The 56,224-nt window shown below is 46.1% G+C and overlaps 2 protein-coding genes across 2 annotated transcripts; one reads left to right on the top strand and one right to left on the bottom strand.

Annotated features, from left to right (window-relative positions):
* Positions 1-5,586: 5,586 nt before the first annotated feature.
* LOC118786926 (TMF-regulated nuclear protein 1-like) lies at positions 5,587-7,212 on the top strand. Its single transcript, XM_036542283.1, has one exon. The coding sequence runs from the start codon at positions 5,940-5,942 to the stop codon at positions 6,579-6,581; it is 642 nt and encodes a 213-aa protein (XP_036398176.1). The 5' UTR covers positions 5,587-5,939; the 3' UTR covers positions 6,582-7,212.
* A 9,767-nt stretch (positions 7,213-16,979) lies between these two features.
* asap3 (ArfGAP with SH3 domain, ankyrin repeat and PH domain 3) lies at positions 16,980-48,402 on the bottom strand. Its single transcript, XM_036542280.1, has 26 exons — positions 48,065-48,402; positions 42,859-42,931; positions 39,841-39,986; positions 37,419-37,493; positions 37,053-37,102; positions 35,978-36,092; positions 34,746-34,831; positions 34,388-34,463; positions 32,703-32,789; positions 31,883-31,992; positions 30,613-30,682; positions 29,814-29,901; positions 28,556-28,604; positions 26,673-26,839; positions 26,154-26,287; positions 25,472-25,563; positions 24,926-25,106; positions 23,697-23,782; positions 23,450-23,565; positions 22,771-22,838; positions 22,266-22,373; positions 21,875-22,076; positions 20,994-21,264; positions 19,503-19,740; positions 18,425-18,547; positions 16,980-18,180 (listed from the first exon to the last, which is right to left on the bottom strand). The coding sequence occupies exons 1-26, from the start codon at positions 48,188-48,190 to the stop codon at positions 18,106-18,108; spliced, it is 3,012 nt and encodes a 1,003-aa protein (XP_036398173.1). The 5' UTR covers positions 48,191-48,402; the 3' UTR covers positions 16,980-18,105.
* Between the last annotated feature and the right edge of the window lie 7,822 nt (positions 48,403-56,224).

Genomic DNA, 56,224 nt, shown 5'->3' with positions numbered 1-56,224 from the left:
ACTTTTGTGCTCAGTTTTATAGCAACGCTGCTTCTACACTGGTCCTCCTCTGTGCTGGGGCCCTCCTGCACACCAAGACTGCGCTTCAAAGAAGGACCTCAGAAATGCAGAACGGTTAACTGATGATTGGCTGGTGAGAACTTGAACCAGCACTTTGTTTTAATGCAATATGGAAGGAATGAAAAATTGCCCATGGTTTACCACAGTGAGGGTTGAATATCCTTACACTGTAGTCTGTCCTCAGGCTGCATAGCGTATAATACTGTGGAGTCCGTCCTTTGAACCTTGTACCTTAATCCTAGATATTAATGACCAAAGTAAACGCACCTGTGGAGAACAGTTCATATCAGAATCCGCAGGCAGACATGAGACACTGAAATTTCCTCCATTCAGCAACGGGGCATGAAATGGTCTTTTAAGTGACTTCAGCAATATTTCCAGATTATTGTATGTGTGTATGGCCAGTTAAATAATGTGTGCTCCTTTGCCAGCATACAGGCAAAGGAGATGTAAGCAAGGCCTTGTTTCTCTGGTGTATTCTAACGCTGAATCATCCCTGCATTATTTCATTTTCTGAGATAATTCAAGGAGTAGGTGGCTCTGAAACGTGATTCTGTTAAAACGGCAGGGAAATCTCTCTGATTGTGGGTAAGGCTGTGTCTTTAAAGCAGAGTGACGCTAAAACCTAACAGAAGCGGGGTTCTGTTTCCAGCACTGACGCTGTACGGAGTGTTCCAGAGATAATGTCCACAGTAATGCTGCTTTGTATCAGCACATGACTCAATTTAGTTAAAAGGCACATAAGCAAATCGGTGACTGACACAAATTCCTGACTGCCCAGGGGATTAATGACTTGAGCCTTTTTTTTTTGTTTTGTTTGGGTTTACTTTCTTTTTTTCCACTGACAATGACCAGCAGCTGGACATGTCTAGCATGGACACATTACCCAGCATGTACCACTTAATTGGCACAACTCTACATTTTACAGGGCAAAAACTCTAGACTCTTGACATGAATACAGATCCAGCTAAAAAAATTAAGCTCACTTCATATCACAACTTGTGTTTTAGTGTCACGTTTTTGCCAAGAATCTCTGTTCAAAGAATTCAATGGCCTGCTTCATACAAAGGGGCGTCAGCAGAGCACAGTCTGTTTGCAATGGAGCCTAACGTTAGTACAATCCCCTGACATTTTTACAGTAAAGCTACAGCAGTAGCTCTCAGCACTCTGACCAGACAGGTCCATTTACTGTTGGTCTTGGAAACTTCATTGCAGAATCCGGTTTTAAACTTCCGTGCCTGACTGAACTTACTGACTGAACTTTTCCACCAACACTGATGGTATTTTATGCTGTATTGTAAATGCTCGGACCAAACACAAGCAGAGCTGGTCTGGGCTGAGAAATTCTAATCGGGTCTGAAAAAAAAAATCCTTTATTTAGGAACCGCTGTGCACACAGCTAATCCTCCTTAAGGAGACTTGGGATGAATTCTTTAACCTGTACTCTGCTTTGTTTTCTCTTTGTTGAGACAGAGCTGTGATATGTACAGGAGGATTGCTGATCTTCTCAGTGCGTATGAGTCTGCACGTTCGTTCGTGTGTGTGTGTGTGTGTGTGTGTGTGTGTGTGTGTGTGTGGATAGTATTCTGCTCTGGACTTTTTGAGAGTTTTTGTGTGAATTTGTTGGAATTTCTGAGCTGACAGAAAACTACGAATGAGAGTGCATGTATAATATGAGCTGTGTGCCTTTAAGATGATTTCAGCACACACAGTTCCGGAGCTGCAGCACTCTGAAGGAAACGGTGTATATATTTCACTCCCCCGCCCCTCTCGCCTTGGTGCCTTTATGTCCTGTCTGCCCTCGTTTGAGCTGCCGGCCAGGAACTGTGATGAAACGCTAGGTTTGGCAAAGCCAGTGAATACTCATTCTCACTCACTCACACACACACACACACACACACACATACACACACGTTGCGTGTTCAAGCCAACATCCCGCAAAGAGTGCAGCACAGCGGGGAACCTGCAATGAAGAAGGGGTACGAGGGAGGGGTCCGCAATACCCCCCGTCTGTGGAGAGTCTGGCTCCTCTGATCGATTGTGTGACCCTGAGTGCTGTTGGAGACAGCAATGCGCAAATCCTAGCATTCATCTGACGAAGTGAAGTGAAGGCATTCTCCCTGCCCCGAATCAAATTACCTGAGTTCAGGGAAATGGTCCTGGAGAGGCATATTTCCTTTAATAAATGATATCATGCACGGGGTATATTCATTCTGGCGCAGCCTGTTTAAAAGCGGACGCCCAGAGGGGCGGTCGTCTCGCGTCCGAGTAATGAAGGCGGGGTAGGCGGTTCTATGAGTGTTCTATGAGCTGCAGACCTGGAGTTTTTAATGTCTGGACAGGAGGAAAGAGAGTTAACCCTTCCCCACCTTACCACCCCAGTGTCCACACAGCAGGGAAACCTGTGTGATCCCAGGCACCTGGCAGCGAGACCACGATGTGCACGATGTCCTGATAAGCAGAACATCTGTCTTTTCCAGGAAGTGCTTCTAAAGCATTATGGTCCTGCTGCATTTGAGGGCTTTTTCTGCTGAGTATTAGCTGATGGGGACAAATAACTTCCAGTCCGTACCGGTCTGTGAAACGCTATTGCTGTGTATGTCAGCTGCACACACACACACACACACACACACACTGAAAAACAACAGAGTCATCCTCTCTATTTTTTTCTCCCTCAGTTTCTCTATAAAATGCACACACACATACATACACACACACACACACACACACTCTGATAACACTCATCTTTTTTCCTACTCTTGCTCGCTCTTTTTCGAATGCACAAACAAGGACAAACACACACACAACACACGGTGCTTGCCCCGATCACAGATGGCGTGAGACTTCCTGAGGTGCAGATGCGGGTCCACTTATCTGCCAGTGTTGTTGAAGCAGAGCAGCCGTGTCAGTAGCATAGCTTTCAAAGGGAAATCTGTGTATCTGGGCCCTGGGATGGTGCAATATTACACCTCGCTGCTGGCACAGGAGCAGATGCTCGGGCAGTGCAGGGTACCTGGCTGCCCTTCTCATGTTGCCATGGGGATATTGGACAAGGTCGTTTAGCCCGTGGACAAGGGCAGAGGCTGAAGACAGAGCCTCAGCTGCACAGGAAAGATTCCAAGCTTCCCGAAGGACCCCCAAAACCCCCAAAATCACATTATACCCTCATATTCACCTTTTACCCCTACTTCTATGTGCCATCCATGAATGCCCCACTGAGCCCGCAATGCCACACTGTGTTTCAGTACCCCACTTTGCAATAACACCCCCCCTCCCCCCCGGGCTCCAATGCTGTAATCCTCTCCAAACTGGCAACAACTGCCAGGACACAGGATCGCTTTGGCCTGCACCGATGGCTCAGATTAAACTCATCTCGGGCAGGGTTTAATGTGAGTGGAGATACATCTTTATTTTGATAGGGGATTGAGAAGAGACTTTCAGCGGTGTGTGTGTGTGTGTGTATGTGTGTGTGTTATAATGATATCTGTAATGGAAGAGGGTCTGTAATACGGTCATGCATACTTAATCCCTTCCTGTTTCATTTCAGGAACCAAGTTCAGATCAGGGTTTTTGACACCATTTGTGTGTGTGTATATGTTTGTGTGAGTGTGTGTGTGTGTGTGCATGTTTGTATGTGTGTGTGTGTGTGTGTGTGTGTGTGTTGCTTTCCAAAGGCAGGTGGACAGGGTGGATACTGCGGTTATGCCTATCTGCATGTCTGTGTTTGATTTGTGAGGGTCGGGATCTGTGGTGTTGTGTGGCCCCGGTTGGCATTGCGTGCGGTCCGGCTCTTGGCAGCAGATCAGTGGAGTGGAAAGAGGCATCTGCACATGTTGTGTAACGCGCCACTTCCCTGTGGCAGGGGGGAGCTGACTGCACCACAAAATGCACACACACCCCCCTCTACCCCCGCCCTCCCACTTTTACTCACAGGGTCCATCACACTGTCAAGTTGCAGCCCTCAGAACAAGTGCACTGAATCAATAGCCCCACTGTCCTGGATTGACCACCCCCCCGCTCATACATGCACCATAAACTGCCTCTGCATTCCTGCTAATGGCTTGTGCAAACTGCGGCTGCACGGTTCCGAGTGCCAATGATGTAATGGCCACAGATAAAAGTCAGGGGCTGAGCACCTAAGAGCCCTACCCCTCTTTCCCTCCATTTCAGCTGATCCCGAGAGGTTAAAGCTTTTAAAATGGTTATTTAAAGAAGTGCATCCCCCCCCCCTTCTCCACCCCCAGGAAGGTCTCTACATTCCCCTGGCCTCTCGGATACCCTGCCACGGGCAGCGCCTAACATCATTACACAAGTCAATAATCGTCTAGTCTGCTGTGACAGTGGAAAAAACAGGACCACATCCGCCTCCGTTTCCATTGAGAGTGGGTATCCTTGACTTGAGAGGCTCTTTGCCCAGTGCATGATGGAACTTCAGTGGATGTAACCTACAGTCACTCCACAAACTAGGGAAGGGCGAATAACTGAGGCAAAGGCCCCCCCAAAACTGAACAGAGTGAAAGCTTGCCCTGTCCAAAGGGCAGGGCTTACAGACTGAGCTAATGTTCACTCTGGCCCGATCAATCAGAAACATTCTGCATGAAATGCAGTCGTGGTTAAAATAGAGCCCCTGCATGAAAATAACAACTGCTGAAATAACAACCAAAAAGATGTCATATTTAATACAATTTCATGAACAGCACTTTCATACATTTCGTTACACAGCAGACAAATGGAGAGCATCCCTAGCTTTGGGAAGCATTAATCGTATGACATGAGAACGTTCATTTAAGATTCACCTGTTCACCAGAGTTACCTTTCCTTGTTGTGTTTTTACCTCACATTCAATTGGCTGCCGTAATAACAAACAGTTGTGTGTTGCTATTGTCTTCTGAATTTTCTTTTTTTTTTTTTAAATCTTTTTCTCCTCAAGGTTGTGCTGCCTGCTACTTAGCAACGGGGTACATCCTTGGAAGATATTTGTTATATATTTGTTGCACATGTAGGCATTCAGATACATTATCAAACTGGCATTCAGAATCCACTCACAGATGCAGCACTGCCAGCTAAAACCACCCCCAGACTGAGCAAACAGCAAACAGATGCCGTATGTGTCTCTGACTGCTCTTCGGCTCATGTATGCGTGCCTTTACTGGCCCATCTGGGCTTTGGGGGGGGGGGGGGGGTCCATATAACTTTTTACCACCCAAACCCATCGGCATGTTAGTGAGTGATGAGCCCTGATATGTGAAGAAGAGAGAGAGAGTGGGCACAGCTGCTGGAATCTAAGCTTTGTGGGCTGAGAGAGGGAGAGAGATAGAGAGAGAGAGAGTCGGCACAGCCACTAGAATCTAAGCTTTGTGGGCTGAGAGAGGGAAAGAGATAGATAGAGAGAGAGAGAGTGGGCACAGCCACTGGAATCTAAGCTAAGCATGGGCTGGGAGAGCTCCCCCCTCCTCCCGCCACCTACCATCTGATGTCAAGACTGTGTTGCTACGGGCAACGTGTAGAGAGTGTGAGAGGATGCAGGCAGCCTGAGAGGAGGAGGGAGGGGAGCGGTGAACGCAGAACGAGGTGATGACAGAGTGAGTGAGAAAGAGACGGAGAGAGAGAGACAAATCGGAGCAAGAAGGGAGATCATTGAGCGTTTTTTCCGTCTTTTCCCCCTCGCTCTTGTTGTAGCATCCAGAGAGACAGTGGCATCTGGAAACGGAGGGCAGAAAGCATAAAAAGAGAAGAGCAGAAAGCATTGAGTGGGTGGGGCTGGAGGAAGGAGGGCCAGCAGCCAATCAGCTGCCGCTGTGGTCATGGAGCAGCCGTCCAATAGCGTGCAGTGGGTAGCCTGTCCTGCAGGGCAGGCAGCTCGGATCTCTTATTAATGAATGGAGCGGCTTGGAGGCAGCAGGGTGCTGTTGTCATCACTCCCGGAGAGGAAGAGAAACAACAAGGAGAGCAGCCTTTTCTGCAAGAGGATCCTGCAGCCAGACATGAAGGGCCGCTGCCATGACACCGAGGACATGGACCCTGAGCCGGAGCCCGAGACCGAGCCCAAACCCGTCCCTGCGGCCTCCTCCTCATCCTCCTGCGCCGCCTCCGCTTCCACGCGTCGCTCCATCTCCATGGGGGACTTCCGGCGGGTGGGCCCCCAGGCCAGGTCGGATCCCCCATCGGCCGCCACCACTGCCCCCTCCTCCAAGCTGGTGACGCCCAGCTCCAGCATGGAGTTTGAGGCGGCGCGGCGGCGGCTGCTGGAGGTGGAGGAGAGGCAGCGGGTCATCCGCGAGATGGAGAGCCGGCTGGAGGAGCTGCGGCAGGTCTTCGTGCGCTCTGAGCAGGAGGTGGTGGAGCACGGCGAGCTGGTGGCCCGCATCGCTACTGCCGCCCAGCAGGGAGAGCTCTATGCCGCCGAGAACGGCCAGCGCCTCAAGAAGGGCCTGCGTTTCAAGAAGCACCGGCCCACCATCGTCTTCTCGTCCATGCTGGGACTCCGGACGTGCCTGCCCTGGCCCATGAAGCTCAAGTAGGGCTGACCCCCCCCCCAGCGAGGAGCAAAGGTGCCTCATTGGGACTGCCTCTGAAACAGGAGCAGCTCCTCTCTCCATCTTGCTCTCTCTCTCTAAAGGACCTGCTCTATGTGCCTGCTCAGCCAAAAGGTGACCAACGCAAACATTCTACCTTTTTTAAAAAACAAAACAAAAAAATCATGCATTAATTTGACTGGCGGTAAATGACTTCCAGTGTGAGTTGTCAGAATACTCATGGAAAACGTACTTCTGCTGTAGACTTTTTTGTGTTTTGTTTTTTTTCCTTATTCTCGATTGTCACAGCCCTGCCCTTGTTGTCTGGGCTGCCGGTGGGAGGGGAGATGTTACTGGTCTCCCAGGAGATCGTGACTCAGGTGTCTGCACTGGGACTGGCTGATGAGGTAACAAGGTAACAGTCTCTACTTTTTCGCTCTTGCAAGTTATGTAAAAAAAAATGGGGAGTGTTACATAACAGTGGAGGCGTACAGCTCCGATGAGGATGGGGTCCGGGACACCCCACTTTTCCAAAAAAAAAAAAGTCAGAGAGGAAGCTAAGGAAGGAAGGGTTTCTCTGCACTGTTACATAAAGGCAGGAAGAATGAAAGCAAGAGAGAAAGACAGAGAGACAGAGGGAGAGAGAGAATGAGGGAGGGAGAGAGAGAATGAGGGAGGGAGGGAGGGAGGGCGCAGATGTAACGAGAGACAGCTGAGCATGAGCAAAACCTCTCTGCACCCCTCACGCTGAACTCCACGTCCTCCACTGCGAGGAGTGTCACGGACCGAACTCCCTCTGCCGAGACGGAGACCGCCCCCAGGGGCTAGGAAGCAGAACACTCCCACCTGTGGCTCTTCCCTCTTCCATCGCTTCTACACATCAAGAATGTATTTTACAAAAAGTAGAAAGTGAAGCTTCTCCCCGAGGACTCTCTGTGGAACCTGAGACTCCTGCCGCACAGCTTTTTGTTGCTGTCATTGTTCTGTTTGTAAGGGCAGAGCAGAGCTGAGAGCATCTGTGGGGGGAAGCTGTCCGTTCTTCCTAAGGACAGTGATGGTCTGTCAGTACACTGTGGTTGAGGTGTCTGTAAAGGTTGTGCCGGTCTTTTGAACAGTCAGGAGTAAACACTGCATAACCGCAGATAAATTACATCGGGCGTTCAGCAGTCATGGCGATGATGGCGGTGGTCTCTGTGGTAACGTGATTTGCTGGTCTGCTATAGTCTGGAATGTCTCTGTAGGACGGAGAGAGGTCATGTGACCCCTTCAGCACGGAGGATTTCATTAACCATTGAGAGAAGTGTGGGTTAGAAAAATAAGAGGAATAAGATGAACATTGTAGGACAATAATATAAGTCATCTTGTCTGTCTGGTGTACCTGTCCTCATCATAACGTGGAAAATTACAGGATATGGCTAAATAATTGTTTACCTTGAGCTGCAGAGAATGCACAGTGAGAAGGATCCCACCTTCTCTCGCTTCTCATAAGGGTGGTTGACTCAGTGGCTCATTGAAATGTACCTCTAGAGATCCTATTGACTGTTTACATGTCACAACACTGGCATGGAGCTGTCCTTCAGGGACAGTCTGTAAAGCAGGGGGGGGCTGCTGGGGAAAAAAAAAAGAATCTGTGCTGCTTCACCTTGGCACAGATACTCTCTGCCTCCCTCCATCGCTAAACCGTGTGCTCCACACGGACCGGCGGCCCCATTCCAGATATAGCACCAGCTGAAGCGTCCTGTGATTGTTTGCCCTCTTTTTCTCCTCTCCTTCGTCTTCTTCCTCTTCCTTTTCAGCTTGACACTATCTCTCCTACCCTGGCATTTAGACAGCAGAGCAAGTTTACCGGGGGGAATCTATTTATGGCAACAGCAGGCATTGGCAGGAGAATTCAGCACTATATAAATGTGTTGTGTGTGTGTGCTGCACATTCAGAGTATAATATCATATGCGCATTTATAACTGGGGGGAAAATTAGGAGATGTAGCATGCAGGAAGTAGTGTAAGCTTTATTGTCTAACAACACTGAGGTCTTCACTTCTTTATTGTCCACAGAAACTGGATGGAGCCTTGCCTGAGTTACCTGGGTTACAGATTCCTGTAACAGATTTTTAGGCTTTGAATGGATAAGGGATGCATTACAACAATGTAGAGATCTGCAAGTTTGAGGACAGCGTTTTGCCTACCGGGAACATTGTTGGACTGTCAATTTCAACAGGGGGAATAGGCCTTGGAATTCCATCAGTCATGGCGCCACTCAGTCTGAAGTGCGCAGGTTTTAGTGTGAGCAATATGTCTGGTTATGTAGTCCATCCTCTATGCTTGGCTAAAATGGTAAGATCCATTGTCCCCTGCTAGATACTAAATGGCTTTTCCGGGCTCTTGACGCTAATGTAAAACAAGTACCTCTTTCCGGCAGCTTACAATATTCAATAGTCCTAGTTATTTCCGGCTACCATTTGAGCTCCCAGTTGTTTGGAATTAAGGTGTTCATTATCACTGTTATACATTACCATACACTGCTTCTAACCTTGGGAAAGAGCTTTCCGTAGATATTTCTATAAGTCACAGGATAATCCATAACCTCCAGTACCGGTGATGGACGGAATTCGTTTATTTCACCTCATCCCTTTTAGTGCTGATTGCGATTTATTAATGGTGATTTAGCACAGCGTGGGCGGCAGTATTATTTTGAAAGATAGTCACCAACTTGTGGTTAGCTGTAATGGTAAGAGAACTACATTTGTCAAAGCCTTAATAGCTTTACTAACATATTCTGATTGGTGTGCGATGTGCTGTACGTTGGTTACAAACGCGCGCTTAATGTTGCAGTAAAAGCAGTGCTTTGCTCTGAGTTTTCCAGCCTTCCGCAGCTAATAAAGGGTGTTACGTGGTGACGTTCCCTTCTAGGTCAGTATGATGAAGCGTGCTGTCACGACGTGCTCTCAGCTGGGTTGGGGGATATTTATTAATGTTCTCTGTCGCAGAGTATTCGCTACAGCGCTATTTCCGTCACACTCCGCTTGTTTTCCGAATACAGTGCATCCTTGCACCAATGAGGTTCGTTTTGACCCCAATGCACTTTTTTATGTCAGCGAGGCTGGTACTGCTTCGCTGCTGGTTAAATGCGGAACATACATGTTATTTTAGTGTGCTAAATGCGTGTTCGATGCTGCGTGGGCAGCCGCTGACGCGTGTCGGGGGGTGAGCGCGCAGCACCGATAACGGTCGGTAAATGACTTTTTCTGTGCCCGTAAGTGCGAGAGGAGCTATAGACACCGTTCACCCATTATTATAACTAATCACTTTTTCCGTCGTTAGGATTAATCAGTCTATATGAACACAAGGGCTACCCTCCTTCCTGTTTCTCTTAATTTCATCGCAAGGGTTTGTAAATATTTATTATAACGTTTTACCGCAGTATAAAGGGCACGCGGGAAGACAAAAGTGAAAGCAGTAAGTTTGCTCTTTGTGAAACATGCTAGGACGGGGTGACAGGAACCTGTCAGAAACCTGTGAGCTGTATACTGTCTGATCCAAATTATTTTCCACATATTAAAAAGGAAACATGTATTTACATATCAAGTTCAAACCAAACCATAGGTGGCTAGCTGAGCGCCTGCATACAGAAACATATATATTGCTACAGTACTAACAGACTGAATTAGCCCCTTTGAACAAACAGAGCTTGGGATGCTGTAAATATTCTTACGTAGGCCTGTTTGCTGTGGGTATATGTGTGCTTGTATGTGTGTGTGTGCGTGCGTGCGTGCGTGTGTGTAAATACAGTGTTTATTCTTACAATGCCTTATTCCATGTGTGTTTTTAATGCTGTCAGGTCAGCCTGGTGATTGTATAAATGACAACCTCAACCGCAACTTTCTCATCCAGCAGATCGCTTAGATTTCCTCAAGCGACCGTCTCATGCACACTTCTTTTGCACTGCAACTTTGTGTTTCGTTATGAGAGAAGAAAAAAACACTTTCCCAAAGAGCTGTGGACCCACAAGCAGTATGATTGTACGTCAATGTGATTCAGACTGTAAATATTCAGCACTTATTCTGTGTGGAGCTTGTGGCAGGCAGGAACTGCCCTCTACTGTAGAAATCTGTGAACTTTAAGCTAAAGTGATACGACCTGAAACACAACTGATGGCTCATCTGATGGAATGATACAAAAAAAACCTATACCCCTCCACCTGCTAACTTTTTCTTAATCCTCCCATCCACTTCCCTTGAATTAAACCCCCTGGAATTAAGCCAGTTACCATAACCCTTCCAGCTCATGAGCCATTTTACAAATTGGCTGTAATCATAGGTATCTGGAAAGATAAATATCATTGACAATACTCACTTCTGGGTAGGCTGCTGCCTCTGCCACAGCTCCAACACTGGCTTTTAACGTATAAGTGTGTTGTACGAAATGAATGTACTTGAATGTTGTGATTTCAGGTTTATTTGTGTGGTGGTGCTCAGAAACCAAGCACAGTAGTGGTAATGTTTCGATTCTTTAATATTTTGACTTTAAATATTCTTTAAAATCTTTAAAATATTCTACAAATGTGTATAAGTTATAGCCTATGTTGGATTAAAATACTCACGCAGCATTCATAGATATAGACGAGGGAACAGGTTTGGTTATACCAGTTCATTGACGATCATGGTTTTAATCTGAGTAGAGAGCAAAAACATGATCAGTGACAGTGTATATTCCTCACATCTGCTGGCCTGTTCCTTTGGGATCTTTGAGCTTATTTGAAATCCTTTTTTTCCTTATGTCAGTGTGGAGCTGCTTGATCATGCGGAGGGGAAACGAGGTGGACCGAGTGAGTTCAGCGAACGGTCCGTGTCAGCGGTGTTTAAGCTGCCGCCCAATGGGCTGCTCAGCGGAGCTGTGACGAGCTGCTCTGATGTAACGTTCTGATCGATCCGCTGCGCCTCTGGTGCTGCGAAAGAGTCCCTGATGTAATTTAGAGAGAGGGCAGGGCTGGGATGAGCATGCTCTGGAGAAGCACTCGTGTCACTGCGTGGGGGGGGGGTGCAATCTTGATTTTGCTCCCCTGAGAAAACAGGGTAACGTGCAACCTGCCGCCGCTCCGGTAGAGCAACACGAGTCACCTTGAGCAGGAGAGCCTGCTGAGCAAACACGTGAAGGGGTGTGATATAACAGGAGGCCGTAGCTGCGTCCTCCAATGGGAGGAAGAGAGAACGGATTGGATGCTCCCTTGACCCCTGACCTGCAGGGGGTGCTGTGCCCCTGCCTTGTCTCATATGGGCCACCGCTCTGGTGCACTCGTTTCTCTCTCCTTTCTGTCCCATGATGCATCTGGGCACAGTCCCAACAGTCAGTAGCACCTCAGCTGTAAATTAGTGAATAAATGAAAGAATGAATGAATGAATGAAAGAATGAATGGCATCTGTCCTTTCTTCTGTTATGGGTGTACAGAGAGGAGGCTGTACTTTAAAATAAATTTTATTTGACAGAAACACTCATCTGGTTCATTTTTGGTTTTTTCCTCCCTGCCATCCCCAGCCCTGGTGTTTGTTGTCATGGGGGGGGCTTGGGGTTGTCTGTGTAATATTTCTCTATGATTCCAGAATACTGATTTAATTAAAGATAAATTACAGAGGTGAGGATCTTCGTTTATTTTGAAAATCATTGATTTTTTTGTGAGGCAAACTTTCACTCTAAGCATATTTTCTTTTTTAAAAAACATTTTTTAAAAATGTTTTCAGGGAAAAGTACAATAAATAAATAAGTACAATAAACAGTGAAGCATTACACAAACCAAAAAAATAAAACATTTAATTAAAGTACACCTCATGCATGATAATATGACTTCTGTTGCACATTCCCATTGCTGTTTTGTGCAGTTGAGTAGTTCTGTGAAAGAGGCAAAAGCAGGAAAGGTAAAAGACTCATCTTTTACTGAGCGCGTGCCAGTCCCATGTGCGATTTTTATGTTCTCTCCCACCCTGGATACAGCAGCATTAAAATAACTGAAACTTTCCGGACATTCATTATCCGCACATTCAAATCCTCAGTATTTTCAATCCTGCTTTTTTTCCCTTTCTTCTCAGGATAATGGAACGTGACAGCGAGTCCACAACAATTCCTACGTGCTGCTTTTTCTATACATTATTCATATTTTACAAAGTGCCGTTAACGGCGCTTCAAACATCCAGATCATTCCACGCCTCTCTGGGCAGCAGTGAGGTCCAGCAGTATAGGCACTTGGCTTTGCTGGCTCAGGCCTGAAGTTGGATGTGGCTGTGGCACTCTGGAGGAAGCATTTGTATGTAAATTGCTTCATTTAGAAAGGGGGAAACAAAATGATGCCTAAGTGGGTTACAGTATGCATGCAGATTTTGACGACCCACCTTGGATAAGTGCATACAGAAGGAAGGTAAGTGACGTGGCAGTGGCTGACCATGTTGCCAGGCAAAGTACTGTGACCCAGAGAGGTGCACTGCGCTGGCCCACATTCTGCTGCCTGATTTCTGCTGCGATGTCCTCGCCAGCGATGATGACGACGATGATATAATGCCTGCCCCTTACGCAACAGGCCACTTGGATGACCCCCGGAGCTAACGATCACCGCCCTCCCCCAACCCCCCCCTCGTGTGGGTGATATCAGAGGGACCCATCACTGGCCCATTAGGTCCACAGGAACCAGCGGAGGGAATTCCACATTAGGAGCACTCTCAGTAAAAGGGTTCTGATCCACTGCTAAACAATCCCTCCTGAGGTTAATCCCTCAGGGAGGGGAACACTGTGTGTGTGTGTGTGTGTGTTAATCCTGGGATTTGTATGATTTTGGAGGGGGAGATACGGTGGTGGTGGTGATGGTGGGACGTGGCAGGGCGGGGGGGGGTTTGTTCACATTGTGTATAATCTCCTGAGTCTGCATCATGTTCCGAGCTAAATATGACAGGGCACATGGACATGGACAGGGGAAAGGTATGTTTTACTGAACCCACTTCCAGAATCCCAAAAATAAATCTTTACAGAAAAAATACCCCCCCCCCCCCCCCCCGGCACACACACACACACACACACACACACACACACACACACACACACACACATACCCCCCCTTCCAGTCTGCACTTTCTATCTACTCTGCACATTCAGAATATTTCACAATCACTATCCACCAGTCTTATGCAATACATATGCACCACCACTGCCATTAATATTAAATATTTACTTCTTTGTGTTTCCTCTTACAATACAAAAAGGGAAGTCTGTGTTTCTTTTCTAATGGGAGTCTATAAGAGAGATCAACTGCCTATTGGTGCAGAGGGTTTCAGAGTGGGTTTCTGAGGGAAAAGGAGGTCAAAGTAAACAACCAGGGTAAGGTTTTTACTTTAGAGTTTAGGGCTAGACTATACATCCTAGACCAGGGTTAGGGCTGAAATTAGGGTTAGTCAAGAATTAGGATTAGGTCTGAAATCAAGGTTCGACTAGGATTAGGGTTAGGTCTAAAATTAATTTTAGGCTAGGGATAGGGTTAGGCTGAAATTAATCTTACACTAGGGGTGGGGTTAGGCTTTCATAATAGAGGTCTATGTGGGGGTCCTGTGTTGGAGCTCACTGACAAGGCTTGGGTAACAGGTGGCTTAATTTTCTATTATGTGATTTCTGAGTGATTTGTGTTCTGATTGTTATACATGATTATGGATTATAAAAGTTGATATCACTTACTACATGCAAAGATTCAGAACCACATCATTCTCAGCTGTACCAGAAGTCAAGTAACAGTTTCCGGTGAATGACACCTTTGCCATGGCATATAGTTTCTGAAAGGGCACTGATAACCCTTAATAAATGAAACTTTACTTTTAAAGGTTTAAAAGAAAAGAAACATCTTTAATAATTACTTTCGAATCAAAATCCTTTCACATTGCATGTAGACCCTTAGCAAAAATAAAATAAAAAGACAAAAACTGTACACACACAAAACAAATGATACACATACACAGCTGATATCCAAATATAAATCATGTCCTATTTAAATGTAAAATAATATGCGAAGAACGAAATGGTATTGAAACTAGCTGTACATGCAGCATCACCCTTTAACACCAATAAATGTTGCCCTCTATCTGTTCCACATCTCATTCAGTCCCATCTCAGCTGGGCCATAGGTGTTCTGAGGGGTATTCCTCTAACCCAGACTTCTTGCTGTAGTAATTAACATGGAACAGGAGTGAGACTTCCCCAACAGTAATCTTTTTTTCAGATCTTAATCAGTGTGTCTAAATGGGATGTGAAGAAACCAAGGGCACCTGGAAGTCCACCATCTCTAGGGGGCGTCTGGCTTCTGCTTCAAGTGCTCAGATTAAGTTTTTAAAGAATAGCGGGCATCGACACAAAGGGAACTATACTGTATGCTTTAATACTTTTTAAAATGCAAATAACTTTTTCTCCATGTTGGAAGTTCTATGGTGCTCTGACACTGAAAATACTTCATAGCCTTTCTGAATTACTTTCATGCACACAAACTAGTGTACAAAATGCACTGTTCCCAGAACTGGTACTTTAAAGAGGAAGTGAAGAAGTCATTAATGCAATAGCAGTTCGAGTGACTATAAGCATCATAGCTTGGGAGTTAAATTTTGTTGAATAATTCAAGACAAAGCAATTGCTGCAGTGGAGAGCAGGCATTACTAGAGGTTTACAGCACTCTGCTTGTCCTAATGTGCGGTTCTCTGCACACTCTGTGAGGGTTACAAATGAGATCGTGGACGGAGTAGCTTGAGCTCATTATTTTGTGTTGCCTGTTTCGGAGATGGCCGTGGGACTATGTGGGTCCTGACTGCACTCCCAAAAATCACACTGTGCCACATCCAAGTACCCACAATTCCAGTTTTCTCCAAGGAGCCAAGTCAGCTGCCCCTGCCCTGCTTTATGCATCTGATTCAACATTTTATTTGCACTCGCAGCCACTTAACGCATAAATCCAAGTACATCGCTGCCAAGTCTCCCCTGTCGCAGTATATGTGGCAGTTGGTGAGCTGTACATAGAGGAGAGAGTGAGCATACCTTTCTTTCTATCCTGTCTTTGACTGTTTTGCATGATTAAGAAGTGAGCTAATTTAAATAAAACTCATGCATTAGCAGCTTTTTACTTGATAGCAACTAACCTGATAGTTCACCTGTGCCCTTTAGTAAAGTATAAGTACCATTTTATTAAGGTAAGGTAATCTCCAACATCATATGATATAATCAAAATAATTTAATGCACCCAAATTTAATTTCTTCATTCAACATGATCAACATGATCCCTGCTTAAATTAGCAAGCTGCTTAATCATGAAAAACCACAAAAAAGATTTTGGGTCACCAGTTTCAAGGTAAGTTCCCTGTTTTTTCCAGTACTACCCACATGTAGCTTGCTTAAAATTATCTGTGAACTTCTGTGAATCTATATAGCAGTGAATAAATAAATGTTCTCCTTCAAAGGTTGCCTGCCATCTTGAACCTCGCATTAAACTAAACCTTTCAGCAGACTCCACAGGGAAAAGCTGGGAATTGCAGCTTTTGATAACATGATTCTGGGGTCAAAATAACTGAGAGGCAAAGACACCACACCAGGGGGACCAAACAAACTGCAGATGTAGTGATTTTTGTCTCCTTGGTATTTCTCTGTGCCCAGAAAATCACTGAGTAACACTCAGTCTCCATCTTCCTCCGCAACCATCGACACACAACTGTACCAGAGGGCACCAGGGCCACCCCTCAAATGAGAATGTCCTCAAAAAAGTATACAGTAATATTAGCAGCATATTGCTCTGCAAGGAAAATGTGACAGATTTGTGCTGAGAGAAACAAAAATATAATCGCCAACACTGATTGCATTTTTGTAGCGTGTAATTCAATCCAGGCATGAATCAGTCCAGAAATGTGAGCAGGCCCCTCAGCTCTGTATATAGAAGCAGAAGCAGGCCAGCTATGCAGCATATTAGTGTTGGGTGGTGTACCTTCTTCAGTACTTCCTTGTTCTGTGCTACTAACCGTAATTTGAAAATACAAATGATCCTTATAAAAATGCATGCAGGTAAAGCAAAGAGAGAGCATCAGGGCCTGATCCATGATGTTCAAACACAATGGAATGTAGTGGTAAGCACCATGCACACCACCTCATAATCTGTAGCAGTGGTGCTCACCGGCAGATTGGTACCAATGCATCTCTCACGGAGGGTGCAGGTCTGCTGGTAGCCAGAACACTACAGTTACAGAAGAGTACACCAAGAGAAACTGTGTGTGTGTGTGTGTGTGTGTGTGTGTGTGAAAGAGAGAGAGAAAGGGGGAGAGAGAGAGAGAGAAAGTGAATGTGTAGGTCTGTGTATGGTTTGTGTGAGAAAGAGAGTGTGGGAATGTATGTGTGTGTGTGTGTGTGTGTGTGTGTGTGTGTGTGTGTGTGTGTGTGTGTGTGTGTGTTTGTGTGCATATACACATGCTCTGTCAGTGAGGTGACACACAAGTTTTGGGCAGGAGAGTTCACCTCTGATATGCACCATGTGTTCATGCACACTTAACAACGTGGTGAAACTGCTTTGTTTTCTTCTAAATGTTAGAGTTTCGCTCTGCTTTTGGTGTGCGGGTAAGAGCAGTTACACTGCCAGCAGCCCCAGGGGTGGACCCAGTCCACTGTGCAGATCCTGCTTACAGCTGCTTTACTTACACTCTCATTTCTTTCAGGGTTCCACCCGGCAACATTAAAATGATGAGAGATCAAGTTCTCCTGAAGCTGGCTAATAAAACACCATAACTGTCTTTGTCCATGAGGCTGCAGGACGGTGTGAGGCCACATGAGGGCAGGTTCCTCCACAGCCAGCCACTCCCTTGGGGTCAGGGGTCACCGGTTCCTCCATGAATGCAAACAGTTCCGATCAGTACCATCTCATCAGCCAGTAGGGGGCAGGGAGAGATGGCCATAGGAGAGGGAGTGCTGAGTTTGTTCCTTATCCAGCAGTCATTGTTTGCAAAGCCTGCAGCATATCCCAGAATGCAATGCAGCTGAACGGAGTAAGGAAGATGCAGGGCACAATTGTGAAGCTCCCTTCAGTCACTGCCCCTTTCAAAAACACACCTCTTTCTTTTCATACTGCCAAATTCTACTGATGAAGTTTATTAATAATAATATTAATAATAATAATAATAATAATAATGGCAGTGTTGTTGCTATTATCACTGTCACTGGTACGACAGATTAGACCTGTCCTGCGAGTTCTTTCCCAAAGGTCACCTGGCTAGCTTGATGCCAGTGTCCCTATCCTGCTCGCACACCAGAAGACACTGATGTTCAGGGGCCTAAATACAAGAACAAAACATGATGGGTGGTTCCATAGCCACATAAGACTGTACAATGTCTTTCTTCTGTCCTTGAAAAAGTAGCTTTTGAGAAACATCCTTATTTCCACCCTTTGTTTTAAAGCTGGGCCTGCGGTTCTACAGTCCAGCACAGGCTAGTGGAGCAGTCTGGGTCAAAAAGCAGTTCTGCTGGGTCGGTTCGGGTCGGGCCTTCAGTCTGCCAGCTTCTGCACATAGTTGACTGGGAATGACCCACTCCTGGATGTATCCCCTTCAATGTGACCCACCTGGACATGGGAAGAGATGGAGAGCTGACCATGCAAATCCATACCTCTGAGCTGCATTTCAGGACACTTTAGGACAATGTTCTACTCTGCATTTGGACTGTTCCGCATATTCTCAGCTCTTTCTATATTAAATTCTGCAGTTCAGTTCTAAAGGGATGGTATGGATTTTTAATGCTTTCTTGTTTTGCTCCTCTGTTACAGCACACATTCTGCCTAGCAAAGGGATGAACGATGTCACACTCACCCACCAATGAGGGTCCTCAACACCTGTCACCACAATGACCTCATCCTTGAAGAATGCCAGATGGTCAGAGTTAACAGCCCTGCAGTCCACCAGCGCTTGGACTCTCTTCTGTCGTGGCTTCACCTGTGATACCGGGGTGAGATGCACCTTCAACAAAGAGGCAGCACCTGCTACTTCCACACAGTAATCTGCTGGACCAATGAACTCAACACACACTGCACAGGAGAGGTCAGGTCAGGGTGTGTCTTTTTTGAATTGTGGGAAATAACCTTCATTAACTATGGGAAGGTGTACTGTGTGGCCTGAGACTAAAATGTCTCTGCAACCTGCAGTTAAAGCAACTGTCAACCTTGAGGCAAGACCTTGCATTGTGCTGAAATACACCTCAGCTCCATTTTTGCCACTCGCACTAGAAACACAAACCGGTCAGTCAGGTGGTGAAGGGGATATTAGTGCCAACCAAACAGATTTTTACATCGCATATGTCCTGCCCCACAGCATGGAGGTGGTGCTCATTTTCACCCTGTTGGAACACCCGATTATTTTGGTAACACTCTTGCTGTCGTCCTGCAGCATTCCCTTCCAGCTTAAAATCTCCCCCTTGTATTGGGCCACGTATTGGCTTTAACTCAAGTGCTGTTACTGTAAACTGCGCGTAAGACCCTTGTTCAGTTCTGTGAAGGAGAACCTTCATCTTTCCACCAAAGTGTTTTTTATATTGTCACTTGATGAATGTCTAAGGATTGCTGTCTTTCATTTCCAAAACTGTAAATGACTGAGCTCACTGATTAATTCCATTCCAAACAGATTGTTTGTTTGTTGGTTTTTTAAATAAATTATTTGCTTTTTTGAATTTTGATTGCTCTTTTCTGCTCATTTATGTGAGAAATACTGGCCAGTCTCTCCACACGCTCTCTATAGTCACGTTATTTCACCACGCCAAACATCAATTCAAAACCCACTCGCATTCAGCTGTAACTTCAGCTGGAGAGCGCAAATGAACCCATCACTTCGATCCCTTACTGTGACTTTGACCTCGGCTAGGCTGGTCAGCGTGACCACGCCCGAGGATTCTCACCATGGCGTTCTTGCGCGGGCGCGTCATGGGGACGACGATCGGTGAGGACGTGGGCATGGCGTTTCCCATGAGGCTGCTGTAGAGATCCTCCTGACTGTCTGCGCAGGGAGACGATATCACTGTGCAGGTCGGTGACGCCACTGAGCAGATTGATGAGGTCACTGCGCATGCGGGTGATGTTACTGCACACTTGCCCTGTCCCCCACTGCTCCGCCGGTATGAGGTGGTCTTCTCCGAGCTGGGGGGAAAGGGACACGCATGTAACACACATACACACACATGCACACACAGCTCTTTGCTTGCATGTTCATATTCTCACAATAACTTGCATTATCTAAAATCTTTCAATTCTAAGTGCTTGGAAATTCACAAACATAACTTAATAACTATACAAATATAAAAAATATACTAATAAAAATCCATCAAAGGGTGGTATTGAAAAGTATGGTACAATTTATGACATTTAAAAAGGTCTCCAGTAGGGGGCGTCATAAGGTAAGGTATTCTTAGCTGCCAGGACCGTATGTCATACTAAAGTTGAAGCTACAGGAGGCACATAATGCAATCTGACAGAACATGTAAAATGCTCTTTATGCATAACACTGAGGATATAGACATCTTTATATTTCACTTCAAATATAGCCTCAATAAAGCATTCTTACTAAAGGAGAAGTCTGAAACTGGGATAGAGAGAGCTTAACTTTCATTTTATTTAACCATCAACTGAAAACAAACAAGTTGGACTGTTTACACTGCTACTAAGGTCAACAGAATAACTCCACCCCCTATTCAGTTACTTCAGTGTTATCCACCCCTGGAGAAACTGTGCCATTCCCACAAGCACCATACTGGATGCATCCTCCCGCTTTTGCCAAACACACGAGAGACCCATTACATCCCGACACAGTTTGTTCCATCATCGGTCTTCCGCTGCGGTGAGTGGCCGGTTTTTTCCATGTGCGCCAGTTTTGAGACAGACGGTTAACAGCCCCTCAGAGCACGTTGAGCAGCCACTCCTGTCACAAGACTCGCTGAGCTCACCATGTAAAGAATGCACCTCAGCATAAACACATCTAACACTCTCTCTCTGCTTCAATAAAACATGAAGATTTTTGGAGTTTCTCAGCATGTTCCAGGAAATCCTTTTTTTCTGACAGATGCCCTTATCCAGTTTTACTTGCAGGGCTCTCAGTTTTACACATCATTTATTTATTATATATCATTATTTACTTTTTTCTTATTACAGCTTGATATTCACTGATGCTGCTCTAGGTCTGTACCTTACTCAACGGCATCAAACCTGCAACTTCCTGGTCATAAGTATAACCACCAAATTTCTGTCTTGAGGTGCATATAAATGGACAGGAAAAAAAGAGAGAAATAAAAATACACAGAAATAGAAAGGGAGAGACAGACAGACAGACAGACAGAGAAAAGAGAAACACAGACAGAGAGAGAGTGAGAGAGAGAGACAGGCAGGCACTGCCCTACCTGACGGGTCCCAGGTGGCTCTGAGGTGAAGTCGCAGTGGCTTTGCCCTCAGTTCCTCCAGACCCGTGGCCCATCTGTGGCTGTCCTTCCCAGGACACCGCCTGCCTCTGGCCCCGCACCACGCCCCCGTGAGGGGACCTCGGAGGCCGGAACCCCTGGCCATCATGCGGGACGGAGGGGGGGCTGTGGCGGCGGGAGGCGGGGTTCGAGGAGCGCCGCACGGGGGTGTTGCTCTCCTGAGTGGAGACTGAGATCTGGGGGTCCGAGCGCCCTAGCAGAAAGGAGGAGGTGAGTGACACAGGAAGTGATGCGACCTCAGAAAGATCTAGAACACAGAGCAAGGTGTCCATCATCCGATGTGTACAAGCACTGCAGCACAGAGCTCTGCATCAGTAGTCACTGTAGCGTTTCATTGCTACGGGCACCATAGTAGATGCCATTCTGAGAGACTGACTTATTCAAAGTCCTGACTCATAATAACTTGGGTACAAGTACAGAAAGACTATCACAAAGTACATTACCTGAGAAACTGGAAAACCAAATAAGCCTTGGGAAGCCAGTTACAGAAACAATGCAGACATGTGGGAAGGCTGGCAGATGTTGTTGAGTAGACTGGCATTACATGAAATATTATTTTGCTCTACAGTGTATCCGGTATCATACCTGTATGCACTCTGTTACTCAGAATGTGTAATCATTATTGTTTTTTACTGGAGCCAAAGTACTCAAAGGACTCAAAAGGACCACTTGAAAACCACACACACACACACACACACACAACCTGACGGACCACACAGTGATCTAACCACTACCACCCACAGTAGCAGGTTAAACATGTGTTCTCTCTCTCTCTCTCTCTCTCCCTCTCTCTCTGTGTATACCTCTCTGAATAGCTTTGGCAGGAAGAGGCGGCGGGGTGGCACCAGAGGGGGCGCTGTTGGCAGGCGGGTTGCGGTACAGGAAATCCACGTTCTCATACGTCTTGTTGGAGACACTGGTGTTGGTGAAACTCCAACGTGAAGGAGAAGTGCCACTGACACTAGGGGGCAGTGGGGAGCGCAAACCCCTGGGCAAGGGGCTCACCTGTGAGATAATTATATGCAAAAAGACATAAAACAAGGAAAATCACAGGCTTTGATGTAACCTGACCAAGGGCCCCCCTGCAATAGCCTCTGTGTATTAGCCTTGTAATGACATCCTAGCCTCTGTGTTATTAGCTCTGCAGTGCTGTGGTATTTTGCTTCAGGGTGTATTGATGGTGCTGGTATATACCCTCTCGTCCAGGTCATCCTCGCTGTCGTACAAGAACTCCTGAGGCATCTCCCAGGTGTACTCAACATGGATCTGAGAGTTGAACTTCCCGCTCTGGGCCAGCTCCAGCTGAAACAAGAAGCACAAAATCACATATTCACAGGCAGTCTTCCGAAAATCTCAAAATACCACCTACAGTTCAGAACAACTGGGCCGAACAGTTTGTAGTTGCAGAAACCCCCCAGCCTCACACTGGAATTCTACACATTCTTAGGATTTGCTGGTGGCAGACTACTGCTGAATCTAGGCCTGTTTAATATCAGGCAGCCTTGCTTATTAGGAACAGAACAGGCTCTGCACTACACAAAATAACAACTAACACAAGCATTCCTTTTTAACCTGTGACAGCATGGAAGGACATTAAAACCATGATTTAATGTCCAGAGGGAAGGTTAGTCTACCAAACACACAAACAAACTTAGACACATCCAGACACGCAAACAGAACCAGTTTGGTTCAGGCTTACCAGCTCTACACACTGTGTGTGGTGGAATCTCCTGGCAATGTCCAGCGCAGTTTCTCCAGCAGAGTTCACTGGGTGATGGAAAGAAAAAAAATGACCTTTGACCTTTTGGCTATCCCTCCCTGACACAGACACTGCTCTCAGCGGCAGATTAAAGGCAGGTCAGACAAAGGGGCGGCAGTAACTCACAGCTTCACAGTGATTGGGTTACAGGCTACTGTCATTGGGGGGTGTGGGGGGAAGAGGAAGCTCAGATTGATGTGGGAAGAGACAGGGTGATCTACCATGAACTCTGAAAGGTCACTCTCATTCACATGACACCAGCGAGACACGCTGTGTTTCACAGCACTTCTGCGCTGTTACACACAGAAGCACTGCCTCATCAAACGCATCTCCTCACTCTATGTAGCGTACAACGCACTGACTCCGCCTCACTTGACTCTACCTGAGTGTACCCGTTTCACCTGCGCGTGTGTACCTACTTGTCTCACCTGTGAATATGTCAGCGTGTCTCACTTGTGCGTGTGCACCCCATTTCTAACCAGTGTGTGTGTAGCCTGTGTTTCACCTGTGTGTGTGTGTGTAGCCTGTGTTGCAACTGTGTGTGTGTGTGGCCTGTGTTGCAACTGTGTGCGTTTGTGTACCTCCATGTTTCACCTGTACATATGTCAGGGTGTCTCACCTGTGTGGAGGGTGGCCTTCCCCTTCAGCAGCAGTTTGAGGCACTCGGTTTTGTTGTGTAAGGAGCTGTAGTGCAGAGCGGTGTTCCCCTCTGACGTCTTCTTCTCTAGACACCCGCTGCAGACACACACACAGAGGAAGTGTCCATCATGAGACTCCCACGAGCTACAGACCGCTCTGACCTCAGTCTCGGCTGCGCTGTAATGTCGCAATCTCAGTGATGGGGAAGTGACTGAGGGGTCGCCCACCTGTTCTGCGTGAGAAAGTCCACCAGAGCCAGGGAGTTCCTCTCCGTCTGTCGCACCGCCATGTGGAGAGCTGTCTCACGCAGATCCTGGGACACAGAGGAAAGCAAGAGCTGTGCTATCTTATTCTATTCATCTTCAGGGATTGAGTAACCGGCAGTACTGCACAGAGAGCGGGAGGACAAGGAGGGTCTGTGGGCCAGAGGAGTCATGATATTAACACATCTGTGTGGGTTTGTGTGTGTGTGTGTGACAGAGAGATAGCAACACAAGGGGAAAGTCCTGCTCGTATGCTAAGCTTTGCAACAAATTATTCATTCCATTAAAGCATTTAGAATACAGGGAAATTTAAAACAGAGGACAGAACAAATTAAACACAATAAACCATCAACAACAAGAATAGTTGTACTACACGAGTGTTCTTTTCCATGCAGTCCTGTACAAGGACGAATCCTTAAGAATTCTGAAGAGTTCTCTCTGTAAGTCAAAGTCGTGTGGGCTGCAATAATACCGCGGACCCTGCCTGCATGTCAGACACACTCAATCGACCGCAGACATGCAGACGACACGGTGATTACATGCCCCGAGCATGCTTCCTGAGGGGGCACTGACATGATTAAACACAGAGGGAATCGGACAGGATACAGAGGATGTAAATTTGGGCAGAGGCAGGAGAGGGAGGTGGAAGGAGAGAGAGAGGGAGAGAGCGGGAGAGAGAGAGAGAGAGAGAAATAGAGAGAGACAGAGAGAGATGGAGAGAGAAGGAGAGCAGGGTGTTGTTATCTGGATAAATCCAACATGAAAGAAGAGCTGGGTGGGTCTGAGGCTAGGCTCCCACTTCAAAAGCACTTCAGTAATTTTACACACAGAACACGCTTCCTCTGGTGCTCTGTTTTAGGGGACTCCACCACAATAAAAGGCGGTTTCAAGGGGGGGATGCTGAAAAGCTGTTTCCTGCACATTATCCCCACTGCCTGGAGTTGTGCGTGAATCCCATTTCTTCCTCTGTTGTACGCCCTGTTTAAGCAGGCATGACACGACAACTGTGCTTTCATGTGTCGGACACGATTTGTCATTACACTGCAGCAGGAGCTTTAATCTGCGCCTACCACTGCTTACATGTGTCTTATAGCATCCGATGCATTCACATAAATTATTACTCTGAAAGAGCGCTGCTGCATTAACCTGTGCAGCTGCTGACTGTGTAATTGCGTCACTGCATGCTCGCTCACCAGTCCCTCCGGCATGGCCATGGGCTTGGCCAGGTCCTCCCCTTCCGCGTAGAGCTGCAGCAGAGAGGTCAGGTCGCGCGTCTTCACCGCGTCGTACACGCGGTGGGGGTCGCCGTCGTCCTTTCGCAGGACGTACCGCCGCTCCACATACTTGGCCACGATGTACTCCTTCCTGGCGTTCCTGGTGCGGGTGGCGAGAGAGAAAAGGCCACATTTACCACAAAAGTGATTGAAGTGAGTCCACAGAAAGGATCTGGATCGTGAAAGGTGTTGCAGACAGGTGCACAATTGTCCTGGGAGCTGGAGGTAGGGTGGCAGAACAGGACAGGACAGGACACTAGTGACAGCATGGCCCAGTGTCTCTATAGCCACTGTGAAGTAAACCTCATTTTTTTTGGTAGGAATAAATCATTTCAGATATGGCATGTTGTTTTCAAGAGGGTCTTGTAAAGATGTGTATTCTATGCAAAGCAGTGGCCAAGAAGACACAGTTCATTCCCACCAGCTTTTACAATGACTGCCAATCATGTGGCATAATGAACTTACATGTCGCTTTGTGGGAGGGGCTTGACAGAGTCATTAGGGAGTCCAGCCTCCATGATGTCATTGAACCTGGTGTTGCCAATACTGACAGCCAGCTGTGGGGGTGCAGAAGCAGATGACAGAGCTCAGGTGATTTGCACTTTTCATCACAGACACTAAACTGCTTGTGTGTGGTGTGGATATGACAGAGATGACCTTCTGTTAAAGTCTTCGGTGGGACACTGCTGTTGATGGTGGCTTACTGTATGAAATGGTGCTCAGATTGGTAAAGGACACTTAGGCCTGGATCTGTCCAACTAACATGAATTCAAGCGCTTCTTTTTTCTACATGAGAACAGTTTGGTGAGTTAAGAGAACAAGATTAAAGAGAAATGATGTGTTTGCATTGATAAATGTAGATGAAATCCAGGCCTTTACTCTGTTTAGCCTATAGTAAGAAAATGGCTTCGGTAATGAGTTGCTGGTAACATATCCAAAGGAAGTGAAGAAAACAACATGAAAAAGGGTGTGTGTGTGTGTGTGCACGAGCGCGTGTGCATGGAAAAGGGTCTCCCTGTGGGTTTTTGTATTGACTATGAAAAAGGGTGTGTATGTGTGTTGAAAATGTTGTAATGTTGTGTAAAGGGTGTGTTCATGGTATGTGTTAAAAGGATTTGTGTACGTTGTAAGCAAACAGTCGACGTACCAGGAGTTCAGAAGTGCTGAGCATATCTAGAGTAAGAGACTGAATGCGGGAGTAGTGGACCCCCAGCTCTCGATGGATTCCAGAACATTCTATACACGTGAGGATCCCCAGGTTAGTGGAAAGCCAGGAGGGATCTGGAGAAAAAAAGGTGTTCATTAACATGTTTGTTACACACTCAATGCCAAAGTCTACGTCTACACACTAAAGTCTGTTTCTCCTACACACTATTTACCTTAAAAGTTCCAAATATAGAGAGGTGTTAACGATGTAGAATTAGACTGCCTTATTGAAAGCTGTCATGTGCTTACGTTAGCTGCAGTTTCTGATATGCTAGAAGCTTGAACCAGCTAAAGAGCTCGCTAAACACTAACACTTGAGAGCAAGAGAATGATTTACTTCATGGGAAGTTTTCCTGTCTTAGCCATCTCCTATTAGACCCCCCCCCCCCTCCCCCTGCCCCCACACCAGCCCCCACACCAGCCCCACCCAGCCCCTCCCCTGTCCCGGGTGACCCCTGACCTGGGGCCCCGCAGTCGCAGCAGACGTCGTTGCCTGGCATGTTGCGCAGCTCTGCGATGATGCCACGTGCCAGCTCCTGCAGGCTGCTGTCCTGGAACTGCGTCTGATCCCCTCCCAGGGCCGCGTTCAGGGCCTCCTCCTTGCTGTTCTGCAGCACGGACACCCAGCTGGGACACACACACACACACAGGCTGGGACCCCCACACTGCATACAATCCTCAGGAACGCAACACATCGACTGTTCCGCACTGACATCAGCTCCGTATACACTCACTGTATACAGAGATCAGCTACATTTACGCTCACTGATTACTGAACTCAGCTACAAATACATTCACTGTGTACTCAGATCAGCTATATATACACTGAAGATGTCCTGAGATTACCTCCCGTATACACTCACTGTGCAGAGATCAATTCTGTTTAAACTCACTGTGTACTGAAATGAGCTCCATATAAACTGACAGTGCACAGACTACTACATCAGATTAAAAACCCCTAACATCCACAGATAACATTCACTGTAATTGTATTCTACCAGTCTAATGCTGGCACAGAAATATGCTTACTGAACATTGAGAGCACTGGCAGGTTTGTGAGGTAGTAATGCTACTACTGCTAGTAATAATATGATATGGGTTATAACTACTGCCACTGACAGAGGCAGAGCGAGTTTGGAGGAGGTAAGGAGTGTGAAAGAGAGAGAGCAGGAGAGAGGTAAGAAGGGGAAAGAATGAAGGAGATGAAGAGAGAGAGAGAGAGAGAGAGAGAGAACTATAAAGGACATGGACTGGGGAAGTTCTACAGTCGTTAGGGAGATGATTCCGGAAAGAGGGATCCGAAGATGACAGGAGCTGGAGAATCTGTGGTTTCTCCGCCTCGCTCCCTCGCTCTGTGTATAGAGAAAGCACTGACTCAGCTCTGAGGGCTCCAGCCTCAGCCCAGCTGTGAGGAGAGGCCCTAGCAGGGGAGACCGGAGCCAGGGCAGAGGGAGGAGACCGGAGGGTGGCCCGACCGGAGGGGATAAGAATGATTCGAGAAATAGACATCCAAAAGATGGAGAGGAAAGAGGGGAGAGGGGGGACTAGATCTAGATAAGAAGAGGGAGGAGAGTGTCTCACTGCGGGGTTCAGGTCAGAGACCTGGCAGAGGAAACTGCCTTTTACATCTTATTGCTCAAGGTCAGAGTGTAATTCTCCTCTTCACTCCTGCCATTGCTCTCTCCACAATTAAGTATTGTATTATTCTGATCCCATATGAATGAAATACATTTGCTATACGTAAACACTGAGAAAGTAACTGTTTAAACGCTGCACATAAAACATATTAATCAATTATTTCCAATGTTTCTTTCGTTTGGGTGGATGAGGATGTATGCGGTTTAACGCAGGCATTAACATTAACATGTTTATAGTAATAAAATTATGATAATGTAAGTCACCATTTCAAGGCAAATTTCAAAATCATCACAATCTAGCAGACACGTGCAGAAGATGTGAACCTTGCATGCACATATTAGTTTTGCTTTTAGTTTTAATTTGAGCATGGCTCTGCATATGTTCCTACAGTTACTGCAGCACACACCACATTTTGTTAGACACTTTCTGTGCTATGAGGACAGAAAGGTTTTCTTTATTATCATTTCAAGTACTGTATACACACTTTTGTCAGATTAGATATGATTGGATATTTGCTTTGTTTTAGCTTGATGTTTTATGTCTGACCTGTTACTCACACGTCCATACATGCATACATCACACGTCTTACCATGTGCACTGTATGTATCGTACCATGACAATCCTGTGCATCATTCTGAACAATGCTGTCTATCATTGAAAAAATATTATTGAAAAAGGCTGGAGAGGCGATTGCCACTAGCTTACATCATGCATTCCTGCTCGTCCTCTGCCTGGAAGTGGTAGGTCCGATTGTCTGGAATGGAAGGAAAGGGCGTAATTTAACGGCTGGGACCGCACAACAGAACGGAGAAAGGGGCGTGGGTTAACAGCAGGGATGGTGCAGTGGGATGCCGTCCAGGGCAAACATGGGAAAACCTGATCCACTGGAACAGAGCTCACGGCAGGCCCAGACTCATGACTGTGTGCACCTGCTTTCCATTACACACACACACACACACACACACACACACACACACACAAAATCTCCACATTGATTTATACTCACACACATATACTCGCATACAGACTATCACACTCCCACACACAAACAGATATACACACACACACACACACACACACACTCAAACACACAAACACACAAACACACAAAAACACACAAAAACACAAAAACACACACACACACACACACACACACACACACACACACACACACACACACACAAACACAAACACAAACACAAACACAAACACAAACACAAACACACACACACACACACACACACAGAGTACATGCGTGTATTTCTGGCTTTTCCGGGGAACCTTTAATTCACTGATTTATGGTCTGAAGCACGGTGGATGAAAGACAAAAATGCAAAGCAGCGAAATGACAGTGTATCAATCCTTACATGTAAGGAAAGCTGGAGGGCGTGTGTGTGTGTGTGTGTGTGTGTGTGTGTGTGTGTGTGGTTGTGTGTGTGTATGCGAGCGTGTACATGCATGTGGAGTTTGTGTGTGTGTGCCTTTGCAGGAGGTTTGCTGCAGAAGGAAATGCCAATTGTAATAATATTCCCTGATGAGAATAATGAGAAAGTTGGAGCATGGCTCTCGGTCCTATTGTTCTTATTGGACCACAGCTGTGGGTTACAAGGGTACAAATACCTGCAGTATTACACAGCATACCCCCCCACACACACACACACACCACAAACACACATCCACAGAGACAGACAAACATACACCCACACACATACATATTTGAACTGGGCAGAAGCCCAAATAAATCACAAAACATGATTATAGCCTTACAGGCAATACTGAATGCACAGCAGTCTTAGCTGTGGTCTGCTCTGAAGCACTTCATCTGTTTATTTACATTCTTTATCCGCATTCATGTGAAGGTTTAAAAAAATTGTTATTACACGGTCTCTTTACAAAAGTGCCCCACACTGTCCCTGCAACTTTCACTAATACACTGGAGGTTAAAGGTCATAGGGGAACATACGAGTCACAAGGTCAAAGGTCCTCTTCTCCTCCGGGTTTGGTCGGACTTGACAGGTCAGCAGGTTGAGTTTCGCTGGGGGCCTGTTAATCTGAGAAGACAGACCCAGTATTAAACCATCACAAAACACTCACTGGCATGCATTATCACACAATGAAACAACAGCACACAACTGCACACGCTGCACATTTATGCAATATGCAAAAGTAAGAGCACAGCATAGCAGTATAATGGTATACAGGGGTGTGTTGTACAGGTAGTGATAGATATGGAGCACAGGTGCAGGGATTCAAGTGCAGCCTTACCCCTCTATCTTTCTCTTACCAAATGGATTAGGCTAAGTGGGGCTGGGTTTAGTTAGTATTTAAGTGGACCTCCTGGGAAAAGCAGCTTGCTGCTGGAAGTGGTGTTTGAAAGCAACCAGAAAATGCCCCAATACATTTAGGGGGCTAGGGTCCTGTGCTGTGCTGTAGGAGACAGGGTCTTTAGATGTTAAACCGAGGGCCTAGGTCACCGTGCTCATTCCAGACACTACAGCATGAGTCACACAGAGCAGGGGGTTCCCCCATGCCCTGCCTCTGCCATTCTTGCCACCTAATTATCCCCCAAATTAAATGCCTATTATGCTGTGAGCGTTCTGGTGCAAAATGGTCGACGAGCATCCTCCAAGTGGGGGAAGCAGTAGATGCCGAGGCCCCTCCCTTCCTCCCCGCTCCCCCAGCCAAACACACTGCAAAGTGCTTTGAGATGGTCACTTGTGAAGGGGATGAAAGGTGCCATGCAGGTGTAGACGAGGCCTCACCGTGCTGTGAGAGATGGTCAGGCAGCCGTACTTCACCCCGCACTTCCTCTTCTGCCACACCTTCCTGATCCTGAGACAGGAAGACACACCACACTTCATCACCTCACCTCACATTAAAGCAGGAGCCGCAGCGGGTCATCAGAAATCCCTGTGTCTATCCGTCTGCAGGGTTAAAGTAGCAGGGTAAAGACACATTTATCCTCCTAACTCCTGTGAGTAAAAACACTCTGCTAGTAAAAAATAGTGCAGATCCACTTCACCAATTTACAGGCCTAAATGAGCTGGAACCGAGCGTGTATATATGAAAGGGTAGGATCTGAACTTACAATGCGGCGAAGTGATTCATGACTTTTTCTGTGTGAAAATCTCCATCGAGTGAAAGCTGGAAAAAAGACTTGGCTCGAATGTGACACAGGCGTATATATCTGTCTCGGCAGCACCGGTTGCATTTTTTCCCATTTTCCGCTTGTCTGCCTGCACACACAGCTCTTCCTGCCTGCCATCTCCAGCGCCTGCGTTTGGGACATCTCACTGCGGAAACCTATGCCTCAGTCCCTCCCCCCGTAATGAGGAACAGCTGTGTCCGACTAGCCCCGGCCTGTGCTCGCCCCCCCCCCCCCCCCCCCCCACCTCACGCTCCACCCAGCTGCAACAACTGACCCTGCAATCCCCTGTGAATTGCTACAACCATGGGTCAGATCAGAGCTAGCCTCCAGGAAAATTCCCCTCCCTCCCACACACACCTTTCGTTTCCCCCAAAACTGGAACCAATAATTGCTCAATTAATCAATACATCAATCGCTACATCCATCCAATATATATTTTCTGTAGGTGTAGGTCAGAAGTAGGTCGAAAGAAGATTACACATATTACATGTCAGAAGTCATATGAAAAAATGGAGTAAACTGATAAAATGAAAAAAACTCATCTGTCTAGTCATACACAAAAGGATCCGGTTAAAACAGTAGGCTGGAGATAGATTAGGAGCCCACCATTAAAACAAATGATTAAACATGATGAAAATTCCAACAATACACTACATTAAGAACACAGTGTGTTTGGGTGTCAAGATACTGCAGGCAAGAAGTGGATAATCAAGCCATTCACGTTCAGTATTTACAGCTGTGATTCGTTTTGTAAAGTCAGGGCCCACAAAAAATTATGTCTCTGTCTCTGTCAGATACAAATCAGTGCCTGTGAAATAATACAACTCCACTGGGGTGCAAACCAAAAACCCTCCGGTGTGCATCCTCCAACCCTCATCACTCACCCGTCGCTCTTCTTCAGCAGGAAGCCAGACTTCTCCGTCCCATACTTCTTGTTTCCCTGTGGCTGGTGAATGCTGTAGCCGTTGCCAGAGTTCTTCCTGTTCAAGTGCTCCTTGGATCAGACAGGAAAAGGTGTAGTGCTTTAGGTTACGTAGTGCTATTTACGTGGTATTTACCAAAAAGGGTGTCGTAACAATGGGAAATCTAAGAAACTCTGATGAAAGCAATGAGTAATTACTTGGTAACATCAACACTATTATTGACGTATTTACTAGGGAACTAATTGGCCACAATTGGCACTTGCCACACTTGCCACCTACAAAACTAATGAGTAATTATGTGGTAAGATCATGAATGTTATAGGGAATTACTCTTTCCACAAAAAAGCAAGAATTTCTGTGGAGATTATTAACATTCATGTGCATGTTAGTGTAATGTAGGTATGTTGGGAACTTTTACATTTGAACAGTTTTCAGGCTAATGCTCATTCTTTGCTCTACTGACTGTTCCATACATATGCCCCCTGTTGTTCTTCTACCTGCCAGGTAAATAATATTAAACATAATAATGTGCACATAATGTGCTGCTCTAGTCCAGCGATCTCTGGTGCTGCAAACTACAGGGTCCAAGGAATAGACACCCACGGGAAGTATTCTTATCATGCAGATTTCAGTTTTTAACAACACTAATACTTTGCTGAGAAGACCATCTGTAAGGCTGGGCTAGGCATAGGCTTGTGAAGTGTGTAAAGTGTGTAAAGTGGCTCTGCAAGTGCGTTCAGTGGGTGGGGAAGCAGCAGCAGTGCATTGTCGGTAAGCCTACCTCCTTGCTCTCCACCTGTAACAGTGTCCTGAGGGAGTCACGCAGCTGAGAGAGCTGACGTACCTCCTCTTCCTGGTCCTGGCGCACCTGCACAGAATTTCCAGGATACAAGTTTACTCACAGAGGGCAGGTGTGCACGCCTTTTCTCATGGGACTAACCCTGTTCCTGCAGATGAGTTTGCCATTGCACAGAACTTGTGCTGTTTAAGCAAAGCAATTCAGGTTAAGTATCCTCCTCAAAAGTGGACCCCACCTGGGATCTGAAGCAACCATCTCTGGTTGCTCCATAACCCCCCACACTGCAGCCTGAAGCAGCCCAGGAGGTCCCAGCTTCCCAGGAACCACTATGAGTGTTGATAAGAAAATGGTGTGTGTGTTTGTGATAAGCAGGGGTTTCATACACAAACATGTTCAGGGACAAACATTTGAATATGCTGCTGTTCTGACTGTGTCAGCCGAGTGGCTGAGAGAGGAAGGGAGAGCAGGCCCGCACAAGTCCAACTCCATTTGTCTAACAGAAACTCCCTAACCTGTTTCACTTTCAGGGTAATGCAGCCTCACGCCCATAATAACAACCTGTCTGTACTCGCCTGCTCAATCCTGCCAGGTCCCACTGAGCCAAAACAAAGCCTCGTTCAAGGTTAGAGTCCGTTTCTGCTCTGTGGTGCTGGAGCAGGAGCAGGACGAGGAGTGGGGTTGTTCAGAGATCAGACTAATTCATTTCAGTCCACCTTGCTGCTGCCAATCCAAGCACCAGTTGTGCAACTCTGCTAAACCATGATGGATCGTGGGTTCCCTTTCCCTGTGAAAGAGTCGTGCACAGCTGCTTTGTAACCTTAGCGATGTTAGCCTATGATTTTGTTTTTCCTGGGGTGGGGGTAAGAGGGGGGTGGGGTGGGTTTGTCTTGGCTCGAAAACAGCTCTCATGAGGTGGGGAAGTGGGGGTCAAACGCAGGCACTTCCATTTGATACATGGAGGTTTCTTCCATGCAAGAAAACAAAGGGAATGTCTTCAGAGAACAAGATGGGTGAGGGGAGTAACCTATTCATGAGCCTAAAAGGAGTTTGGAAATTTGAGTTTTAGAGTGTTTTCAGCTGACTGAGCTTTATCTTCTTATTGTGTCTGAGCAGGGCTATCTGTGAGGATGACTAACATTCATGGTGTTCAAAACACTGAAAGAGACCCGATAGTAGCGCGTACTGCCCTTGTCTTTGAACATACACAGAAATACACAGGGCAGGACCACAAACTTCAGCTGAGACACTTTGACTGATTTCACTTCTACAAGTACACCTGCGCAGAGTACTTTAGTGAAATCAGGGTCTGTCAGTGCTGATGGGCTCAATCCAAAGGGACTCGCAATTGGAATTAGGTTGCTATTTTAATACCATCAAGTGGTTTACTGTGTAATGTGCTGTTGCACTGTGCAACTTTCCATCATTTCACCTGCCTTAAGCAATCAAAATCCCTCAAAATCTCAAAATCAGAAACAGACAAGCAGACCAACAAATACTCAAACAGACAGTTGGGCAGAAGGACAGGCGAACGGGCGGAGGGATGGACAGAGAGACAGACCGAAGGAAGCAGGACAGACAGAGACGCAGTCAGATAGAGAGGCAAACAGGTAAAAGGACAGACGGATGAACAGATGAACAGAAGGACAGACAGACTACGCCAGTCTTACTGTGTGCACTGAAGCAGCCAGCTTCTCCACGAAGGGACTCAAGTGCTCTGCAGCTTTCAGCCCATCCTGGAAAAAACTGAGGAGACAGACCAGGGCTGAGTCACTCACGTCTGCACACACATGCAGACAGGTAAGAGAGGCAGTCCCACACTGAACAATAAGGTGGAGATGTGTTCGAAAGAGTAATGTAGAAACACATTCTTTGAAGTCACAATAAACTTTGTTCTAAACAACTTGTGAAGACGACAATCATATCACTGCACAGTGCGGTGAAAGAACTAACACTTCCAGTATTTGGCAGAGCTGAGCCTAATCCAGGCTCCAGACTCTTTGGTTCTACGTAAGAATGGAAACTCACTTGAGCTGAGCCTGGAAGTACTTAATGAGGCTTTGTAGAAGGTCTGGGCCCTGTCGCGTCTTTAGATCCTGGGTCTTGAGTAAATACTGAAAACCACAGAGGGGAAATGAGGTAAGTCCATGGAAAAACTTGATGACCCCTGCAGTTTATTAGCATTATACAGTTTATAATTTACAGTGTGGTATAGTGGTAAGGAGCAGGACTCATAACCCAACGTTGCCAATTCAATTCCACAAAAGAACAGTGCTGTTGTATCCTTGTTCAAGATGTTTATCCTGATTTGCCTAAATAAATATCTATCTGTATAAATGGATAGCATGCAAAAATTTGGTTGTTCTGGATAGGATTAAGTCTACTAAGCAACTGTAATATAATGTAATTATCAAAGTTAAGCTTTTATTTCTGAAAGCATAATTCAATCTTACAGACACTCCTGTAGACACTCCTGTCTTTGAGAGTCTTTCACTAGCCAGTACTGGAATGTGAGACCAAACTGCGATGATCATTTTGCTGAAAAATAATGAGGCCATTTTTCAGGCCACTCCTCAAAAGTAAAACAACACAGGCATATTTTAGATGCTTTTCATAATCCAGCTCATTTTCTAAGGTCCCTCCCTTGCCCCCTAAAACAAGGCATAATGCTTTTAAAAAGCCATAAAAGGGCACTTCAAAGCATCTCTAATCTCTCCAAAAAGGGTTCCTGTACAGTATAACAGAAGCCCCGGGACTGCAGAGGTCATCTCGGGAGATGAGCGTATGTGGAAAGAATGGCTGCAGCATCTACGCTCAATAAAACTCTTTTTAAAGGCGTCTGTAAAAGTGCAGCTGTCTGAGACAGCAGGGAAGCACTAGGGGCTGCGCTTCCAATTGGCTCAGCGCGAGGAGTGGGGCTCACAGGTGCCGCCCAAAAGGAGGGGGACGTCAGAAGGACCCCAGATCATACACAGATGACGACCACGTGACAAAGCTGTCACGTGTCCTACACGTGCACTTGTCCAGCTGGTGCGCCAGGCAGCTGGGCAGAGCGGCTAACCACACTGGTGGATACGGTCATGTGGGTACGTGGACAGTGCTGCATCATGTGGCTCAGCTAGGGCTTTAAGCTGATCTAAGAGGAGGAGTAGTGTAATTCTGTACCTCTCAGCTGATCAGTGGTGCACAATGCCAAATATCCCCCCCTCCCCGAACTGCCTTTCCCCCCACCTGCCGCTTCACTACCCCCACCCCCCCACCTCACACATCTGCAGCTGGAATGTCCTCCTCTCTCTCTCCATGTCCTCCGTCACGTCGGTCACGATCACCCCCAGCTGCTTACTCTTCTCCCTACGCTCCTTCTCCAACTTCCCTCTGAGAGAGTGGGAAGAGAGAGAGAGGGACAGAGAGATGGAGGGAGGGAGAGGAACAGAGAGATGGTGGGCGGGAGAGAGACAGATAGATGGCAGGAAGGAGGGGGAAAGAGAGATGAAGGGAGGAAGAGGTCAACAAGAGAGATGGAAGGAGTGAGAGGTCGAGAGAGAGAGATGGAGGGAGTGAGAGGTCGGGAGAGAAAGATGGGGACAGAGAGAATGTGGGAGGGAGACACAGAGAGAGAGATGGAGAGACAGAGAAAGGAAATGAAAATTTTTTCCTCTCAAGGGGTAAATTCATCTTACAGCACTTGCAATGCTGACAAGTCCAGTGCATCACAAAACAATAACAATTTAGCATAAACAATGCAATACTCACAGGACCCATGAGAAATATCAAATACACAATGTTTAGCATACCCCCATTTACTATATCCTTACGGGACATGGCTGTGTCAAGCAGCACAACTGGTGTTATTGATAAAATAAAAAATATGTCCATTATCATAAATGCATCCAAATCTTAAGGTGCTGGGCAGAAAAGGGATGATGCACAAAATAAATCCCACTCTTTCGGTCTAAAACACCTTAGCAAACTGGTACACCTGACAAGGATCCCAATAAAGATATGTGAGAAAATGAGAAAAAGAAAAAAACACTGATTGTTCTTCTTTGATTGACTCTCTTCCTCTTCCTTCCCTTGTGGGGAAAGAGACAGTGATGGAAAGATGAAAAGAGAAAGGTATCAGCAGGCTGCAACACACAAGCTGCCAGTCCAGTCAACGAAGTAGAGAATGACTCTATACTCACACTGACATCATACCAGCACTAACCCACCCAAAGCCAGCATCACAGCTAAAAAAACTATAACACAGTGGTTTAAAAAAGCATCCTCAAAGGGACAATGGGTAAATAAAAGGAGGCCTGTAAGACTGGAATAAGATGTTAGCCCCGAACTCACACTTTGATGTCATATTCCTTCCAGCTCTTCTCCATCTGTTTCTTCAGCTCCTAGGAATGAGGAACAAATGTCAGGGCTTTGGTCCAGCGACATAAACTCCTGGTCTGGACAGACTAAATTCTGGGCAGGCGTCAGCACACTAATGCAGACATCCAGCATATTCCCCCACTTGAACCCATCGGTGGAAAACTCCCTCCATCAGCTTCGTTACACGAGTTCACTTTTCCTCAAGTGCTGGCTGTACTCGGCTGCATGAAGTGACTCTGAAAAGCAGTCGCCAGCACATTGTTTCACAGGGCAGCTGCTGTTTTACTCATGAACAGAGGCATGCCCAGGTGGGCTCAGGTAAGGCCAGGCACTGCTCACCAGTCTCCCATCCCTCAGCTCTGGCTTCAGGACACTCTCTAGGGGGAAGGAGATGATGCTGTGGAGGTTCTGGACCTGCGTAGGGCAAACGGAGAGACACCAAATAAGTTACGGCAAGATTTATACACTGATCCCAGTCCCCATGCTGTATCATCTTGGCCAAGTCCTTATATTAAATTACCGATCCCAGTCCTGGTGCTATTTCACCTCAGACAGATCCTTAAATTAAATAACTGATCCGAGTCCTGGTGCTATATTGTCTTGGACAGGTCCTTAAATTAAATCACTGATCCCAGTCCGGGAGCTATATCATTTTGGATGGGTTATTGGTTCTCATAGCACAATACCCTGCTTTCTACCCCACTTTGACTGGTTTCATTTTGCCCTGATCCTGAGTAGCACAAGTTCATTTCTTCTACGGATAAGACTAACACATAAATGAGACAGACCCCCTGGGAAACTGCTCCGTTGGACATATCAAGCACAAACCAAATAAAAGACCCTTAGCACACTTAGTATGTCCAACCAAATCCTCTCCCTGTGTTATTTTTTATAGAACAACCTCTCGTCTGCAAAGGAAATAAGTAATATCCCGGTAGTAAAAAACTGAAATCAAACAGATTATAAACCAAATGATAAAATGAGGATATTGAAGTGGATAAATCAAATAATCAAATTGGTGACATATTGCAGGTGGAAGGTGGCTGCATGGATCAAGGTGAGGCAAATGGTTGGGCTGTATCTGTCAACAAAACCCTCCCTGCGCCCTGCTGCCTGAGACGCTTTTATTATGGGGAAGTTTTGCTTCTCTCCACTGATAAACTTTAGTGCTCTGTAGAGGAAACTGGGTTATCCGGTGCCATCCAGTCTTGGGCCTGTGCCAGGGCTGAAAGCCTGACCTACACAGACATGCCCCGCTGTGCACAAGATCAGTTGTTTATTATTATTATTCATTGGACATTGGACGCATTCCTTGTTTCCCTAGCCTTGGCTCCAGAAGCCCATATCCCATGATACTGAGATACCGTGAGGCACTGAACAGATATCCATGCCATGAACAAGTTGATGATTACCATAACAGTATTAATCTTTCCCCATCCTCTCCTGTGAATTCTGAAGAATCTGCCATGCATTGAACAACCCTTTCATGAAATGAAACACTTGTACATCACAAGTCATTTAGTGATCAGTCAGGTTTGGTGGGTTTTAAATGAACTTTTTCATTTCCCATTGATGAACCAGCCACAAATGGGATTTCAGAGTAACAGTGCATCCCATAATATAAAACACTTGTCACACAGAAGCGAAAGAGAGATGAGCCGGTTTTGGAGTGTTTTGGAGAGGTATTTTTAAACTGAGCCAGTGAAGTGCCAGGTAGTGCGCTGATTTGTGACTCAGAGGCTAGGCCTTAGGGGCAGGCAGGCCCCTTCTTTCAAGCACAGGGGTCTGGGATAAATTAGCATCACCATGGAGACAATCAGTGGGAGGGTTCCGTTTCTCTCTGCACTCCTCGCCTGCAGCTGTTGGCCTGACCCCCCACACCCTGGCGCCAAGCGGAGATAGGTTTGGGGTTCCCCTCTCGCCCCCTCTGCTGAGAGGCCAGCCCGCACCCCTGACCTTCCCAGCTGCGGCCGCTGCTCTGCCCCTCATTCATAACCAAAAGCGCTGCGGCCAGAAGGGCGAGCTGCACAGATGGATGCTGGGTAACGGGAGCGGCCCGATTCGCTGCTGCATTAATGCTTTCACTGGTGAAGTCAGAACTTAAGAGTGGGGTTAGTGGAGAGAGTAATGGCTGCAGGCTCACCCAAGACTGGAATGTCTGAAGTGTGTTCTACACACACATAAATCATGCGTGTAGCACACAAAAAGGATCCACCATATGGTGCATGTCACCTATGCTGTCTGCTCTTTTTAGTAAAACAGACAGAACATTAAGCCTACAAGGTGTATAAAAACAAAAAGGCTAAAGATGTTGAATGCTCCCCTTGCTAGATGCCAAAATAAGAGCCCTTTGACCCAATTACTGTCACACAGTAAGATATGAGTTTGCCACTAGCCACCCAGGTCACGTGTGAGCTATAATTTCTATCCCGGCAGTAACAACAGTCTTTAAACATAGTGTTATATGACCTTCCATCTTATATTCCATCTGGAATATAATCATTCACCCAACCGTCAATATCAATATCCACCAGCCCCCCCCCCCCCCCCCCAATCATCCCCTTCCACTTTTTGCATACTCACAACAGCATTACACTCCCCAGCTGTACTTCTCTGCTACACCTTACACTCCACTCCCTTCCCCTCTCTTACCTGGGACACCCCTTTGCCTCCCTCTCCTTGATACCCCCTCCCGTTCCCTCAGGTGCGTCCCCCAAGCTCGCTCGAAGCCCCACCCCCCTCCTCCTCCCTCCTCTCTTACCAGGTTTTTGAAGAGTGCGGCCACCTCCCGGGTGAACACTGCCAGGTTGAGGAAACCAGTGGACACCTCGTGGTTGTCCTGGGACAGGTGGCTGTTTCCCAGGTTCTCCAGGATCTCGATGTACTGCTCCTTGTTCTCCACGTGGGCTAATATCAGACACACATGCTGCAGTCAACCACAAGCAATAACCAGGGGTACAACACATCTGGCACCCTGGTCACTCTGGAGCCCCATGTAAGCTGAATCTGACCATGGACCATTTCAATAACAAAATACTGTAACTCTGGCCTAATTCAATCAACTAATTCAATCCAGCAGTGGCCATCCACTATGACTCACAATTAAACTCGAATGTTACTTTTGTCTTCACAAATAGTTTGGCAAGTTCAGTGAAAATTACCGAAATGTGTTAAACGCAGTCATAACTGCATTCAGTTGTGAGTCATAGATGAGAACAAATACAGATTGAATCCAGGGCTAAAAGAATTATTTCCAAAGGACCCATCAGGACAACAGCCTTCATCCAGTCTTTTTATTTGTTCACGACTGTTTGATCTTTGCAGGCAGGGGCCATCGATTGCAGCCTGTTGTCAGTGAGCTTTCTGAGGTCATATTTTAATGGTCACATGTCTGCCGGTTACAGCCTCCTGTTTCTCTCTTGGTTTCCCCTGTTTACATTGGCAGACACATTGAGTGACACCAAGGAAATGGCAGGATTAAAGAGCCGCTTTGACACGGACTGGGGAGAGACCAAAAAAAACCCTGAAGACTAAACACAGACTTTAAAAATATTGCGAGCCAGTACCTGCCCTTTGGGGCTGTCCCCAACCCTCCCCCTACCCAACCCCCCCCCAGTGGAGTGAGATGGCCCTGGGTCAAGGTGAGGAGAAAAGATAAGCAGGATTCAGAAGCATGAATTACAAACAGGATGGTGGTCCACACCATGTAAACACAGCCTTTTGCCAACTGAAAAGGAAAACATATAAATAACGTAATAATATAAAACTATGAAGAGCCAGCCCAGGACTTCATTATAAGGTTTGGCACCTCACTGCAGGACTGACTGAGACACGGACACCTGGGTTTAATCAGCATTTGTCCTATTTGACTTACAATGAAATGCAAATGCTTCTTTTTTTTCCTTCACAAACACAGGTCTGCGAGTTCAATGATCACAAATGAAAAAAATATGTGTCTGTATTGACTAAAAGTAATACTCGAATTTATTTGAGAGTTAAAGCTAAGAAAAAAATGATTGAATCCAGGCTATGCTGTGCGTGTGTGTGTGTGTGTGTGTCTGCATGCGCATGTGCATGTGCGTGTGTGTGTGAGTGTGCGCGCACGCATGTGGCGGATTCACAAACAACAGAAACTACAAACACACACAAAGCCGGAAAAACAGCCCTCAGCAGGATAACATTTAAACAAGGCTGGAAAGCGGCACAGCAAGGCCATCTTCTCCCAGCCAGCTCTCACACACTGGGCCACGTCTTGGCGCTGCCTTAAAGAGGAAATGGCAAAGGGGGGGGAGTTGGGGGTTCTGGAGTGAGTCAACCGTACATCACACACGACCGCAAATCACCCAGGATTGCGGGGTTCCAAGAGAGCTGGCCGCAAACGAGGAGCGGACGCGCAAGCCCCCCGCGCCTTTACCGGAATCCGTCGCGCTCCGCCATGTGATTGTGTTTAAGAGGGAAGAAAAATCCACCAATGCACCAATGATAATGAGGTAAAAGGTGGGGGTGTCTCTGCAGCGCTGACACAAACATCCTCCACGAACAGCCACGGCCTTCTGACTCACTCAGATCAAACTGCGATTAAACTCAGGAACGGGGTGCAGAAACAGTTTGGGAGCTTATGAACTCTTCGAAGCTGATCCACTTTCCCAAACTTCGTTGTATCTATCAATTATAGTTTCTCCCCTGAGCAAGCAACGGGGTATTGTAACATTGGTTTAAGGCTATGTTGTGGTATGTGATTTAACAGTACACTGATCTGTCCACTTAATTTAGTACAAAAAGTTACAGTGGATTTGACCAACAAAAATGTCCTAAAAGCCTAGCGAACACCCCATGATAAATTATCCAAATCCTAGATTTATTTAAGGTAGGACTGAGCGTATCATCTTAGTGTTTCATTGGTCAAATGACCCTCACCACAGCCAAGTGGACCTGTGTGTGTGTGTGTGTGTGTGTGTGTGTGTGTGTGTGGGTGTGTATGCCGTTGCCAGTGCGGTCCATGTGTAAAGTCATTTATTGGGAATACGTCAACATAAACTAACCTACACACACACACACACGCGCGCACACACAGACAGGCACACACCCCTTCCATTCAGTGCTCTGGAGGTTCCTCTGTGTACCAGTCTAAACAGCATCCCCACACTGAGCCCCTGTTGTTATTGTTATTCTTTCATTTATGTGAGACGCTGGGCAGTGTGCTGACCTGGGATCAGTGCTGACCTAGCACATTTTCCACATGAACAGAGAAGCACTCTACAACACAAACGACACCACCCCTCCAAAAGGCCATGTACCTTCAGTACAGGAGGCTCCTTCTGTGTCATTTACCTTCCACCTTTTCATTTCAAAAATTAATATTTTTTTTATCCACTTATTATTTCATTAATATTTTTTCTTCAATTTTGCTGAAGTGAGGATCAGCCCGGTGGAATCCTCCAACACACTCACCCACAGCCCCACAGCCAAAGGCTCCTTTAGGCACTGCTTATGCCCCCCAGGGTTTGAGAACCTCTCAATAGCCATTGGATGACTGGACCATCTCTCAGTGGCGGTCACTTAGAAACCTACAGGAATCTGACAAGCTGCTAGGAGGTGCTTATAGGTGCTGAGATGAGGCACCCCAGCCCATGCAGGCCCTCTCTGTCCTGGCAGGACGAAGCCAATGATGTCCCTGTTGCTGTGGACCCCTGGTTGTAGTCAGCTATTGATATGCATCCATCCTCTGTTATGAACTCCTTCTTTTCTGTAAATTAACTGTGAAATGGAGAGAACTTACTGATTCCGGAGTTGTGAATGGCTTTTACCATCTTTTTCATCCTCTGTAGACTGCTCTGATCCAACTCCAGAGACTGGAAAAAAGAAAAAAACAGCACAATTACGTTTTACTCCCAAATCTGCCCAACCCATACTCCCTGAAAACACCTAACAGTGCCTTAACACCCTGCCACAAGGTAAAACAGGGTTGCTATGGCAATATCACTCCAAATATTGTAGAGCTGCCAGCGCGCATGATGTCTATTTTTCCTGTTCCACCACAGCCTACATATATAACCAGGGCACTGGCCAAGGTGAGAGCTCCACTCACAGAGCACCTGGCTTTACACTAGCCCCATGACCCCATCACCCAAGGCCCACCGGTCTCCTTTACGCCTGCACTGTGATGGACCCCTTTAAACAACCATCCCTGTTCAGCATTCAATCCCAGAATTCCACACTGAGCAAAAGGCGCAGAGATTCAGTGCAGTGACTTTCACAGGTGTGCTCATGTTGCCACCGCACTGGGTGGGTGACAAGTCTGTCTGTACACCAGCCCCCTAAACAGCAGCCATTCTGTACACAAACAACCCCCCCCCCCCCACCCCCAATCCCAATAAAGAGTGAGCAGCTTCTCTCCCACAACCAAGGACTGAACCAGGCAAACAGCCACAACAAAGCCATCAGCGTGCATCACCACCTTCCTTGCCAGATCACTGAAACCAATTTCAATCTGGCATCGGCTCGAGAGGCCCGGACACGTCAGCGCTCTTAATAAACTGCAGCTCTGTGGTTCAGCGGGTCTGGCCATTTCAGCTGCAGATCTGCTGCACAACAGGCAGGTGTAATCAGCCTCAAGGTTTACTGTGTGTGTATGTACTGTATGTTTGTTTGTGTTTGCAAGCGTTTAAATCTGTGAGCGCGTATGTAAGTGTGTATGTGAGCGATTGTGCGTGAGTGCATAACTATGTGTGTCCATGTCCGTGTCTGTGTGTGCGTGTTTTTTAACTGGGCCAGTGCTTACATGGTGCTGAAAAATGTGAATATTCCCTCCATTTGGCAGGGGATGAAAGTTTTTCCCTGTCACTGAGACAGAGTTAACATGCTCCAGAGCACCCCTGTTCTCATCCTGGGGTTTTTTTTTTTATCTGCACGGCAGAGCCGTAGCCATGGGACGGAGCAGGCAAGTGAGAATGTGCAAATGCATAACCACAGCTTGCGTGCAGATCCCCGGTGCACCAGGACAATGCGGGTGGCTTTCCACAGAAACAGCTTCAGCAGAAATACATGCCATTCCTCCATGAAATCCAACACTTCATAGAAGCCTTGTCCCCCCCCCCCTTCAGCCACCCATTATGTTTAAAGCTACATCCGCAGTAAACTCACTTTCGCTTCTCTCCCTGCCTCGGTCTCTCCCGTTGAGGAGTTATGCTAAACCCTGAACGAGCTGTTCCATGTGCCTGAAGCCGTTCTGCCCTGACATTGCACTGGCTTCTTAAAAACACAGCGACCTCCTGGAATTGTTCTGGCCTTGATTAGGAGACAGGGGGAACACACTCTGTCTGTTTATTTACAATGCGAATGTATGTAAGGCATGACAGAGGCTGCTTTCAATAGCTCTGCTGCATGAGAGAGCTCCAGGCTGCATTCCCCTGGTTTTCCACGGTAAAGCAATGTCTGCTGTGGCCCTGGGTGTGGTAGCCATAAATAAGGTAAGTCACTTTAAATTAGCTGGCCGGATTAACCTCCCCTGGGTCTCTCCAATTCCAATGGTTATCTCATCTCTCGACCCCCACGACCCCCGTCCCATCTCACTGTCTGATTAATGACCGGTGAAGCCTGTGGTCTGTTTCCCTCTTTCTCTCTCTCCCTCTCAGACACACACACACGCACACAAACACGTGCACACACACACACACACACACAATGATGATTTGTCTGCTCACTCCCCCAACAACACACATAACTTGCATAGCTTCACTGTTGACAAGACTGAAACTGCATCTGGCAACCCCCCCCCCTCACACACACACACACACACACAAACAGTCTGCTCACTGCATAAACACCAGTTTCACAGCTTAAATGTTGACAAGAGGCTGCATTTGACCACTACAGACACACACAAACACAAACACATGCACACACACCCCAGCTCTTGTCTCCATGTCATCATGTACTACTGCTGAGCCTGCAGACGCCGTATAACCTCAGCAAACAGGCTGTTACCAGACAGGCCAAACTCAGTGCAGCTACTTCTTTGCTGTATTTGAAACTAATTTTATGAACGCCCTCAGCACCAATAAAACTCCTGTCCAAGAACATACTCCTTAAGCAAGTAATCTGACCAGCACATCAGAATTCTCACTCTCCCTTGTAAAACAGGAGAAGAAACCACTGGATACATTTTGACATCAGCCCTTCCCTACAGTATGAGAGAGGACAAAATCTCACTCCAGTGGATATTAACACCTATTCTCTCCCACAGCACACACAAACACACATGCACGTACATGCACACACAGGAACATGGATACACACCCCCGTTCACACATACATGCATACAAACACACACACACACACATGCACACGACCTGGTTGGCACAATGAGGTGAGACTGGGACTGAATTCTACCACCCAGACAGATGAACAGACAGACAGGCAGCACCATCGACCCTTTTGAGAGCAGTAGGTCACCCTGTTTTGTCTCAGTCAGGTTTTCAGAGCACAAAATCCACATCTAAGCTGGGGAGAATCAGGCTAATTAGAGGGGCTGAAGCATAATCCATGCAGGACTGCCCGCCAGATGGGAGCAGACCGGTGATGCAAGGCCCTAACACAAAACATCCTCCGAGCGCGGCCGAGACCAAGGCCGAACGTGACGAAATCTGCTCCAGGAACGTTCTGAGAACGTTACGGCGGGCACCGACATGTCCGCTCCGCTGCCAGACTGCGAGACATTCATCGAAAGTGCACCGAGGCCTCAGGTTACTTAGAGGGAGGCCAGGAGTTTTCAGACTTGGCATTTTTGAGCAGGGTAAGACTAAAGCCTTCAAGTGTCTGGCTGTGGTGAAGTAAAACAGTGATGCTATCAAAGAAGACTTCAAATAAAAAAAATGGTGCTCCTGGGGGATTTCTGAGCCACCCCTTAAAAAATGAGGAATTCACATTTTGTACATCAATCGTCTTCTGTTCTGCCTCCGCCGTGTCCCAAAAGGTTGTTGATATATGCGCCCCACAGCAAGGAACCTCCAGGCGGCTGCGACAGTTACAGTGCCTTGGCAGCCACAGCTCGGAGTCAGAGCCAAAGACTCTGCGCTCGCATCTGATGTTTTCTTGAGGTGGTTCGCACATTCCTGGGAACAGCGGATCTCCATCGGCGGGCTCCGTTTCAGTGAAACCCTACCCGCCTTCAAAGCTAAGGGGGATGCTGGGGCATTCGCCCTGCTGACACCAACCTGGCCCTCTCGCGTTTTTTTTTCCTCAGCATGGCCTCGCATTGCACAGGGAAGAGCAGCCCGGCCGGGGCCAGTGTACTGCACACAGCTCTCTAATGCTTGGCACACTAGGACCAGGTCGCGTCCAAAGCAGACTAAACCCCTGAGTGAAACTTGGACGGCACCACAAACAAAAACGAGGCCAGGAATCAGACATTAGCATGTAAACTTGATAAATCTACATACCTCCATGACATTTGGCTTGACTCAAATTCTCAGGTCCAGCCTTTTGAATCTAGATATAAATCCAAATTCCACATCCACCTGGTAATGTAACCATATCTGTCTCCATCCTCCACTGTAGAAGGAACAGCAGAGGTGCCTGAGAGATCTTAGGGGTTCAGGGCTAACGCTAGTGATAGGAGAGAGAGAGGTTTCTTGAACCCCAAAATCTGTGGAGCTATAATGTGCTCTCACTCACTGACACAAATCAGTTTTTCTTCATAGAGCATTATTTTGATTGGTTCACACAAATCTGTAACTGGCGGCGCAGGTGACATACTAACGCAAGGCACTTCAACCACAACCCATCCCCAGGTCCTAATGTGTTCCAGACCTGGGATTTCATTTCAGGAGCACATGGGGGGACAGGGCTTGAAATGAAAGTTTCAACTGAATGAGATGGAGTGTGTGTGTGTGAGGGGCAAACTCTGGGTACTGGCACATCAACAATGATTTATTATCTGTTGTGTTTTGCCCTTGGAAACAGCAGCAACTGAGCAAACTGCAAATTCGTACACAATGCCTGTCTTCATCTCTGGCCCCTTGCTGGTTAGGGAGACCACCGGGTTGGACTGCTCATATTCTAACTGACCCGGGTGGTGGAGTCCTTCCCAAGAGCACTTGAGTCAAACATTAACGTCTGCTTCAGGTTTGGGAAATTTTCAGCCTGCCAAAGAAGCCTGGTACTTATCAGTGCTTCCTTGTAGTGACATGGGCCTCAGTCAACAGTCCCTCCAAGTTTAATAACAGCACAATGGCTGGAACAGCACAGAGCTATCACTAGTACACAGCGTTTACCCACAGACATGTTATTAAGATGACAATCCAATATGAGCGGGCTGGGGAGGCCCGCCTTTACCACAAAAACCTAAATAATACATTTGGTGATTTTTGTCATTACCTTGGGGTACTTCCAGTAAACAATGTTTACCGACTAGGAAGGAACACAATCATTACACGATTAGTCCTGATTCATATTTGGCTTGCAAGGAGTTTGTAAAGGCAGAAGTCAAAGGTCACATCCAAATGTATGGAGATGCCAAGAAATTCCTTATTATTATCATTATTATTATACAAGCAACTACGACAAGGAGTAACGTTCAAGCAGGAAACCCGAGACTCTGCACTTCACCAAGTCTTCCAAGACCTCTTCGCTACAAACGCATGGTATCAATTTACTGGAGCGGGTTAGTAATTTGACGAGCCCTTCAAACGAACGCATAGCATAGTAAACCCACCCCACTACTCAAGACTCCGTAAACCTTATTCATCGTTTCAAGAAACTCTACTGTATGCAATGAGTGGATAAAACTGTACATTTGCACCATCGTGCCAAATTAAATTTAAAAAGAAAGCTGGGATGAAATGATCTCATACTAAACTTGCAGAACCAGTTTCCTTTATGTACACCGCTGAACAATCCCACTGCTCGCGCCCCATCTCTTGCGGGCGCTGTCAGCTACTTTACTCCAACCTGACACAGGTAAACAAACTGCGGGTCCGTCTCACCTCCTCCAGCGCGATGACCGTGTTCCGACAGTCACTCATTTTCGATTGAAAGCTAGAGGTTAACGGCGAAGCCAAGTCCTCATTCGTTAGCGTGACAAACTCTGAAATGCTGATACGCTCCGGCATTTTTCCCCTTATACGAGGAGTCCGACAGAAAGAAATGTAATGAAGAAAAAGTTCACTGAAGTTGCAAAACTAGTTATCATACAACGTATTCCCATTGGGAGATCCGCTCCATCTCCTATATCGCACCGGTTCCAGGAAAACGTATAAATCCAAGCGGTTGCTCTTTCATGTTCACGACTGAAAATCCGTGGAGCTGCGGAGAGTTCGGTACGTAGCTGACCTGGTTCCTTCCACTGAGGCGCGGAGAGCGAATGCCGCATGCGGTGTATTGTGCGCGAAGTTGTGCTTGCGTAGGGAGGGAGTAACTCCATCATCACGTGGGAAAGTTTGTACTTTGGCAGACCGAACGAGGGAAGTGAAACACCGCTTTTTTGTCTTTTTGCTTTTTTGACTGCATTGATAAATATTGACCGTTGTTCAAATAGTCATTCTGAATGTCAGACTGTAATGTTTAAATACTAAAATGCACATGTTGTAATTTTATCTGTGCATGATAACACTGAATTATTGACAAGACCTGATTTTTTCCAAGATCAAATATGTTAAATGTGTAAGTCAATGTAGGTGCAATGTCCTCAACAATTATGCGAGTCATCAAAACACAGGAATATACGATGGCTAAATCTTGGAAAGCTAAATCTTTGATACAAGGGATATCAGACATCACTGAGAATTTTGGATTTACCAACATCACAGCATTTCAGAAAATTCATACTGCAAACAGTCTATGCATTAGGTATGTTTTAGTAGGTTTACTCTTTCTTTGATTGACTCCCCCACCCCACCCCACCCACACCAAATACCTATCACTGACCCACAGATCAATGATCCTTCAGTTGTATGTAGCTGGTAATCTGAAGGAAATGAGGGCATATTCAGTTTGAGGTTTTGTCCCTGTTGCTTTCACACACAGGCACACAGACAACACAAACTGGCCAAATTTACCTCACTTTAAAGGTGGAGTGAAAACAAGTTATAAGTATCAAATATGAAATACGCAGTTTGAAAGGTGGAGTCAGTAGGGCAAGCTGTTTTAAAACAAGGCGGTACTGTTTTGCTGTGCGCCATGTGAAGGCGTTATTAAGAAAGGCGCAGACGACCCTCCCTTCACCTCCACAGCCCTCTCTTTCTTTACACACCGTACTTTCCACCTTCATCTTGGTGAAGGAAAGTCTGAGGTGTGGACAGTCTGATGAGTGGATTATTCGCCCTTTTTTTAACGCTGAAACGAAGCTGAAGGGGGCAAATGATTTAGAAAGAAACTATGTCTGTGAAAGAGAGTGAGACTCATGTGCTGGCAGACATGGCTCTGCGACTCATTAAAGGGGCTGCTGCATGTTTTTTTTTCTCCCCCTCTGTCAATGCCGGTGTGCTTTACGACGAGGAGGTGCAGGCACTTTGCAGACAGCTAGATGGAAGACAGGTGTGGATGGACACCCGCTGATGTTACTCCTGCAGGTTGTTGACCTCCCCAGCAGTGTCCGACAGAGAGAGAAGCAGCAGGTAGCCGCCCTGTGCGAGACACTGAGGTTCTAAGGGGGACTGGAATTTTTTTTCCTGTTAATCTCATTGACTTGGTGTTTCTGTCACAGTTTGTTTGACCTGGGGTACACCTTAATGTTATCCATGCTGTGTGTGTGTGTGTGTGTAGTGTAAGGAAGCACACGCAGTCATACAATGCGTTCCTCTGTGTTCCCTGCTCGCCGCTCTGTGAAACCGCTCCTTTGTGTCACCGCTAAACCCCATTGTGAGACTGAACCAGCCGGTCTGTGCGCCCAACGAGCGAGCAAGCCCACACCTCACAGTGGAGCAGAGATAATGAGGGGAGGAGAGAGCGAAAGAGAGAGAAGCATTTAGAAAACATTTACAGAAGGTCATTGTCCTTTTGTGTGTACCAGTGCTTGCCATGACTCACCGCTCTCTCTCTCTCTTTCTCCTTTTCCCCTCTCCCTTTCTCACTCTCTCTCTCCCTCTCCCTCCCTCTCTCTTTCTCACTCTAGCCCACTGACCTCCCACCTGCACACGTCCTCGCAGCCGACCAATCAGGCGCGTGGAGGGGCTGTGCCTCCGGTTGCAGCCTTCCCTCAGTGCTGGAGGGCCGAACAGGCGCCTTCCAGTAAGGGTTAGCAGGGGGGCTCAGAGATTCCCAGCAGAGCAGCCCTCCCATCCGCACGGCCTGTTGACTCAAGCGCAAGAGAGGGGCTATCAATTTTCAGGGGTACGTCAGACTAAGGGGGCCCTTTTTACCGTAAAGCTATGCGCTTCCAGAATTTCTCTCACAACCTGGGAAGGAGACAAAAAAAGAGAGAAATAGCATAGCAGTATTATTGTTTCTTCTGCATGATATGTATATGCTTTGGCAACCTGAATGTATGCCTTTCATGCCAGTGAAGCCAATTGAAACTGAATATTGAAAAAGTGAGAGAGAGTGAGAGGGAGAGAGAGAGAGAGCGTGAGACAAAAGGTATGGAAAATGATATTTATTCAGGGGACATAAGCCTGAGGCGGGACTCACACTGATTGTTTCCTGGAAAGTTTGAGAAAAAAAAAATCTCTTTAAGATCATTGAATAGTGTTACCATTTCGCTCACCATCTGAGAGCTTAACCTTGAGGGCTGTTGAATTTCAGTGCCGTTCATGATGTATCATGATGTGACACTGACATGAAGACATGGGCGTCAGTGACAGTGATTGCCACTGTTCTGGCAAAACATACAAACAGTGAGTCACTGCTGTGTCTGTCTCAAGTGGCAACATCGCTGTCTTTTCCCAATGTCTGTGACAAACCTGACTCACCTGGCAAACTGTATTATGTCACAGCTCCACCTCATTGTTTTAAGCCTTGGTTTGTAAAACAGGTTTATGCACACAAGCCATAAGTTACGCACAGGAAAAAGAAAAAACAGCAAAATACAGAATGAAATATGTCTGCACTGAGACTGTATAGTGTACACACAAGAGCTGAAAAAAATGACAAGATGTTTAACCAAATTTACAGTATGCCTCTCCAGGTGAGCATTAATGCACATTGTAGCCTTAAACCTGTGTGGCTCCTCAGGTTATGTGAAATATATGGCCGTTAGTAGCGTCCTTCATTTTGGCAGAAATGTGTACTATATACAAACATCCAGGGCTGGGTGATACAGCCATTGCTATATATCAAATAGCTATTTTTTTCTAAAGGGGAAAAAATATGGGAAGAAACCCACATACCGGGGATAGCTGTTATTGCACTAAAATAGCTATTCGATATATATCACGACGGCTATATCGCCCAGCCCTACGTTTTCTGAGATTTCATGAGGGTATTCCTGCACAGAAAGCACAAACACAGGGCCAGGCAAGGCCGAGAGACGAGAGTCTGCACCTAAGAAAGACCTAGGAACGACCTGGACAAGCTCCTGTGGAGTTTGTGCCCTGCATAAATCAGGGCGCCTCTGTCTGAGTTCTGTGCCAGAGACACATAAACACTGTGTTGTAAGCCTTTCATGGGGCTTGGGTGTGGGTGCTGTCTGGATGATTTTTTTTTTTGTTTGTTTGTCCATTAAACAGGAAGGAGTCAGTATTCAGGGTCTGAGCTACCCCTATCGTAAGATGGCACACAGGCAAAATGGCGGGAAACAGTTGTGGCGGGGCTCACATATTCCTGCAGCGAGCACCAGCTTTTGTTACCTCCTTTCCTTTCTTCCTCTTCCTCTTTCAGTGCTGTTTATTTGAATAGGCAGCCTAGTTAGCAGGCCTGGGCTTGTCATGTCTGTTGGCTCGTAAACCACCGTTGCCGCCAGCTATTCTGATGGAGCTAGGACTCCAACTAGCAAAAAAATTAATATAAATACGTGAATCAATGAAGGTATACTTAAAAAATCAAAGACATAAATTATTTGGTCCTCCTTAGAATTGTGCTATACTGATAAAACAAAACAAAAAAATCAGTCAACAGTAGTTTCTTTCAATGCACCAACAAATCGCTTGTGTATGCAATATATATATATATATATATATATATATATATATATATATATATATATATATATATATATATATATATATATATGCAATATACTATTCACCAGCCTGATCAGATGGGATGAGGCTGCCACTCCTCAAAAAGAACCACAGGACCTGTGACCTCTGACCCCAGCTGCGAGGAGAATTTATTGTTAGTGCATTTCCAGGGCAACCCCTCATTAAAAAAGAAGAATGAGTCATGAACTCTTCTTTCCCTCGCTGTCTGAATGAATTTACACCCATCTTGTCACCAATGTCAGATCCCGCGTCACAGTTCTCAGTTATTTTACGGGAATCGTGCAGGCTGTCATCTGCTAAGCATTCCTGTTGGAGCTCAAAGCCGTACTTCAGAAACCAGGACAAAGCCCAGAGCCCAGCCTTTTTCCAGGCAAGCAAACAAAACTAGAGACCTTTTACACCACAGTGCTGGAGTAAGCTCCTGGATGTGTGCAATAACATGAGAAAATATCCTGACCAAAGCAGAAAGTTAATCCATATGGCCTATGGTAAATACAGAGATGCATGGCCAAAACTGTGTCCAAATCATAGTACACATGATAAAGAACTATTCAAAGCAGAAGTTACGTCACAGGTAATGAGTGTAGATTTCAGAATACCGATCTGTAATATTTGTTGTAAATATGATTGCACTCAGGAAATGTTTCATTGTGCCAATAAAGTTAGTTGAATTGAATTCCAATTCTCAGTTACTTAATTCTAGTTGTAAATTCTTTGTTAATAAGTTATTCCTAAAAAAATTGCCAGACTGAATTTGAATCTCCCTGCAATAGTTATGTCTAAATTCACAGTTCTGTCTATAATTATTCTTGATTTTTGCAGGCATTACTTGTGACATAACTCAAGTACTCTCACTAAAATGCAAAGAATATACAGGTTGTTTATTAACATCTACACGATAAATAGCAGTGACAAACCCATAACGTCCCCGCCCCCTGCATTATTCCTAAACATGTGGAATGGCAGGTCATATTTCAAATGTAGTATTTACGGCTTTCTTTTGAAACAGAAAAATAGAAAGAAAAAAATAGAATCATATCATTTAAACTCAGAATAAATAAAATCACAGACTCTTGAAAGCACCTCTGGAATAATTAAAAATATGAAGGGTTTGTGTTTTTGGTAACTGTTGGTCGAGTGATATGACTAGACCAGCCAGGTAATTAGATTCATTTCTTCTGACTTGAATAAGAGTATGACTATACTAAAGTGAGATTGGCAGTGCTGGTGTAAAGTAATCCCTGCAGATATGTATGTATTCACAACACTAATGAATCCATTATGCAGTGCATACCAGCAAGCTAATTCCAGGGGCACTGTGGCCATTACTCACTGACAGCAGAGGAACTGACATCACAGGAAGTGGGAAGTGGTCAGAAGTGAATTCCCACAACGGTAGCCATTTTTGGCCCAAACTGACTGAATTGATTCCATGCTGTTTTGCGCAAATGAAAAGCAAGCCAACATTTTTGGCTTTTTCCCAAAAGGCCCTTCAACAAAGCGTTGAGCTTTCACCAGCAAGTTGGACTTGACTCTGAGCATAAATATCTTTTGCGTTACCTTGGCGACTAATTCTTTATAAGAGGCCAACATTGCTGAGTGCTTGGCCTTTACTTTGGCCATGTAACATTATTGTTTCAGGTTTTTTTGGCAGACACATAACATCACATTGGCTCAGAATTTTGAAATCAGGCCAGCAACCCCAATACCTTGCGTGTGTTTGGACAGGGAGAGTGTCACCATGGATTAACTGCTCGTTCAGGCCTGAAGTGTCACCACTGCTGAGGCCTGAATGAACAACTTGGTGCTCCCGATTTTCTTCCCATTTCACAGCACTCATCCGACACGGGGGGTGAGGAAAAACACAGGGAGACCATTGCTGTAGTCACATATACCCTTATATGGACAGCCATAATTTACAATAAAATATTTAAAAGGAGAAAGAAGTCAAAAAAGAAACTGAAAACAAAATGGAAGTCATGCAGGATAGGAAAGAAATAAGCCATCAGAAAATCTGAATAAAACCTGTGCAATTGTAATCAATTAAAACTAGAAAGATAGGTAATCACATAATTGTACACCACAAGATTTATAAGTAAATTGGGATGGAGTGGTGTATCTGCCATATACCACTGTGGGTTAGTATACTATCATTGTGAGAAATTAGTTGTGCATTTCTGTGTATAGAAGTAAGATGAACACAAGCTGTCCGAACACAAGACAATCTCTCATACATCACTATGTAAATCTGTATGTGTAAAATGACAATCTAACCAAATTTAAGTGGCTGGCAAAGTGGCATAATTAAAGTAATCACTATTAATACATGAATGTAACACTGAACTTCCTAATATGAAGCTGTTTTGGACATATAATTTTGAGAGATTAAGCAGTCCTTATGGCAAAGCACGTTAAAGACATCAGCTTCTCTTGGTATGACATGGATGTGATTTCTTTCACAATTCAGTCTATTTTGAAAACATTTCAGCTGTCATACTGTGGCCCAGTCTTAGGATGTCTCCTTTAACCATCAGCAACACGTGCCAAAGGAAGATGCAACTACACGGAAAGAACTGGATGGACACCAATTATTAAGTCATGGCTTCGATACTTTATTCACACATTTCATAAAGACCACACAATATTAAGTGCTGCATGTTTTCTGTGTACAGTCTTAAAATGAAGGCTAGAGTTCAAAAGGTAAAAATCCAATTTCAAATACAGACCGAAAGTTTATAAATACAAATTCTGTACAATATTACAAAATAATGCTCATTACAAAAGCTACAAGAAACTTTAGCTAATACCACCCCCAAACTTCAAAAACCCAAGCACACAACACACTGGTCTAAGAAAACAGATTTTTCCATTCTGCTCGAACAGGAGCAATTGTACTCTCAGTCCACCAGGGGATAGCGGACAGGCAGAGAAACATACCCAAACAGAATTCGGTAAGGTTTTCTGACAGATAGGCACAGCTCTGAACAAAGACAACTGTTCTCCAACTGCAATGTGAACAGAGCAAGATGCTATGGGGTCCTGTTCGACACCCACCCCCTACAACACTGTCGGAACACACGTTCAGTCCAGGTAGGTGCAATAAAAACCTCAGGTCTCAGGAGTAGGCGACACTTAGAACATTCATGGGATCTCTGCTTCTGCTTTGAAACAATGAAGGCCATCAGAGTACTACTGTGCTGTCCTTAATTGCGGCTGATTGAACCAAGCCCAGCGTGGAGTTTGGTAAGAGGCCATGGTCATTGAGACAGCCTCCCTCTCCAGATCACACAGTGTCTGAAACCCACAACAGGGAGGAGCTGTATACATTGGACTGATCTCATTTATAGGCAGGCAGTCTCCAAGGACTCCCACACTGAAATCATCAGATAAGAAGTATTCTTGACACAGAAGTGGAAAAGCTCATATGGTACTCTATGCTGGGAAATGCGAGTCACACATGGAAAAATGTTTGCTTCTCCAGTGGCCGTATCCTGTACGGGTTGCATTCTCTCTCGCCTTGAAGTATAATTAAAAACATTTCCTATGAAAGAAACACACTTCACCTAATCCAAATTATTTTACTCTAGCACACTGTCCCTCCCCCTACATTTTCCGTTTTTTTTTTTTGAAACATCCCATAGTCACCAGTCACTGAACATTTTTTTAAACAGAGTATAGAATTAACAAGCCCAAATAATGGATTACAAACTTTTTTTCAAAAATGTATATACAACAACCTTCCAGGAAGTTAAATCTTCAAAAACCTAGCTGCCGTTTCACAAATCATCACTCTCAAAACACACAAATGCTTCCTGATAAGGGACACACACATGCAAACACACACACGCCCACGTCTAATACACTGGTGCATCTCTGGCACTCCAGGCATCTGCCCATCACTGGCCAATAGTAGCAGGGCTTCAACACCTGCTGTCATGGCAACTGTGCACCATCTGACAATAGATAAAGCTGGAGGTATGAGGTAGAGTGACCAGGTCTGATGTCCAG

This window comes from Megalops cyprinoides, chromosome 12 (assembly GCF_013368585.1).
Source record: "Megalops cyprinoides isolate fMegCyp1 chromosome 12, fMegCyp1.pri, whole genome shotgun sequence".
In the NCBI taxonomy this organism is placed as follows: Eukaryota; Metazoa; Chordata; class Actinopteri; order Elopiformes; family Megalopidae; genus Megalops; species Megalops cyprinoides.
Note: the sequence above shows the minus strand (reverse complement) of the source record. Positions and strands in the feature narration are given on the sequence as shown.

What these genes read in the sequence shown, in the direction of transcription:
- asap3 (XM_036542280.1), bottom strand. Translation starts at nt 48,190, where the DNA reads ATGCCGGAGCGTATCAGCATTTCAGAGTTTGTCACGCTAACGAATGAG. An exon ending in TCCAGCTGCAGATGTGTGAG is followed by an intron (nt 34,832 to 35,977) that starts GTGGGGGGGTGG and finishes TGTGGTTTTCAG; the next exon opens with TATTTACTCAAGACCCAGGA. An exon ending in TACAGGTGGAGAGCAAGGAG is followed by an intron (nt 31,993 to 32,702) that starts GTAGGCTTACCG and finishes GTCTGATCCAAG; the next exon opens with GAGCACTTGAACAGGAAGAA.
- LOC118786926 (XM_036542283.1), top strand. Translation starts at nt 5,940, where the DNA reads ATGGAGCGGCTTGGAGGCAGCAGGGTGCTGTTGTCATCACTCCCGGAG.